The 72,089-nt window shown below is 38.2% G+C and overlaps 2 protein-coding genes across 4 annotated transcripts; one reads left to right on the forward strand and one right to left on the reverse strand.

Annotated features, from left to right (window-relative positions):
- Positions 1–8,269: 8,269 nt before the first annotated feature.
- RPAP3 (RNA polymerase II associated protein 3) lies at positions 8,270–26,875 on the reverse strand. 2 transcript variants are annotated; one of them, XM_059471860.1, is made up of 17 exons: positions 26,817–26,875; positions 24,816–24,974; positions 24,090–24,230; positions 23,552–23,674; positions 22,681–22,808; positions 22,042–22,163; positions 21,648–21,718; positions 20,594–20,725; positions 19,086–19,213; positions 17,336–17,457; positions 15,820–15,890; positions 15,541–15,657; positions 13,615–13,826; positions 12,296–12,491; positions 11,593–11,690; positions 10,099–10,199; positions 8,270–9,024 (listed from the first exon to the last, which is right to left on the reverse strand). In XM_059471860.1, exons 2-17 carry the CDS (start codon positions 24,969–24,971, stop codon positions 8,933–8,935), a joined length of 2,010 nt encoding a protein of 669 aa, XP_059327843.1. In that variant the 5' UTR covers positions 24,972–24,974; positions 26,817–26,875; the 3' UTR covers positions 8,270–8,932. The 2 variants fall into 2 exon arrangements, with proteins under 2 accessions (XP_059327843.1, XP_059327844.1); XM_059471861.1 differs by having other exon boundaries at positions 26,697–26,860.
- A 59-nt stretch (positions 26,876–26,934) lies between these two features.
- ATP23 (ATP23 metallopeptidase and ATP synthase assembly factor homolog) lies at positions 26,935–32,975 on the forward strand. 2 transcript variants are annotated; one of them, XM_059471862.1, is made up of 6 exons: positions 26,935–27,187; positions 28,432–28,477; positions 28,585–28,666; positions 28,946–29,083; positions 31,442–31,525; positions 32,438–32,975. In XM_059471862.1, exons 1-6 carry the CDS (start codon positions 27,004–27,006, stop codon positions 32,639–32,641), a joined length of 738 nt encoding a protein of 245 aa, XP_059327845.1. In that variant the 5' UTR covers positions 26,935–27,003; the 3' UTR covers positions 32,642–32,975. The 2 variants fall into 2 exon arrangements, with proteins under 2 accessions (XP_059327845.1, XP_059327847.1); XM_059471864.1 differs by having other exon boundaries at positions 26,977–27,187; positions 28,379–28,477.
- The last annotated feature ends 39,114 nt before the right edge of the window (positions 32,976–72,089 follow it).

Consider the following 72,089-nt stretch of genomic DNA (forward strand, 5'->3'; position numbering starts at 1 on the left):
TTTAAGAAGAAGCATTGTTTCCACGACTGTGCTCAAACATGAGCAGTAGGCTCAGTACAGCCAACGCGTTCTATTTATCCATAAATCAACACACTTTACATTGAGAGAATGAATTGGTGACCAGAAGAAATCTGCATCAGCTAGTGTGGCATCTTAAGGATTCTGGGATAAATCAGGGCAGAAAGAACAAGGAGCTGTGGCAAACTTTAGTCTTTCTGTCAGAGCAGAAAGCTGTGGCTCTCTTCTCTGACTTTTTTATTGCCTTTGAATAGCACCAGTGGGTCATTTCAGGGAAGAAAATCTTCCCTTGACCCAACAGCTGGACACTCCTATCCTGTCTTTCTATCTGTTTATCCTGCATTCACACCCTCCCTACATGCCTAATCCTCTTGTGCTGCTCTTTAATACCAAAAGCCATGTCCCGAGATATGTTATCCCTGGAAAAATAATTTCCAGTTTGTACCCTAGCGGTCTGGTATCAGTTTCCCTGATACTGGATTTTATGCAATTCTGTGAAGTTTCAAACTTTACTGTCACAATATGTCTTGCTGGTAAGTAAGAAGAGGACTCAAGATTCTCATTTTAGGCATTAGATAGAAGAGGAAAAAGGAGCTATGATCCTATATGACAAGTCAGATAATCCAGGACTGGGTGATAGGAAACAAACTCCAGGATGGGACTGAAATAATTGAAGAGCCAAAGGTTTTCTTCGCTGCCAGAAATAATTCAGTGAAGATAAAGCCCTTGTGCTCTCTTTCCTTAATAGCATTTCCTTTCTCCCAAGCTGTGTCAGATTCAGAGCTTTTCAAATAAATTAAATCAAATATAGTTCATAGCTTTCCCTTCAAAAAATTCACTTCATAAATAGTCCATGGATTTTCTTGAGTCATTATGCTGTATAATTAGGAAGGAAAAAGGGTATTTCATGTAAATTTCATCAAATACAATTTTCAATGAGTAGCCCTCTTAGCTGTAACGTGGGCCCAAAGTTGCTCTGTTTTTCCTTCTAACTCTCAGAGGCCAGAACCTTCCCCCACTGAGAAGTTCAGCGTGCCTCCCTTTACCCTGAGTCTCCTGCAGACCCAGAGCTGCCTTCCCCATCAGAAGAAAACATTTTTACTTTCTCCTGCCAGAGGGGAGAATTTCATCTCTACACCTGGGCAACAGTCACCTAATTGTCTCTGAAAGTCTCAGATGTTCCACCTGAGCTGGTCAGAGCATGATGCTAATAACACCAGGGTCTTGGGCTCAATCCCTATACTGGCCATTTGCTTAAGAGCTGGCTTCGTGATCCTTCTGGGTCCCTTCCAACTCAGACTGTGATTCTATGATAAATTTCACAGGTGACAATCTGCTTCTAATGCAGCAGTGATAGCACACAAATACAGCTATAGTAACAAAAAAAAAAAAAAAAAAAATCCAGGTCCTGAACTTAAAGGACAAATGATTTCCAGGGAGGAACTTGCCTGAGACATAAGGCTATGCACAAAAGTGGGACAATTCTCAAAATGAGGCAATTCCCTAAAACCACGGAATATAATGATGGGTAGCTTGGTCTCATCACTCATTTCATTGCTCCACTTCCCTTCTTTTTCCAAGGACTGATTAGTCCAAGTGTGCCTGTGGCCTGTAATAAAACTGTAAAACTGGACACAGCATTGCTCCCATAGGCTTCATAATGCGGCTGTTTTTTCCTGAGTTTTAGAGGCACATGGACATTTAATTGTCACATGTCTTTGGCAATGTCCCAACAGATGCTCATCAGTTTGGAAACATCTATCTTGTTAAGTTTTGAAATTTGTCAGTGTGCATTATTGTTCATGGGGGAATCCTGTACACAAGGATATTGAATACATTGAGGTGCCTGAAAATATTCTTTGGACTATTATTCTGATTTAATTCCACTCATTCAAAACATCCTCCTTGCTCTGACAAACACATAGTGTATTCAGTCAGGAACTGGCAGCAACAAGAGAGCACAGGCAGGCTGAAGGATGGCAAATTATCAGCACAGGGAATTAGCAGGGGAAAGTAATAAAGACGAGAATAAACTGTTTTATGCATTAGGCAACTGGGAATGATAAACAAACATCCTTTATCAACCTTTTTAAGCCTGAGGTCTGAAGATGAAGAGCCATATATTGTAACTCCAGGTAGCTGAACAGAAACAAACAATCCCTATAATCAGCCTCTGAGCACAGCAGCTGATCCCCATGATATTTTGCATTGGCATTACTGCCAAGGAGGAAGGAGCCTTATGAAAAGAGCTCTGGCTGTGTGGTACCATGGTTTCCTGTCTCTACCAGCACAAACCAGGTAGGAGTACAATCAAAGCCTGGCTGTGTTATATGCAGCATGAGGGCATTCTTATTGAGCCAAATTTCTTTGCATCTGAAGCAGCAGAGCTGTCCTGATAAAGTCCGGTAATGGGAGCACAGACTGCAGGAATCTGTCCTCAGTACAGCTGGCTTCACATAAACCCAGTATGTGGAAGGCACAAGCACAAAAGGACAAAGACCAGGACAAAATGTAATTCTGAGAGCAAAGCTAGTGGAAGTTACTAAAAAAGGGTTAGTGGAGTTTGTTCTCCTGTTCATAGCTTCTGCAAATCCTATGTTAAAAACATTCACCAATTTTTGGATTTTACTGAAGTAGAGAGAAATGTTGAGACTGAAATTCTGAAAGCTTGAAAAAATATGCTGATCTTGAGTCTTGTGAAAGGGAAACTCACTTTTCCTTCAGCTGCCAGTCACTGAGTTCCTGGATTACATGCAGGACTCTGCATCTGCGTCCCAGATGACATGATGTGTCAGATGATGGACCTGTCTCCATGAGAGCTCAGAGAGATGTCCATCATCTTGCCCCTCTCAGCTCAGGGGGTGTCCTGTATGTTTTTACCCATCTTTTGAAAAAAACCCACACACTTTCACTTAAATATTGCATTTAGTATGATGTAACCTGTAATAGCCTGGCTAATTTTCACACCCACCAGAATCCAATCACAAAAAGCAAAGAAATTTGAACATTAAGGACAGAATTGGACTCCTCAAGCCTCACATGCTACATGGTGTTACACACAGGCTCCGGTGTACAGCAGTAGCTCGTTACTTTTTATTTTAAACATCTGAACTTTGTACTATTTTAGAAAGTTAGCAGCTTTTTCACTTCCCAGTGAAGGCTCTGGAGTATGTTTTTCTCAAGTCAGCAAGGTGTTTACTGATTCTTCCAAAAGTGATAGCAATTCATTATAAACCACTCTCTGTTTCAACACTGTAGATCATTCTCTGGTAAAGAAGCCCAGAAATGTGTCTGGGGACACTTTAAGAGTCTTTGATGGTTTTATGACACTTTATAAGACATGACAGCTGCCTCTCACATCAGTTTCTCATTAGTCTTTTCCTTTATCTGGCTCAAAATCCAGCTTGTTGCTGAACAGAAGTTGGTTTGTCCTGGTCACCATTCTCACCCTCTCAGACTGTTGTAGGTCAGAGGTTTCCCCACCCCACACAAAACCCCCTCCTCCCCTTCAGTTGGGGGATGCAAAACTGGCCTCAGCTAAGCACCCTTGCAACTGGCCAATTGTTTGAACCATTAACCAGTAACATTTCAGTCTCTTACAGGGGTTTCTGTGGATCTCCTCACTTAGACTGATCTGATGCTCAGCTCATTGTGGAAGACCTGTCTAAATAAGGGGCCACAAAACAGGACTTAAATAGTTTATACAGAGCATTAATCTATCTTATCAGGCATCAGGACAAGGAAGACTTTTGTATATTTAGTTGTTGGTTAATGTAACATTATTCAGGCTTCATGGTACATTTCTTGCTTTAAAAATGAGGTAGACTTACTTGGGGCAAGGAACCAAGTCTATCTTTTATACTGTCATCTTAAACTTCATTAATGCAACAACTTCCAGAAGAGAGACTGGAAGGTCTGAAGTTTGAAGAAAGCACTACTTTCTGCTATTATTAAGAAAGCAAGAGACTTTGAAGTATTCAACCACAACTGAACTGAGCAATTACTTGAATAGAAAACAAAAGAAAAAAGAATAAAAAAGGGGTTTTTGCTTTATTTACTTCAGTTTATAAAGTCAGACTTTAGAGTGGAATACTTCTACAAAATGGAGCCTGAAGAAGCAAGGTTACTAGAAGGAGCCTTCAGAAATAAAGAGCTTTGAGCAGAAATATTTAAAAACTAGAAGGGGCCTTCTAATGACACTTTCAGAAGCTGAGTTGCTTGTAACTAATGACAGGAAGGGGAAGGCAGTGAAGAATACAATGTTTTGAACAGAAAAGGCACAGTGAAAATGAAGACATTCAGAGAGGGAATCAGCACATAGGGACAGATGTAACAAGAAAGATCTGATACAAATGGTTTATGTGAAGTGGTACAAAGAAAAAGTGACAGATGCATGAAACCCATAAAGCTTTACTATTTTGTTCAGTCTGAACTGCATGCTTAAGAGAAGACACAACAGTTGAAAATACACTTCCACCTTTTATCATAAAAGCTGTACCTTCCCTAAGCCTAACCAGCAAAGAAAACAAAGTCAGATCAATCACTAATATAATTCTAGGTCATTTGACAGACTTGCATGAAGACTAGATTCCAGTTTAGAATGCATCCCATAGAGGTCAGGCTAGTTTCCTGCTCTCTCAAGGATAATCACTAACAAAGGATTTGTAGGGCAATAGTGTCCTCTGAATAATACAACACTTAGAAATACACCTTAAGGAAGTCAAAAAAGCATAATGCAAAAATAGCAAAGATAGAATGCAATTCAAAGCACTAACTGCTCTCTAAGACATGAGAAAGAGTGGCTTGACAGCTGCTCCAAAAGAAAAGCTACAGGGTGAATCTTACCTGAAGAGAAGTAAGAGACAATACATGTGCAGCCCTATGCTATTATTAAGGTCCTTTTTGCTGTTCCTAGAAAAGCATGGATTTACTGAAAACAAACAAAACCCAGTGGCAGAAGAGACTGGCACAGACTTCTTGCCTCACAGTTACCCCTACATGGGACACAGGTGAAGGAGAGAAAAGAGGATGTATATTTAACACTCCACACTCTTGGATTGTAACACTGACTGCAGAGCAATCCCAAGCTGCCTAGACACTACGGCATCTAAACACAACTTAAAAAACTTTATTTCCTTCATCTTCTCTCTTTTTCCTCTGCTGCAACATCGCTCATTAAGGTTTAATGGGAGAGAAATAAAAGGGCTGAAAAGAGGACACCAGAGTTGGCAGCTACCAAATAATATCAAGATAACAAGCTCAAATTATGGCAACGAGAAGAAAGGATAGCAAGTGTGAAAAGGGATCATTCTGAACAACAAAGGGCTCTTCAATGATCTCAAAAGAGAAAAGCATGTAACTAATAGAAATGAGGAGAGATTGTTTAATAATTATTAAGTAGCAGTAACAAGAAAACATAGAAATACAAGAGGAAAACAAAATAAGCAGTAGTTGACAGGAGTAAGAAGAGACTGCACTGTCAAGTGCACCAGCATTAAAACAAAAAACTGCCCTGAACAATGGAAATGTTAGTCATGGAAGATGGAAGAAAACAAGTGACAGCTGATGACACTGGTAATGAGCTGTTCAGTATCTGTTTCCTTTTCAGGATTCCCTAGTGATGGCACCTACAAGCAATTGCATTCACATCACTGACAAAGAAAGATCTCTGCCTAGTAAAGGAGAAGAATGAGCTAGAACCTAAATGTCCTGAAACTGATGTTCACAGGTTCTCTGGACCCTGAAGACTTATACTCCAAATATCAAAAACTGGTACGTTAACCTTATTCTAATATTAAAGTTATTAAAATGATATATACATTTATATAAATTATTTAAAAAGTAGTTTCAAAAGCAACAGTAGTTGTTGATATGAGAATTGGCAAACTGAAATTACTATTTTTAAATAAAACGAAAAGGAAGAAGAAAAGCAGCATGAACTTCTTGAGCAGGGTCACAATCATTAATTTTCAATCCTAGAAAAAACTCCTAAAAATCTTTGGGAACAAGTACTCAAACTACATTCATTTATGCTTTCCACAGTAACTGACACAAGTATTGCCAAGTACAAGTTATGTTAAAGCCTTTTTTTTTTGAGAGCAGTGTAATGAAAGAGCAGTAAATCAAGTGTCTTTATCTTGATGTGTGATTGTCACCAGACATCCTTATAAGCAAGAAAAACACAGCTCAGAGTAAACAATTGCTTTATGAATGCAGAGCTACTCAGAGTTGCTGGAAAGCAAAAAAAGAAAATAAAGTCACAGTCTACTGTCAAAAGGGAAAGCTGCAAGGATGTTCTACAGAAGTAAGTCCTAGGATAAGTTCCCTCAATATTCTAACAACTTGGGTTATGGAGTTAAAAGACAATATGGAGTTTGACTGTCTTGGAGATCTACCGGAAGACAATATCCAAATTTAAAACTTATCTTGATGAACTAAAAAGTTGTCTAGAAAAACATAATTTAATACTGGTAAGTAAAGGAATAATTCAAAACTCAAGCCTGAATCCATCACTACAGCAAACACGATCTCATATTTTTGACACCACAAATGCTCTAACACAGCAAAGGACTATGAAGTATATCACATTTTAACTGCTTTACACTATTTATGTAACCCTTTTTTTCTCCAACACAACAGGGCTATAATCACTGTAGAGTGTGTTGGATTAAAAAAGAAAAAAAAAAGAAAATAAAAAATTCACTTCTCTCTCCAGAAAGGTTTGTTTACATGCTTCACATCTGTGAATCTCTCCATGTTCTACCAAACCCTACCAATTCAGAAACTTGGCAGGCTTTAACAATTTAAAAGGGAAAAACAGTGCCATCTCCTGGAGCAGGTGGAGCTGACAGTTCCCTGAATACCAGCATTCTGCTCTCCATATTGCACTGTTTTCTATGCCTGAAAAGTAACTTCAGGTGCTGCATTTAAAAATGAAAGAAAAACCCTACAGTAGCATATCATCTGCAAGACTAATCTTGGCAGTCTAAATTCAACAGCAAGGTTGAGACATAAGCAGACATGAGGTCTACTCATCCACCTCACTATGTTCTACATGATTGGAAAACTTCATCAGCCCTCCTCAACATGCACAAATCCTGAACAGGAATCTGTAAAACTAGCAGTTTGGACAAAACCCAACAACGACAGCTTATTTTCTTTAAGAGCACAGCACAGTAAGGTTATAGGTGACTCTTGGCTTAGAGTTTCAAATCCTTCTGCCATGATCTTGCTTTTACTTTGGAAGGTCCCTATGCCAACCACCAGCTTTCATACAACAGCCTTTGAGGAGGTACCAAATGGTTTATTAGGATAATGTAGTCAAGCAAACACCTCTGCTCTACGCTGAACGCCTTGCAACAGTCCATAGGAAGATATACCTGTATCTACAAATCAGGTAACTACTCCAACCCCTATCATTTACTAATTACAGCAGTATCACCAATACCTTATGCAAAGTGCTTTACAATAAGGGGAATAAATAGCCCATTGTCAATAACTTGGGACACACCCAGCAGTGACAATTCTTACTGCAAGGAGCCTTCCATTCCCCCAGCAGCACTGTCTGCTCTAGTGCTCACTCAGGTCCACAGCTAATCTGAAGCTACCTTAGGGGTCCAGCACTAATGTCATTCCTGTCAATTGCTACCAGGCCTGAGGATGCAGTTCAGTTTGTTTGATTTTTTTTAAACTAGATTGTATATTACTTAGGACATAACATAGCTGCAAATGTTTTAAAATTATTTTTGTAATACTGACTGCATAGAAGACAACATTTACACCTTTACCTACTAATTCATGTTGCAAGTTTGACATCTTTTTGAATGCTATAGCTATTTAATAATTTCTCTGAAAAAAGCACAACTACCAAACCAAAACTTTCAGAAAAACATCAGCACAGCACAAGGGCTGAATCAGGATGAAAGCAAACTGGCAGGACATTAGCATGTGCAGGATGGAAGAGGTAGCAGATAAGCTTACACCACCACTTGGTGAGTGTATACTTGGTACAGTATACTTGACAAGTGCTGTTACTTCCTTCTGGTCATGTGAGCAGTAATTTATCATGCCTCATGCTCAATCTTATCTAAGAATTTCAGTTAATTTCAGGCTTTTGCCTTCTACTGTTGAGGTATTTTGCTTAGCCTCCTGAGCGATCTTAAGGGGTTTACCCACTCAGGAACAACTTACCCACAAGGATTAGGTTTCACCAGATTGTTTTAAAAGTACTCTTGAAAGAAGACAGAAAGTGTTTTCCTTTAAACTTTTTGTTTAATTCTACAGTATCTGTCTTCCTTCTATTCTGCAATTACAGTTGAGGTTCACAGGAATAGCTTCAGAGGTTCTCAGCTACCACAATGCTTAAACTTCACTTTTAGATAAACTCAAGTAAAAATTCTGGAATTTTCTTGCCATCATACTTCAGATTCACTTTGCACAGCAGAAATTCTGATGTGATGGATCTTTACAGAAGAGTGATTTAGGCATCTTAATAAAAAAACCCTTAAAAATATAACATCTTCAATTCAACATTCAGTTTATTTTCTAAAGTAAAAATCCCATGCATAATTCTAATATACAGCATTTGATAAACAAAGACATGTTTATAAATATCTTTTTCCTTTTAATAAAGATCTCTATCTACAGTCCAGATCCTGAATGGCAATCTGCCCAACTGGTTTTCAGGCAAACAGATTCCACTGAAGAAAATGTAGATCCATATTGTTTCAGGTACTGGAGAACAAGTGTACTTCAGAACTAAATAATGATCTCTTCAGGCACTTGCCATTTGGCTAACCCAAGCTTAAGAGTTTCATTATTTATAAAAAGCAACAAAATTGCAGTCTTTACAGCCTTCTTAGCTAATTTCTGCATGAAAAAGGTGCAAAACTAGACATTTACATCAGCTATCTTGCTAAGAGAAAATGCCGTATTTCTTCTCCAATTCTTCAACAGAAGCATCTTTTAATCCCATATGGTTCACATGATTGAATAATACCTGTGTAACTGAAAAAGAAAATCCCAACATGAATCCTTATTTTTGTAACTCACATTCTTTAAGTAAGTTAATCCAATTCTTTCCTTGGTGAAAGTAAGGGGCATATAGATTACACAGTTGAAATACAAATACATTTTTGAACTACTGGGAGGATGAACACAAGTAGAAAAGCAAAACTCTCACTTTGTTTCAATGCCCAGGAGCTGCCTAGCAACACTTCCTTACACAGGTGTATAATCCAGGCAACAGAGAGCTTTTAGTTTCTTCACTAACTTGACACTATGCCACTATATGCAGAAGACAAACATTAATGCCAATGGCAGATCAAGCTCACATCAGGAAAAGGCATTCATAAGAGGCACTGCACTTCAGTAAGTCAAGTTATTTTATTTTAAGGAGATTACCATATACTTAAAATTTTTTGAAATATGAATTAGTGAAACTCAGCTGTAGATAGTGAATTTAAATTTACATAGACCCAGAGAAATGTTTTTCTTCTAAGAGTCTCTATTACATAGTCTGTCTGGTGCACTAAATAAAGAAAAAGTTTGAGACAAAACCCACTTTTAAAAACCATGAATTCAAGCCAATGTCAACACAAATTGCAAACTAACATGACTGATGCCTCCAGAACAGGACAGACAACTAGGCTGAGTGCTTTAGAGACTCTGTTCTCATTCTTTTGCCAACAGAAAAGTCAGGATTTGCCAAGAAATAGTCGTAAACTGTGGAAACTGTATAATCCGGATACCTTGGATCTCAGATGTAGGATTTCATACAAATTCATAAATTTGTAACATTACCAGCTACAAACTGACAAGATGGCAAAGCTTATTTTATCAGAATAAAATGCAGTGGTATTACTGATTAAAATAAGAGGATTTAGCTGTAGTTTTCTAAGTCTAAACAATAAATAGAGTCAAAGGATTAAGAAAAATTACATTACATTCATATTAACTTCTAAAACAATAAAAACTAGACAACTAAAATGATTATTACATAGAATAAACAAGAGTAATGCTAAGTTTTACATATTTTTGCCAGATTCTACAGTATCACAAAGACACTACCAAATTACTTACTTTTTTTTTCTGAACTTGACATAAACATTACTGCCATATCAAATCTTTTTAATTCAGAGAGCCTCTGGAGGATTTCAAGGATGAGTGATGGCTTCTCTTTCCTGAAGAAGATTATTGAAAATATAAAAATAACCACTGGTGATTAGAAATATTCAGTAGCTGCAAGCAATATTGAAGAATTCAGGAACAAGAAATTAAAGGACAAATAAAATTCCCCTTTCATATTCACCATCTTTGTCTTTCCACTTGTCGATTCACAAAGCAAAAAGTCAATATCCAGAAACCTTTATGTAGGTATTGTTGTTCTACTGAGCAAGAGTGAAGAAATACAAAAACCTAGACTGATGCAATTTGGCTGATGGTCATGTACAGAATACCTACTACATGATTTAAAGCTTACACCTGGCCAAAATATCACTATTTTTATATGTATCAGGTAGTGTGAAAGAAGCAGCACCTGTGGCCTTAGGAAGCTCATTGAAAAGCTGAGCCAATTACAGCTGCCTTAACTTTCATCCATACAATTCCTAGATTGTGTTTATTTCACATTGTTTGGTCAACAGTAAACAGGCACTGCCTTTGTTACAAATACTAACAAATAGTATCTTTCTGTTATAATTTCACATTTCATTTGGAGGGAGACAGGACTCTTACCTAACAGCAAACAATTTCAGTTTCCTAGCCTTTTAAAGTTGTATCACCCAATGCAGGACTGTATGTCTAAGACAGCATTTTTCACCCATTTGATAGATATTTTACTTTTTAAGGAAGCCAAGGGAAAGGCAAACATTGATTTATGCTTGCTTTATCTCCATAAAACAACATCGAAAAACATCGAGTGTGTGCTTCTCAGACAGTGTAATACAGAAAAGCAATACAGTGCCTCTGACAGACAAAATGAACTTTAGGACTCAAATGGTAGCATGGATAGAAATTTCAAAAATAATTTGTCAGGTCCTGTCTTATCAGAACCTCAGTCTCCAATACACATTTGCTACAGGCAACTGTAAAATGCTAGCAGATAATTAAGTCTGAATGCATCACAGTAAGTGTGGCATAAAACCAAAACCCTCTGAATTTCTGAGCTTTAGAAAGTTAAAATAGAGGACAATGGGAAATTCTATGTGCTCCCAGAATACACAATAATATGAACAAAAGTTATTTCATACAAATTAATGCAAGTTTCTGGTGCTCTTTAGCAAAGCACAATTCAACAACACTCAGTAAAAGTATTTTTTTCACTTCTTTTCTACATGCTTTTTCATTATGAGTTTCACTACTTAAGAAGCATGTACTAAGTAATTCCAATTATTTCACTAATTATGCTCACGTAATGCTGTGTGCTGGAAACAAATTTGTAAGCCCGAGGTTGGGCCTAGAGAGAAAATAAACTCCCAAACACAAAACAAGAAAACAAACTCTCTCCACCACAAAACCACCAAACCTTTCAAAACAGCAGTAAGCAATGTAAAACAAAGGAGGAGTTAAACTTACTCAATATAGAAGTCATGTAGAATTTTCAGGATCTGGTTAAACAAGTCTGGATCTAAGGATTTCTGAAACAGCTTTGCATAAAGCGAGGGCTCTATTTGCTATAGAAAAATTTTAAAAGTTAATTTTAGACAAAAAAATACAACTGAGTCATGAGAATTACACGTGCATTTTTCAAAGGTCATGGACAATGCTGAAGTGCATGAAAGAAAAAAAACCAAATCACAGAATTTAACATGAAACAACTATTTTTGATTATTTGCTTGGGTTTTTTTACTAATGGTAATTTCTAACTTAAAAAAATGTTTAGTGATTTTGTTTTTCAAAATAAATGTGAGTAAAAGTACACATTAAGGAGATTGCTGTTTCAAGCATTTGATCAGTAAAAATGTTGCTATATCTAATTACCCTAGAAGCAGTCATTAGAAAATTATAATTTAATAGTTATTAATGTAAAGTCTTTAAAGAAGGGCCTATATTTGAAAAAAACGCAGAGACTGTACTTAAAGCAAATAAAAAGGCACAAAAGAAGAAAAACTCAAATGTACATCAGATTGCTTATTGTTATGTGAAGACAATTAAGTAAAGGGATTATTGTATACTTGAGGCACTCTAAACATATCTATCCCTTCCACCTAAGGGTACTGTTTCTTCAACTGATGTTGAAGAAATTGTCCAAACACTGTTGATACTCTATGTTTCATACCTTCAGGTACAAGTACATGTTTTCAGGGCAGTCTTTCAACTTTCTGAAGTCAGATTCAAGCTGGAAAGAATTTGTAGGAATGGGAGGAACTGGAGAAGCAGACATAAATGACCTTCTGATTTCTTTTTCTCTCTGTTGGCTTGCAGGAGAAGACTGATGGATTGTTGATGAAATTCCTTTCACATTTACAGGCAGCCTGCAAAGGTATTTTGAAACATACAATCAAATCAACTTTTAAGGAAATTCTACAGTGAGACCTAATTGGAGATCCCTCTATTCAATAAAAGCTAAAATACTGAAAACTTTTCAGAAAAGATAGTGTTTTAGTTTAAGCAGATATTTTAAAATTCCTTTTCTTCACCTTTTCTAAAAAACCCACATCTGCAAATACTTAAATTTAATCAGCCTCTCTCTACTTTTTTTCTGGAAATAATTGCATTTTATAGTAGGTTACTCCCATATATACCTGCCAAAAACAAACAAAATCATATTTTCTGTAATTTCATAATGCAAAGCAGTAACAATGTCAAATGGATAAACTAGTTTCAACACTGATAGCAGCAGATCTACTTTTTGTCCTACAATTTCTCATTTAAGTCCACTGATTTTTTAGAAATTAAGAAATGGCTAAGAATATACTTTTTTCTTCAGCTCTTCACAGTAAATCCATCTAACTGAGCTAGAAAACGTGTGTGGGGCCAGTGCTTCTCACAGAAGTTCTTTGATAAGGATTCTTTATATCAACAGAATGAGGCAGCGCCGATGCAGTGGACAATGAATTCTCAAACTGAGCAAGGATAAAGTTTCTGTACTTCAGCCTAGTTTCAGCAAGACAAACTTCAGTTTGCCTAACTAACAGTGTGACCTAGAAACTGAGCACATCTGAAGCTACCACCTGCCTCAGCAGAGGAAAGGGTGGTGACACTCATCTGCTCCTCTTCTCTCACGTAACTGGGGTACAAAGAATGCTTGAACTCTGTTCAAAATATCTTCTAAAAACAACAAATAAAAGTTGTAAAAACAGCTAGGGAAGATGGAGTGACCAAGCAAGAAAGAGTACAGCATGCAGACAAATGCTTTTTATATTTGCAATATAATTCTGAGTTTTCCACCTGACTAAATGGACCATATTTGTCTGAATCACTGAGTGGTCAACAAGGCAAACATGCAAGAACCACCCATTTCTTTCAACATTGCTTTTCCAATTCAGATTCTCCAAAGTATCTTCAAAACCTCACCACATGTAGACATCTGGAAATTAACATTATATTTAAACTACTGTTAGCTTTTAAAAAGAGGATCAGAATTATTATACTTACTGTGATAGTGATGTATCACTGATTTCTTCTATTTTCAAGTGCTTTGCTTTTGGAATATCAACTGTAGTCAACAGATCATCCTGATCTAGAGCTTCTATTGCTTCAACACTCACTGAATTCCTCCAGTTATTGACTAAAGTAGTGCTGGGCAAGTCACCATCTGATGTATCATCATCATCAACTTCTTCAATCTCTATTCTTCGCAATGGCTTCTAAACAGAGCACAGAGCTCATGTCACGTGTGGACTCAACACAAGTGTTTAAACAGACTCCAGACACAGCTGTGTGTAACTTAAAATAATTGGATGATAGCCAGTTACCTCAGCAGTGGTGCACAGAGAAGACACTCTGCATAAAGGTAAATGGCAAAACCAGGAAACCATAAAAATCTACATGAAGCCTGATATGATAATTTTATTGCTTTACCCTCATAAACCAGTGTATCCTTATGGATCTCCATATGCAGTCTGTTTTCCCAGTAATAATTGAAAATTTACTCTTTTTCACACTAAGGTTGAATAGGCAAGATTTATCATATACTTTGTCCCATTACGTGGTACAGCTTTGTAATTTAGCAAAACAAAAAATATCCAACAACACAGGCCCACAACTTCAAATTTTCATATAATAAATCTCTGTAACTCAACCCTGCTGACTGACCAAGTAACATACATCCCAAGGTAATTAATTCCACCATGTGCTAAAAATTCTTCATGATCCCCATTATTTTTGACCATCACCTAGTACCACCATCACAGGTCTTAGACAAAAAGCTCTCATCGCTTCTTACTTTTGAACTTCATTCCTGTACATGAACACACTATGTACTGCTCTAGAAATACTGATGCAAATGCACATGCTTAAACACACTCAACAATTTAGACTTCTAGGAAATGGCAGCAATAAAAGCACAGATGTTTCATCTATACTTATTCTACCTTAACAAAATAACAAGAGGAATACAACCAACCTAGCATCTTCATTTAATTTAGCAGCCAAAGTGAACACTTTATAAATATAACTGTCTATAGTATTTCAGCTACTTCATTTAGGTTTAAAGAAATAATGTTTCTAGTTACAGAGAGGACATAATACTCCTCTCTCCCAAAGGATCAAAATAATCACACACTTTCTATTAAAACTATCCATCTGAATTACATTACTTATGAGGGCAAACAAAGGTTTTCAAATAGAATGAGTGCATACACATAACCAAGTACAAGCACTCTTTGTATTTACACAACTCATTGCTGAATGTATAAAGATTAAATGTATTAAAAGAGGAAGCCTAATACATAAAGAAACCTGGTATTACATTTTTTCATCTATAACTCATTCATCTGATTATAACCACTGATAATTCATTGTCCAAATACATTGCTTATTGAAAACCAATATCCAGCTGTCCTGCAGTTTACATGAATGAAAATGCATGCCCAAAGCTCTCCGGAAAGCAGCCCTAGGTGACAGCAGGAGGCACAAGGAGGCAACTTATCTTATAACCACTATGGCTGCTGTAAAAACTGTAAACAGCAGTAGAAATGAAGGAAAGTTTACCCAGAGGTTCTCAACTTTCTCTCATTTACTCGCAACTGCAATGTCACCTATGGGCACAAGCCAGGGTTTGGGGCTGCCTGCCTATTCCACATTATAAATGTATGCATACGCCATGTTGGCTGAGGGTGGTACTGCAGGCTGAATGCTTATCCCACCACTGCTGTGAACATCAGTATTTCCATGTGTGCATATATTCTTGAAAAATATCAAAAGAGTAAATTTATGTATTTTTGGACAAAAGCACAAATTTATGTATTTGGCACAGGGAAGGCTATCTATCAGGGGTTAGTCTAGAATATAGAAAGCAGATTTTAACTCCAAACTCTACTTTTCCCACCATTATAGAAAGCAATTCATGTAACAACTTACTGTTGATTTAATCTGTAATGGATTATCTATCATTTTCACTATATTTTTGATTTCCGCTTCTTTTATCAATATTGCAGGATATTCTTGGTGAGTCTGCTGCTCTTTCTCAGCTAATTCCTGAAAAAAATGCCAAGTTGTCCAAAAGATCAGGTGTTTCATGAGTAAATACAAGATATGTTAAAAATTATGTAATAAAGAATAAAAACCTTATACTACTATAGCCTTACAAAAAACTCGTAAACAAACAAAACCCAACTATACCCAAATAAGCATACATACATTTCTTATTTTTGTGAGTTCGTTTATTGCTTGTTTATTTCCAGGTTCCAGCTTCAGAACAGCTTCAAAATCTGAGTGAAAAACAACATAGAAACTGTAGATATTTCAAGTTACAATGTACACATGGTAGATTTTTAACCTTCTATTTTCCTTTCATAGCTCTAAAAACAATTAAAGGCAGGTAAGTGACAGAATGGCCAAGACTGGAAAGGACCAGCCACCAGTGGGTCACATGGTCCAACCTCCCTGCTCAAGCAGGGCCATCTTGGAGTGCAATGCACAGGATGGCATTCAGACAGTTCTTGAATATCTCCACTGAGGGAGACTCCACAACCTCTCTGGGCAATCTGCTCCCGTGCTTGATCATCTGCACAGTAAGAATTTCTTCCTCATATTCAGGTAGAACTCCCTGTGCATCAGTTTCTGCTTGTTGCCTCCTGTCCTATTGCTTGGAACCACTGAGCAGAGCCTGGCTCCATCCTTTTGCCACCTTTCCTTCAGATACTGACAGACATTGGTGAGGTCAGCCCTCAGTCATCTCTTCTCCAGACTGAACAGGCACAGCTCCCTCAGCCTTTCCTCGTAAGAGAGATGCTCCCTTCCCCTGATCATCTTTGTCACCCTCTGTGGGACCCACTCCAGGAGCTCCACGTCTCTGTTGCCCTGAGGAGCCCAGAACTGGGCACAGCGCTCCAGATGTGCCTCAGCAGGGCTGAGTGGAGGGGCAGGATCACCTCCCTGGACCTGCTGGCAGCGCTCTTCCTAAGGCAGCCCAGGATTCCATTGGCCTTCTGGCCACAAGGGCACTGCTGGCTCATGGAGAGCTTGTTGAACACAGGTCCTTCTCCCCGCAGGTCAGCCTCAGTCTGTGCTGGTGCAGGGGTTGTTCTTCTCCAGGTGCAGGACCCTATATTTGCCTTTTGGATTTCCGAAGGTACCTCTCTGCCCATCTCTCCAATCTCTCAAGGTCCTTCTGGAAGCCTCACAGCACTCTGGGGTATCAGCTGCTTCTCCAAGCTTTGTATCATCACTTAACTAGCTGAGGAGGCATCTGCCCCTTCATCAAGTCACTGATGAACAAGTTAAACCACAATGGGCTCAGTATTGAACCTTGAGAGACACCACTAGAGACAGGCCTCCAACTAGACCCTGTGTCACTGATTAAGACACTCTAGGATCTGCTGTTCAGTCAGTTCTCAATCTACTTCACTGTCCCCTTATAAGTAATCCTAATGCCTATATAATTCCCTACTTTTAAATGAACTTTCCGAACTATTTCTTACCACTTATCATAAGCAGCAACAGCTGTAATTTCACACAAAATGTGTGAAAAATGTCTTTCCATTATGTGGGCACCAACACAAGAGTTTTTACACATATTCAGTGAAATTCAAGAGAAACTGCTTCATTCTTGACTTCTACACTGACAATCTCAGTAAGTTAGCATAAAAAAAGAGTAGGATGTGCTTATACCTAGTCTCTTACCTACCATATTTAGGCTAATTCAAAATCATACCTTGAATAGCTTCCTTTAGCTTCCCAAGAGCAACTCTGGCAGCTCCTCTTCTGGCAAAAGCTTTAGAATAGGAAGCATCTAAGCGCAGAGCTTGTGTGCAGTCATCTTCTGCCTCTTTGTACCTCAGCAAAAGCATAGCACAAAATTAATAATCAGTTTCAAGGGGCAGTTTCAATTGAGATGATGGAACTTCCCAAACCAATTAAAATATAAAGGTAGATCTTCATTACCTACATACATAAGCATATCACTGAGCTAAAATGTGATTAAAAAAAACTCGCACAAAATATGGTTTCTCAGCCCCTTGAAATTTAAGCTGTATCTTTTGGTATCTCAAAACAGAGTACTGACTCTTTTTAGTATTACAAAAATTCACATCCTCTGTAAAGAAAAAAAAAACACATTAAAGCTTGTCAGAGCAGAGTCCACTTTAAAAATTCAACAACAGCCTTAAAATCCAAGTTAGTACCATAGATTTGTACTTCTGAAAACCAGAAATACCATTACAAACAAAGAAAACATACCAGAGAGGAGAAGCAAGTATGCATGAGTATAAATTTTTCTACATTTGGAATTCTGTGACTTGTCCTTAACTATTTCAGAATGAGAACTCAAAATATCCTTGCATTAATGTCATTTGCTTAATTTTAAGATTAAATTTCCTCATCCCATTTATATTGTTACATTAGATCATGATTCCACTACGTGCTTAATTAAATATTTTCATTCATCCCTCCTCTCCATGTTCAAACTATCGTTAAAGTTATGCAAATTAATTTTTATTTGCTGTTCTCATCAGCACTAGCGCTTGGTTTGTGAGAATACCAATGGGCTTTTGTTGCATTTTATATTTAGTCCTCTTTGAAATGTAAAGACTCATGATACAGGATTCATCATAGAGAAGCAATTTTCTTGCTTGGTCATTCAATTAAAGTATTGCTTCCTCTGAATCTCACAGAAGAGTAATTGCATTCTGATGTCCTTTAAATTACAAGTGTTGGGTCAGAAATACTATCCATGCAACTCATCCTAATTTGAGATCAATCTACGGTCTCTAAAGATACTCAAGTCATGTCACATTAAAACAGATGACCAACATAACCCTCTGCTCTTCAGGCTACCAGCTTACATGTTTTAAATTACCACACCATCACAGAGTCAAACGAAGTTCACACCTAAAAATTGGCTGTATGGAACTTATCTAATTTGCTGGAAAGCATGAATTTCCATACAGTTTCTGGGTTATTTGGATAAAGCTTAATTACAAATAAACAAGCAACACACACATGCCTCTATCAGTGAAGTTAAAAATACCATTTTAAAATGTAAAAATTTCCAGAAAAAGCTGTTGTTCATTCCTTCCAAAGTCAGAAGTTATAATTCACTTCTTTGTACAGAGCAATGTTTAGTAGTGGACTGGGTTTCATAGCTGAACACAAAACTTTGGACAGTTCCTTCCAGAAAGGTGAATATCTGGATTTTGCACACATAAAAGAATGAAAATCCAACTTCAGAAACCATTATTTCACGCTGGTGCTATTTTATTCTCTCAGAACTTGCTTCCTACAAATTGCATTTTGAGATAACACATACAGATTTGTTCCCTCTCCTTTACTGCTTTCAATTTGATTTATTCCATACTGAATTCTAAAAAAATGAGAAGGAGTGACAGTAACTCGAGTGAAAATCTGCTGGATCATTATTCCTCGTGATCTAAACCAAACAATACAGCATGTGCAATTCCACTTACTTCTCAATCTTTAGGTAGGCCATGGCTCTGTTAGCTGGCAGCAGTGCATTGGTGCCATCTGCTGCGATACCACGGGTGTAGCACTCTATTGCAGCCTCATACTTTCCTTCTTTGAAATAACCATTACCCTGGAATATTAAGGTCCGAACAAAAAAAAAACAGCATTGTAAAAATTCAGTGCAATTAACTTTTTGTTATCCTTTTTTGCAGAGAGTGACAACATTATGAAGATGAATTGCAAAGAACATCCACATCAGGGCAGACAGTTACAGCGTATTTCTTCCTATCTACGTTTTTGTGTTCTGCCTCCAAACTATCTTAATACTTTCTAATACTTCAAGGATTAAAAAAAAAAATCTTTGCTACATGCATAGTTCAAATGCAGACTTGTAAGTCTACAACTTATTTAGCTTTATGCTTGATGTGCAGGATAACCTACCCTGTACCTCATGAATTTAAACACAAGCTGAACATTTACAATTCCCCTTTCAAGATGATTTTATGACTTCACAAATTCATATTTATCCTGCTCCATAAAACTTATACTCAAATATTACTTGTCCAAATGTTGTTGTTTTCTAATCAATGCTCCATACAAGAAAATTACATTCCTTTTTTGTTTGTTTCTGGGGAACTAACATTACCTTTTGCTTCTCAATACTGATTTGAAGCTGCACATCTCTGCTACTACCCTACTGACTGACAAAAAACCAGAAAGGCCACAGTTCAGACTTGATCCATGTCACCAGGAACAAGCCCGCAGTGAGTCACCTCTGCTGCCAATGAACTATTGCATTGGACTGAAATTTCTCTTCTGAGACCTAGTCAAACTCTTGCTCCCTAATGCATACTTTCATTCTTATCTGATTACTTCTCACAACCAGTATAGCAAACCTGAATGATAACAAGTTAGGAGTTACATAGCTAGGTAAGTGAGCAGAAAAATTATGGTTCAGTTGGTAATGCTAATTATTTATTGAAAGAGTGGTGACAGGGAGAAATCAATAAACCAACTGTGAGTCAAGACTATGCATCTAGAGATACATTTTCATTGTCATTGTTGCCTGCACCCCCAAAGTCCTTTTTATAACTACTATTCATCATGTAATCAGAGGTCTAAAAACAAGAAATAGGCCACAACTCCCCTTGGACAAGAAGCATCAAGACACTTATAATAATGGAGAAATGGAATCTTTGTAAAGTGCAGTTTAAGTTCTACTTGTCTTACTGTGTCTTTGAAATTTCACATATACAATCTGGGCTGTAAAAGCTACCTTTTATAAGTATTCCTCTAGACAAATCCAAACAGAGCTCACTGTCCCACTCACCTTCCTAGAGGCAAAATGGGAAACACCTGAAGTAACATCAAGGACATTCCATGTATAAAGTTCAAGGCGGTGCCAGGTTTAATTTATACATTTGCATAACCAAAAGCAGCATAACTAACAGTACAACAGCACCTTTTTCTTTGCTAGGTTTCTCCTGTTGCACCAGAACCTGTGACCTACCAGATCCTTTTCTGCAATTGCCTTCTGCTTGAGCTGCTGGTCTTCAATGCGCTGCTTCTCTTCATCTGTTAATCCTGTTCTGACTGCATCCTCAAACTCTTTCTGTTCTGAATTTTCTTTCAATGACAGAGCCTGTAAAAACATAATTTTCCCCTTCAGTAAGTATTTTCCCACTTAAACAGTTTCAGAACATAAATTACAATAATTTCTAAACTTTTAGGATAAGAAAATCTGCCAAGCTTTTTAACAGAAGTGCCTGTGTTGTAAATGAAATACAAATTGAAGAGACAATTTAAAAACAATTTGTTTCTTGAAAAGGTATTTCTTTGAGGGACTGCAAGTCAGAATAATGCTTGGTAAATTAGAAGTATGTAACTTCTGAAGCACAGCATGAAATGACTCATGGAACCTTTCTATATGTCCAATTCACGTATCATTTATGTCTTCAATTACTGGAGACTTTGCATCTTCATTCTGAAAATAAATTTTTCAAGCACTGTCAAAAACACAGTTGAAGAGGCGTAAGCAAATTCATACAGAAGTGACAGGTGAGCTAACAGCTCCAAAAGTCATAATAATTAACATTCTCCCTGTTGTGAAAAGAATCTAACTTGCACTAGGAGGATTTTGTTCTGCTCTTAGAACAACTTTCTGGTTTGGTTGACCACAGCAATCAGTGGACTAAAAGCAGGCTAGCAATGCAGTTTTATGGCCAAGAGAACACGGAAGTTCTCTCATGTGCTGCGCTTCCTTATACCAAAATACTAACCAATCAACCCACTCACCAAAACCCAACCAACAACAAGTGCAAAAAGACACCAAATGGCGCACACATGCAGTCTTAATCTGGGATCCAATATTACACTGATATTTGCATATGTGTGAGTTTCTCCAAAAGAAACTCCATTAAAGATTTTGACCTCAGTGAACTTCAGATGCCAGAAAAAGCATCTTTATTGAGAATTTACTGAATCAGTTCTTGTTATAAAAATTGACACAGATACAAATGGAACAGGATGTATTAATTTATGTTAGAATCTATTAATCTTTTTACCTGATCAATTTTCTTCAGTTCATTTTTTGCTTCAAAATTGTTGGCATCCAGCTCCAAAACTTTTTCATAATCTATCAGAAGACCAGAAAAGTATGTTACAGGTAGGAAGCACAGACCAGTAAGCAGAGCATTCTTTTGAGATGTACCTTTTTTGTAATTACCCAAGAAGCCTGAGATATTTCAAGTAATACATCATTCTAGAACAGTTAAAGCTGAATTATTCAACAACTACTAACATCTACCGCTATAATTTGGACTTGCTACTTGAATTTTACCTTGTCAGAAGAATATGCAACATGGTATTTCTTTGTTTACAGGAAATGAAAATTAAATTCCTACACTAAAGAAGATGATCACACAAGTTTGCATCTTAAGATTTTTAAAAAAGACCCACCTTCTTTAGCACCTTGAAGATTTTTCAAAGCAAAGCGAGCGGCTCCTCTTCTCGCATAAGCCTTTACGTAATTTTTATCTAAAGCAAGTGCTAAATTGCAGTCAGATTCCGCAACAGAAAACCTATCAAAAAAATGAATTAGTAGTTTGGACACAAATTTTCAGCAGTTCATCTTACTCTGAGGCTCACCAGGTTCTTGATAACATGGGACTCTTACATGCTTCAGCAGGGGCACAAACCAAGTACTTACATGTTTCTTGATTCTGAATACATTAAAACAAGAAAGGAAAAGAGCAGAAAGAATAACTAACTCCCCTTTCTTCACCCAAAACAAATCAAAGCCTTAGAAACAGAGCTCACTGAATGTGAAAGGCAATTTAACTTTCTCTTCCTCTTTTTTCTGAAGTCTTACACTGTTAACACAGAAGATGGTGAACTGCTAGTGTGCAAGCCAAGGAAAAATTGATGAGGGAGACTAGCAGATTGCTTCTCCCGGTGATTCCTATTTTACTTTGAAACTGGAAGGCAGGTTGCAACAACACAGCATGATGCATAAATCAAGAATTAAAACTAGACCAAAAATCTGAAGGTAGCATTTCAAGTACAAAAATAGCACAGATTTAACAATGCAAGGCTTACTTTTTCATTCTATAAAAGGCTGATGCTCTGTTTGTGGGCAATACTGGATTGTACGGATCAGAATGCATCCCTCTAGTATAGCATTTTATAGCTTCATCAAAGTTTCCTTGTTTGAAGTATTTATTACCCTGTGAATAGAAAAGAGCAAGTTTTTCAGCATTTTTCAGAATTTTCAGCAAGTTACTGTATATTGGCAGCTACAATGCTAATTAAAACCCCTAAAAATACAAAGTTTTCTAGAAATGCTTAAATATTTTTGTTCAACATTCCTCATAAAATACTGCTTTACTATGAAATATGCTAACACATTCTAAGTGCACCATATTAAATAATTTTCATTCAATACTCTTTATCAGAGGTCTATAAAATATTCATTTTCACTATCTCTAGGTCATTTCCAGAAATGTATAACAAGCATATACACAGCTACTTAAATTACCAAATGAGGTTTTTTTAAGTTTTCAGTAACTAGGTTTGGCATCTTTGCATTCCAAGCCAACATTTTCATTTCTGCCTCCTCTGGGACACAACTTTTACCTCACACACATCCTCAACGACCTCATTGCAGCCAAGATAATAATGGCCAAAGATACCTCAGCTTCTCAGTGTAGACTGCACGTGAAGGAATTCCCACAGCAGCAGGAATACAACACAAATATCATCCATGTAGACAATTTAAAATAAACAAACAACCCACAAAAACCCAAAGCAAAGCTAGAACTACTGAAGTCAATATTGACTGGCAGATGGGTTAGGTGTTTGCTTACAAACAGAGGATTTTATCAAACACACAGAAGCTGCTACACAATTTAGCCTCCTTCTATGGCAACGAAGCCTGAGACAGATCTCTTTCTATTTCCTATTCTATAACCTTTTCCTTCTCTGCAAGAGCCTTTTCAGCATCTACATGAATTCCATCTTCTTCAGAGTCTGATTCTGGAGATACAGAATCATGAGTACTATCTTCTTTATCAAGTTCTTCAAGTATTTTATCCTGGAATCAGAAACAAAAAACCAAGATGTTGTCTTCATTGTAATTTAACAGTGCAAAATAATACAAGTAAGATTTTACTAATGTGTCCTCCAATACTGACAGCTGTGTTTAGTCTTATATTCTACTAGAATTATGACCTTTTAATAGGCTTATTGTTAAAACAGGGTTTTTTTCCCCTTAAACTAAAATTCAATCTGGTAGATGAAAGCACAGTCAAAAAAAACCAAGTATTTATGAATATTCCAAATACTAGATTTGCAATCTTTTTGGGTGAAAGCTACCCTATGTTCATACAGTACCCAGCACAGTAAGATACTGACTAGTGGACTGATTCTCAGCACTGGAACAAAATCTTATTTAACACAGAATCAACTGGGGACAAGACTCTGGCAACAAAGCAAATCTTAAGACTCACCACATCAAGTTTTCCCCATGCTTCATAATCGTAAGACCTGATCTTGTTTTTCTTGTTTTCCTCAGAGGTTATCTTTGAAGGGACTTTATTTTTGCTTTTCTTCTTTTTCTTAAAAGCCTTGTTTCGAATGGGTGGCAATTTCTAAACAGAATTAAGTAACTTATTATAAAACAGATGTGTGGAAATCACTTGCACTGAAGAATCTGCAACACCTGTATCTAGACAGAATACATATCTAGCAGCTAGTTTTATTTTAGAAATCCATCCAGCAAGCTGTTCTCATGAGCTCTACAAAACCACTAAGAACTACAAGCATAAATCTTTCAACACTTAATAGTAAATATTACATGTATGATATAAAACCAAGTTTTAGAAGACAACTGTCTTCAGAGTATCACTAAAGAATCAGTTCAATATGCTAAATGTCAGCAGTAAATTACCAATACTGATGCTGCAAACAGAAATATTCTCATAGATCTACCCAGAACTGATAAAAAGTTTACTGGCCTCATCACCTTCTGGTGCTACTGGCCCACAGCTCTGTTGGTGGTGCAGTTTACAGAGGAATTTGTAGTTTACTTCAGGTGAAGAACACATGGATGAGTTTACGCCTTCTATTCAGATATTTTAAGTAAAAAATGTAATTTTGCTAATGCAAAACATAATTATTATAAACATTATCACAGTATGAACAGCTGAACTGACACAGGTCTTGTGTTTTCTTACCTCTTCTGGGACCCCACTCTGTTTCCTGAGTTCAGAATCCACTTCTTTAATATCTTTTTCCCAGCTCTCCAATTCTCTCATAAAATCCTGCAGCTCTTCAGCATTTTGCTTCACTTGCAGCTGCAGCTCTATCGCTTTACTCGGTGCACTCATCATAACCTGCCAAAATTCAAGGAAAAAAGCCTTCTAAAAAGAAGTTGGAAGTATGTAGTGAAGGAAGCTAGCTACTTCAAAATTAACAAGTCTGACTTACATGCCAGTCAGACTTCCCAATAGCATAGGAGGAACATTAAACATTAAGAGACTAAAGAGGAAACACAGTTTAAACGTCTTTCAAAAATGAAGGGAAGCCATATTATTCCAATAAAACTATATAATAACAAACAGCAATTCATGTTTTCCTAACTAAATATAAGGTAAAGCACCCAACAAGTGAATGGTAATCCTGAAACTGCAAGCAAGTCCCTACAACACTGTTTAATAATTATTAACACTTGATTGTCTTCATAGATTTTGCTGTCTCAATTTTGTTGTCTTAAGAGAAAGAAGTTTTATTATCACAAAAATATCAAGTCACAATTAAAAAGTAATCTTAAAAATTTTGGTTACAATTCAGAAAAAAAAAGAAATCCCATATGTGTACAGTGCATAGCACAAAAACCAGAAAGGATGAAACAAACATGTTTTGAAAACAATCATGATTAAGTAACTCATGATAAGCTAAATACAAACTTAGACAAAGAGTTATGAATGGTTGCTAACTATAACCTCTTGATGGCGAGCTTCAGGATCTGTTACAAGCCTCATGGACATATAAATAAGCTATTTGTAGAGATACTACACATAAAACTTTTAAGGAAGAAAAAGATCTAGGCTATTTGACATGCTTTATTTAACGTTATTTTTCACACCTGTACAATAACCTAGTAGCACAACAATATAAAAATTTATGAGCCAGACAAAGCTAATGATTTCTGTGGTACAATGTGCCATCCATAATTACAGACAAGGGTCTCAAAGAGATGGAAAAACCCACTGTACAATTACTAGTGAACTAATGCTACCATAGCAGAAAGGTTTTTAAAAGCTTAGGAATAAGCAGATGAGTGGATGCCCTGCTGCAGCAGTTTGTTTCTCCCTAGCTCAGGCACAGGTGGTGACATAATTATCCCGAACAATGTATTAGGTCTATTTCAAACAAAACAGAAATCAACTTTCATTGAAGCCAAAAATACATAGCTTTCATCACGTTTTCAGTCAAGCAGCTTACTATGTTTTTATCCACCTTCAACTGTTGTCCCATGCCGAATTACCACTGTAATATTCAGTCTGTTAATTTCGAGCAACTTGGGCAGGGACACATCAAATATTCCATACAGCTTAGCATTTCTAGGCAGACACAAGATACTTAAAAGCATGCAAAAAAAAATCTTGTAATCTATTGACCTTTTTCCTATGTCTGACTAAAACAGTATTCTCACGCAGGCGAAAACCTAACACGAAGTCTGGCAGTTTATTCTCTGCCACTCTAAAGCATCCTGCTAAAGTGTATAAAGTCAAATTGCTCCGTTACCAACTAGCCGCACACAGCTTAGCGACGCCTTTAACCCACGCACTGACAGCAGCCTCTGCGGCGCAGCCCTTAAACCCTCCAGGGCACTTTTATTCGACTCTCAACTGAGAGCTGAGCCCTCCCAACGCCCGAAGGCGGCTGCTCCCAGCGGCTCCCCTGGAGCGGCCGCAGCACGGGCCGGCCCTGGGGCGGGCGCCGAGGCCGCGCCGCAGGAGGCCCCGAGGCAGGGCAGCCCCTGCGAGCCCCGGCACCGCCCGCAAGTGCAAGCGAGGCCTTGACTCCATCAGGCTGTGCTCCCCTCGCCTCACCTCGCCTCGCCTCCCCGCGCGGCCAGGCCGCCCGTGGCCCACAGGGGCGGGGATGCGGCTGCGGGACGGCGCCTCCCGAGCACCGCACCCCGCGCTCGCCCCGTCCCGCCCCGGCCTCACCTGCGCCGCGCCGCGGCTCCTCCCGCGCTGCCCGGCCCGCTCCCGGCCTGCCGCGCGGCCCCTCGCCGCCAGGAGCCAACTGCGCCTGCGCGCCCGGCCCCCCGCCCACGTGCCGGAAGCGCGGCCGGCGATTGGCGCGGCCCCGGGCCCCGCGGCCCCCGGCAGGCGCGGGCCCGCACGGCCTGACATGGGGCACGGGGAAGCGGATTCGCCACCGGCGGCTGAAAAGAAAGGGGCGGAGGAGGAGGAGGATGATTTAGGCTACCGGCTCTTCCCGGACCGAAATAAGAAGCCGCAGAGTTTCCTGGTCCGCAGCCTCTTCACCTTCCACAACAAGTGCCAGCTGATGCTGAGGCTGACCCTGGAAACGAGTAAGCGCTCCCCGTCCTCCTGCGGGCCCGGCCCGGCGCGGGAGAGGTGCCAGGCGGAGCCCGGGCCGCCCGCGGCCGCCAGCGGCGGTGACCTTGTGCCGCGGGTCCGGGGGAGGGCCCGGCCCTGGCCCTCCTGCCGCAGCACCCCCGCGGCCGCCGGACTGCGCCCGAGCCGGTGGCGGGGTGCGGTTGCTGATTTAGGAATATGCTGATTTTGGTTAAGATAAAATACAATTTCGAAAGTGGCAGAGAGAGGCTTTTTTCTTATAAGAAGGTTCTCCTGTACTTCTATTTTTTTTCCTGAGAAATTGAGATGATTTGTCAATGTCTGTGCATTTATGCCCCTTGCACTGTTTGATGTGGTCTGTGCGTGTTGACAGCAAGCAACGATGGTCACTATAGGCTGCTCTATTTATGTTTATTAGTAGTAAAATAATGTCAGGAGTGACTTGATTCCTGAACAGCTTTTACTCTGTGTTCTGGGCTATCAAAAAGACCATGGCCATACATCCAGGGAGGTCATTCTCCCCCTCTGTTCTGCTCTCCTGGGACCCCACCTGCAGTACTGCAGCCAGCTCTGGTGCCCCCAGCATAAGAAGAAGGTGGAACTGTTGGAGTGGGTCTAGAAATGGCTGTCACGTTGGTAAAGGGGCTGCAGCACGTCCCCTACAAAGACAGGCTGAGAAAGTTGGGGCTGTTCAGCTGCAGAAGAGAAGGCTGCATGGAAACCTCAGAGCAACCTTCCAGTGTCTGAAGGGGCATACGTGGAAGCCAGACAGAGACTCCTCATCAAGAATTGCAGTGATAGGATAAGGAATAACGAGTTTTGCAGCAGGGCAAACTTAGACTAGATACACAGAAGAAATTTTTTACTGTGAGGGTGGTGAGGCACTGGGACAGTTGCCCAGAGCAGCTGTGGTTGCACCATCTGGGCATGTTCCAAGGCCCAGTTAGATGGGGCTCTGAGGAGCCTGATCGAGTGGAGCGTGTCCTTGCCCAAGGCAGGGGGATTGGAGCTTGTTTATCTCTAAGCTCCCTTCCAACTCAAACAGTTCTATGATTCTATATCACAGTCTGATCTGTAACAGATGCCAGTTGCATTGCAATAGGATTAAATATTGCAAAGTATAAATTTGCATGTATAGAGCTTTTCTTGATTTTTCCGTGACTGTCTTTATATTTTGTTTATAGATGATTTTCAAAAGTTTTGTCTAGAGAAATTGATTGCAGCAATGTTTTTCTAGATCCATATGCTCGACTTCTTCTTGAGGCTCTGAAGCAATCTGGTTGGTATGTAAACTAATTTGTCTTTTTCCGTGTACTAATGTCACTGTAATAAGTAGTGACTGAAGTTTTTTAAGTTCTTTTCTGTGACTTTGTTTGTTTGGGCCTTTCAGCACTGTCTTCAATGACCGGCACTTTTCTTGTGAAAACTGTGATGGCTGTGTCAGTGGAGGTTTTGATGCTGCCACATCTCAGGTAGGTGCTGGACATAGTACTCTTTCAAAGGACTGCAATTTTGTAGTGTTTTGCGGCTAGGATTAAATCTACCCATACTGATACATGAGTTAATCATGAAAACAAGAGAAATGAAAGATGTTCCATGGCATTGGAACTAGTATACTTCAGTATGATAAGGCTGTTAATGTTGAAAAACATCAATCCAGGGACCCTAAATCCTGCTTGTGGTGTGTCTCTTAGAAGTAAGGGAGATGTTGAAACTTAGTGAAAGGACTACCTATATCTCTTCTTCTGCAGATTGTTCTGTGTCAGAACAACATTCGCCAGCAGTCCCATATGAACCGGGTAGTCGCACATGAATTGATTCATGCATTTGATCACTGCCGTGCACATGTTGACTGGTTTAAAAATGTCAAACACTTAGCATGTTCAGAGGTAAGTTAAAATGCTTCTAATGTTGTCATTTTATTAATTATTGCTGGTTATTAGGGCTGCTTTGTGTTACATGCTCTGTTACACACAATTAATTTGTTTTAATCCTGTTAATACATTTTGTCCTTTCTGTCAGGTCAACCTAAATAGTTTTGTTCAGAAAACAAATACTTAGTTTTCACAAATATTAGTAAGTTAATGTCATACTAACTAGAATGTGATTACTGTGAGTGTAAGAAGTGGTTATTGACAAATAAGAGAGTTGTTAGAAGTGAAAACACATTAACATGGTAATCAAATGCTTATAGAATTGTTTTTATCCCATGCAAGTCATGGTATGTTGGGTGATTATCACAGTAACCTTGGTTTTGTTTAGTTTTTTTTGATTAACAACAAACTCGTCTTTTCCTCTAACATTCATTTTTTGAGTTATTGTGGTATTGCTGCTAGCACACTGTAGTTATGAATCCATCACCTCTGGATGAGGTTCTGAGTAACCTGGTCTAGTGGAACGTGTCCCTGCCCATGGCATGGAGATAAGAACTTGATGATCTTTAAGTCCCCTTACAACCCAAACCATTCTATAATTCTGTGGTTTCAGAGGACATTTGAGTTTTAAGGGCCTTAACACTTGACACTTCAGGAGGTGAAATTAAATGGAGCACAGGCTGGGAGGGATTCCTCTTGTGTATGTGACACAGGTGTTGTGTGTATGAATCTGCATGCTTTTATTTGATTTCTGGTGTAATCTGTATCATTTTGTCACAGAAAAGTTTGTCACAGGCTCAGCTTCAGACTTTCATTTCTGATTCTTCTATCTCCTACCCTGCCAAGTGGCACAGGGAGCAGGGAATGTGAGCTGTGGTCAGTTCATAGCACTTTGTCTCTGCTGCTTCTTCATCCTTGCACTCTTTCCCTAGTCCAGCTTGAGGCCCTTCCCACGAAATACAGCCCTTCATGAGCTGCTTCAGCATTAGTCTTTCCCTTGGGCTGCTGTTCTTCAAGACCTGCTCCACCTTGACTTCTTTCCACAGCATACAGTCTTTCAAGAATGGACTGCTCCAGCACTGGTCCCCCAAGGCCCGCAGTTCCTGACAGAAAATGCACTCCTGCATGGGCTCTCTATGGGCTGCTGCTTTTTTCAGGGCATGTTTGTCTCTCGTGTCGTGATGTCTTCCTTGGACTGCAGTGTGGATATCTGCTGTACTGTGTTCCTTCACAGACTGAAGGGAGACAACCTCTGTCTCCATGGTCTTCTCCTCTGATGCTTGCAGCACCTCCTCCCCATCCTTCCTCAGTGTCTGTGGGGCTGTTTCCCTCACATTTTCATCACTCCTCCGTCTCACAGCTGCCTTGTAGGTTTTTTAATCCTTTCTTGAATGCGTCATCACAGAGATACAACCAGCACCAGTAATGGTGGGTCTGTTTTAAAACCAGTTAAAACAGTCTCTGTCTGACATAGGCTCAGCCACTTCTGCAGTCTCACAGAAGCCACTCTGGGAGGCCCCTCACTGCCAACACTTTGCCATGTAAACCTAATACAATAATTCTTAATTATTAACTTTCATATACTTTATTTTTTTTTATCCAAGCATTTCTGCAGTGCAGAATAAAGCATGTAAACCTCAAACATAAGTTTTATATAAATCAAGATTGTGCCTGTTCTTTATCTTGTCAGGATTATTTGTTCATTTCAGGTATTTTGATTACTTAATTTTATGGTATCTACTTTTTTTGTTGACAGCTTTTCTAATTCTTCCTTTTTCACATTTTCCATGCATTTATTTTCACTCTGGTACTTAATTATAGGAAATCAGGATTTATGTACATTTCCTAACAGACTGTGTAGGGTATAAAATATTTAGCAGACAAAAGAAATTCTTGTGTAGAGGACAAGACAGTTAAGCTAAAACATACATGCTCATCTAAATGTAGGTTTTTGCAAAACAAATGAGTTACAGCTCTTCTGGTATTGCATCTGTAGTCTTTGGAAGGTATCTGCCTTTCTTCCTGACTGCTGTAACAGATTCTGATATCGATTGGGGAGAATAATATTACTTCCCATGTTCTTCTAGCAGTTCATCTATATACACACATATAATCTACTGCTCATTTATTTATATTTTAGGGATGTGTAAGAGGTAGTTCCTGGAGAAACCTGAAGGTTGTTGTAGTTCACTGAGGCTGAGATGGATGTAGAGGGTATGGTAGTAACAGGTGCTTAAGAAGCTAAAGTGGCCTCCAGAATCTCCCCTACCAACATTCATCAGAAGTGTAGAAGAAAAATGTTTGTTACAATTTCTTGGACTTTGTATTTTCATGTGTCTCTCTGATCTTGTGATTTTTTATTTTTCTCAATAGATTCGAGCTGCTAATCTCAGTGGAGACTGTACTTTGATGAATGAAATAGCCAGGTTTAAATTTGGATTGAAAGGGCACCATCAGGTAAAAACTGTGGCTATTAAAATCTAATAATTTATTATGTTACCTACTTGGTCTTAGCCTTCTGAGCTTTCATAGCTGAAAATTTTAGAAAAAGAAATAGATGCTATGGAGTTGCTGTTTCCTCTTTACTAACCCTTAATGATCAATGTTAGGTTTTTTTCCCCACCTTGTTATTTTTATTGGAGTGAAATCCCTGAACATTTAGTCATGTTTTAAAGCATTACCACTAACAATGGATGGCTAATAAAACCATGGCAGGAAATGTAGTGGAAATACCTTATCCACTTTAAGTGGTTGACACTCTTAAAAAGTTATTGAAAACTGAAGGTAGCAAAATGAGAAGATTTCTAAATAATCATGTGTATTAAGTCTTGTAGGAATTATTTTTGTGAATAGTAATGAAGTCTACAGATTGAGACCCAAGTAATTGCTCATTTTAGAGTGGCAGTTAGCTTGTAGATGATGTTTACATATTTTCTGGTCTTTTGGCAAAGAAACTATAAGAAAAAGTTGCCATGAAGAGAAGTATCAAAATTAAGGCCAGTAAAGAAGTCATTCCATTGTTTCACAGCATTTCAGTTTGTAAAGAACCTAAGTGGTATTTGTGTTTGTCGCTTTCTAACCTTTTTTTTGTGTCCAGGTCAAGTTTTACAAATACTTAATACCTACAAATAATGCCAAATTGTATTTTAATTCCTATTCTAAGGAATGTCTTTTAATTATTTCATGGTTTATGTGTACATGGAAAACTAAAGCGCATTGTTTACACAGGATGGAACTAAAATGTACTTCAATGCTTACTACAGGCACTGTTTGACTCTTCTTTCATACAAAATTGTTGCCTATACAGTAGGATACAAAATGTGGAAAAAAGTCGCACTAATAATGACAGGTTTTTTTTTTTCACTTCAGACTTGTGTACGAGACAGAGCAATTCGTTCCATTCTGGCTGTTAGAAAAGTTAGCAAAGAAACAGCAGAAAAAGCTGTGGATGAAGTTTTTGATGCCTGCTTCAATGATCTGGAACCTTTTGGAAGAATCCCACACAGCAAGGCAGATGCAAAACGTGCTTACAGAGACTTTCAGAACAGAGATCGCTATACTGCTAATTTGTAAGGGTGGAGGGGAAAGCCACGTGAGGAATTACATTAATACCTGATTGTTCAGTAACATCTGGAGTTACAGTCCATGCCCACAGTGCACGTGGAAAGGGCAAATCTATCAAGCGTATTAATTAATTTTTTAGACATTTTTTGTGAGCCAACTTCCATGGAAGTAAATGGGGTAAATGAACAAGACTAAAAATGGTGCTTGCTCTCCTGTTATTCCACAAAGATAATTTAGTATGCCAAATGATTGTCAATTCAATGTGCTTTTTTCACTCTGGCTGACTAGGACTTGGTTTCTGAAATTTTGCTGCCACTGAATAAATCTTTCCATAAAATCTTAATGTTTTCCCTGTCTTCGATACACAGTAATGAACTTGATAATCTTCATCACTTTATTTTAAAAGATGGGCCCCTGAACTACAGCTCTATGCTCTAGATTTAATAACTATGGGTAAACCCAAAATTTAGTAACCGCCACATTTGCTTTTGAGCATGTCCTGAAATTCTTGGGTGGTTATCATTTCCAGTGGTGGGAAAGCTTTTGTGACTTGAGTCCTTTATGCCCTGAATATGCTGCTCATGTCCTCATTGTCTTTGGTATTGGAGGACCAGGTATGATGATCAGTGTTGCCTTCTCCTGTTCTGTGTTCCGAAATGTTTTGTGACAAGAGGACTGTCAATGTATGGAGCTTTTTCGGCCAATACCTAATTTGACTGTAGTGGGGCAGCAGACTCTGGTGGGACTTGAGCTGCAGTGAGGCACTGAACTGCTCTGGAAGGGAAATGTCAGCACATGCACCATTTTCAAGAGCCTGACATGCTGCAGCTGAAAGGAGTAGGTAATCCCAAGTACCTCCAGAATTTGGCAGCCTTTGACAGGGCCCTTATTTGACTGTAGACTTGGGCTCCTGCAATCCACCTATTTATTTCACATCCCTACAATGTTTTGGATCTGACCATCGTTCTGTAGTTTCCTCCTGGGAAGTATTCAGTCATGTGATAAATCTCCAGCCCACTGGTCCTGCTTCTAAGGTGTCACTCAGGAACAAGGTGCCTGAAGATGACAACAGTGTGTTGCCTTTTCCTGATCAGTTTCATCACTTTAAGATTAAAACCTAAGCACAGTCCTCACAAAGGACAAAGTGTAGCATACACGAAGTGCCTGAGAAAGCTGATCAAGCCTGAATTAGGAGTTCTGTTTGTGTTGGGCTATGAATGGGTTTCATTTATTTCCAGGTGTAGCATAATTCATACCTACAGGAACCATTGCTTCTGGGGCTAAGCATTGATGTAGATCCCTCAGAAAGTCATCCCTGTTGTACTTGAAGTTAGGTCTTGACTAAGATTCTTCAGTAGTTTTACAGAATTTCAAATGGAGATTTCATAATCTTATTTTTCTGGGGTAATTCATCAGTGACTGACATAATCTCATGGCTGAACATCTGAACAGAAAAAAATGGGTATAATAACGTAGATACCTATGGAGAAAATTACACATTGAATTCTAGGCTTCCTGTTATCCATGCAGTCTCTATAGACCTGGAGTCTCCAAAATCCTCTGAGGATCAGAGATGCTTTGAAATCAGCATAATAGTATGTGTTAATAGTCCCTTAACCTTTACTATTTTTCAAGTCACCATTTTAATCAGTATGATGTATGATGCTGGGTTTTTTATACCAAAGTTCTGCTTTAATTAATGTGTGTGTGTTTGCATTTATATTGTATTTTGACCAATACATAGTTTGATTATATACGTTTGTCTTCTATCTGGGATAAGCTTTATGAAGTCTACTTAGAAATGAAAAATACAGCAATAAAAACTAGAAAATGCAAGTATACAAGCTGCTTTTTTTTTGATAGGTGAACATCAAACATTTAATTATGAAAATCTATTCAAACATATCTACAGGAAATATTGCTAGTAAAGAGAATATTGAGTTGTAGAAAGACACAATTCTTAACATATAGTATGTTTCATAGTGTATCTTAACATATAGTATGTTTCATAGTAGATCACTGTGAAACAGTTGGAGACCATGTTGGGTGCTGTAATCACAAAATGTTTGATTTTGTGCAATTCTAGGAGAAGTAAAGAGGGAACTGAGCAGAACTGCTACGTTGGACTTCCAGAGGGCAGACTTCATCCTGTGTAGGAGGTTGGTTGGCAGGGTACCTTGGGAGGCGGTCCTGAAGGTCAGAGGAGTCCAAGAAGGCTGGACAGTCTTCAGGAGGGAAATTGTCAAGGGGCTGGAGCAGGCCAGACTGACTGAAGAGAGAGCTTTGGCAGGAGCTCAGGGGAAACAGGAGAGTTAGAAGAAAGGCCAGGCCTCTCAGGAGGACTACAAGGATGTCATGAGGTTTTGCAGTGAGCAAATTAGAAGGGCCAAAGCCCAGCTAGAGATTAATCCGGCTATTGCATAAAATAAAAGTGTTTCAGTCAGTACCTTTGTGACAAAAGGAGGGTTAAGGAGACTATGGATGCCTTATTGGATGGGAAGGGAAACAGTAACAATGAGGAAAAGGCTGAGGTACTCCATGCCTTTTTTGCCTCAGCCTTTAGTAGTAAGACCAGTTGTTCTCTGAGATCCCAGCCCCTTGATGTGAGGGACAGGGGCAGGGAGCAAAATGAATCCAAGGGGAAACGTTCAGTGACCTGCTACACCACTTAGACAGACACAAGTGCCTGGGACTGCATGGAATCCAACCATGGATACTGAGGGAGCAGGCAGAAGTGCTCACTGAACTATCTTCCATCATTTATCAGCAGTCCTAATGGGAAGGCCACAGTTGACTGGAGGTTAGCAAATGTGATGCCCAGTTACAAGTAGGGTCAAAAGGATCCAGGGAGCTAGAGGCCTGTTGGACTTGCCTTTGAGATGGGGAAGGTCATGGAGCAGATCATCTTGAGTGCCATGATGTGGCACATACAGGACAACCAGGAGTCAGGCCCAGCCAGCATGGTTTATGAAAGGCAGCCTGTGCAGCACTACAGGCTGAGGGGAGAGTGTCTGGAAAGTTGCACCTGGGGGTGTTGGTTGATAGTTGTCTGAACATGAGCCAGTGTGTGCCCAGGCGGCCAAGAAAGTCAATGGCATCCTGGTGTGTATCAGAAATAGTGAGGCCAGCAGGACCAGGGCGATGATCATCACCTTATACTCGGCACTCGTGAGGCCACACCTTGAATCCTGTGCTCAGTTTCAAGCCCCTCACTTGAAGTGCTGGAACATGATCAGAAAAGGGAAATAGGGCTGATGAAGCATCTAGAGCACAAGTCGTATAAAAAGCAGTTGAAGAAATTTGGCTTCTTTATAATGAAGAAAAGGGGGTCTGGGGAAAGCTTTATCTCTCTGTATGACTACTGCAGGTTGTAGCCAGGTGGGGCCTGGTCTCTTTTCCCAAACAAGTGACAGGAAAAAAGGAAACAACCTCAAGGTGTACCCGGAGAGGTTTGGATTGGGTATTAGGAGATACTTCTTCATGGAAATGATTGTCAAGCATTGGAACAGGCTGTCCAGGGAAATGGTTGAGTCACCATCCCTGAAAGTATTTAGAAGACACGTTTAGTGGTGGACTTGGCATCATTACTCTAACAGTCAGACTCAATGATCTTTTCAGCCCAAATGATTCTTTGATTCTCTGTAATAATTTCTATGAAATGAAATTGCATATCCAGAAAAAGTCAGTTTAAGCAATGGATACTTTTCAGTTATACCAAGTCAAATTATAATGGCAGAATGTATGCACAGCAAGTCACCAGAAAGCAATCAAGATGATCTAATGGGCTTCTATTCCTTGAGAAAAGGAGGGACAATAATTACATGGAACTTTGCACATACTGTTTATCAATTTGAGCAATCATTTCATTACTTCAGGTGCAATTTTAACCTGCATCCTTTTTTCACATCAAAACAGAGGTTAAAAAAAAACAAGTAAAAACTCTGTGCAAATATGAAAAATTTGTGGATCGAATAAGCAGCAGAGGGAGCTGAAGGACTGTAGAACAGCATAGTGCTCTGGAAAATCAGCTGCACACTACACACAGCTGTTCTTCAGTGAGCAGTTCACTCTTGGTTAAAATTTCTGGTTTAATCAAACTTGTATAACTTTAATATTAAAAGAGGTTCAAAATTAAACTGTATTTCAATTCCTTTTTTTTTTTTTTCTATTTCTAAAGAATATTTGCTTCCTTTAGAAGAAAACTTCAAAACATGTATGGAAATACTTTTGCCAACTGTGCTGTTTTGGAGTGTGATTGTGTTCACAGGGACACTTAGATAAATGCTGGGATGCATGTGGCAGACCAAAACGTTAAAGCTGTAAAGACCCATCATTGGTAATCACAATTATGAAATTACATTAGCTTAATCTCTTATTCCTCATGCCTGAATTTTCAGAATGTTGTAATTTTTTCTCTTAAATCTGAAAGATTATCAAGTTTTGACCAAAAGAGAAGAGCATCATTGTCCAAATAGTAAAGATACATAATTTTACACAGAAGAGTAGTTTAATAAAGAGCCTTCAGTTATTTTATTTCTGCTAGAGAGGAAATGCTAGCTGTGACATACATCACTCAATAGCTACTTGGCAGAGTTCTTTTAAAGTTTGTAGCACCTAGCTCTCAATTGCATGGATGTATGTCAGTTACCCCAGGAGCCTTCAGATATTGATTATAGTTTTTAAAAACTGTTTTAGAGACTGTAGCATGTATAAGTGAAAACAACAAAAATCATCAGTAAACAGAAAAACCCAACTCTGAAATACAGAAAAGTTCAGAATTTCTCAGAGCTTGGTCAGGGACTCTTATTGCTTGCTAGATTTGAAGAATTCAGCACCAAGAGATTATTATCCTATGGAAATCCATCCAAACTAACTAATTAACATTCATACTTTAGCTTGCCTGTATGTCTGATTAAAAAGAAAACTAGAAAACAAAGATTTACTTGGGGTTTTTTTTGTTTGGTTCGTTGGTTAGTTTGGGTGGGGTTTTTGCTTGTTTGATTTTGGCTTTTTATGAGTTTTTTGGTTTATTTTTTGAGGGGTTTTTGGATATTGTTGTTGTAGTTGTAACTCTTTAATGGATCATGAGAAAATAATTCAGAGCTTAGGAGACAAACCATTACTTTCACTTTTCTCAAGAAAAAGATGACAGGAGGAAAAAGGAGAAGAAGATGAAAGTAGGGAAAAGGAGAAGAAGGGCACGCACAAAGAACTCTGTGCTGCTGAGTAAGGAACCAATAACGAAGAGACATCTTGGTTTGAGCCTCCATTCTCAGCAAAACAGTTCTTTGCTGGTTCTAAACCCATGTTCTCCACTGACAGAGATCTGCTTGGGAAGGGGCTGGAAGCAAGGCAGGCTGCGTAGCAGCTGGGCAGCATGCTGGCTGCAGGGCCGGCAGGGACCCTCCAGTATCCAGGCACTTTGGTCAATTCCCCTCACTCCTTCCAAGTGCAAAGTGGAGCCCTTCGGGGCACCTTTCCCACTCCCAGAATGTTTCAGGGTTGAATGATTTTCTTTCATCTCCATTTGCTGTCCTGCTGTTTTCTCCGTGTTTGAGGGAATTACTTCTCCATGAACACATTACACCTGTTCCTCTTTCCTACTCAAATTCTTCCTATGCATCTGTATCATGAAAGACTTTTTAAAGATTGATTAAAGAATTGCCAGCAAAGGCATCAGTAAGAACAAGTTTAATATAACAGTGGCAGCATGACAAAATTTGTTGGCAAGGTTTAATCTACTACTTACTAGATGGTTAGGGCACACTGAGGAAAAGCAACAAAAAAAATTCAGAGCCAATCAATCCAAACCCTAAGGGTCCAATAGCACTTAACAGCATTTAAATTTGATAGTACTTAAACTTAACAACATTTCACCTACTTTACTTCATAATTTAAACAATTTGGCAAAGAATTCATATAGGATTTGCTATATCACAATAGTAATTTACTTACAGGCCTAACTTCCTTACAAATCTAAAGTACTTAAGAATCAAGGAGAGCAGCATTTCTCCCACATTTGATATGCATGCTTGCATGCACACAGACATAAAGAGTCTGTACAAAGTAACTATGAAAAAGTACCCTTGAAGGTAGTGGAATACCCTCTTCAGATGCATTTTGTCCTGTCAATGGGTGAAGGGTTGAGCCTCGGGGAGTGGGGGTCTCAGATCTATTGTCATTTGGCAGTCCTTCAAGTACAGCAAACCTGAGAGTTTGCTGGCTCTGAGAGGTGCTCTGCTCAGAGGGAGGTTGCTGGTCACAGCCTGCTGTGACAGGACAGCTCAAACGGTCTCATTTTAAACAGGGTCACAAGACAGTCAGCTTTAGTCATAGCAATGTTTCATCTTGGCCTCACTTCAGATTGGGAACTTTCTTTGAAAGAATGAGAATAAAAATATTGTTCCCCTTGAGTTGTTATTCAGGCAAAAAAAGCTTCCAAGGTTGTTAAAAAATATGGGGAGGAGGTCATTAGGCAGCAGAGGTTCCTGGGAGCAGATGGTATTTCTGATAAGCTCAACAGTTGCCCAGCCCAGGTGCTGTTGGTCAGGGCCGAGGCTTGGCAAGCATTTTTCAGAATATATTGAGGCCTGGAGATGGGGGGATGCACTGCCACACTTTGCATGTGCAAGTAAAGGAGGGCCTTTCTTCTTTTCCTTTCATAACTAGTTACCTTTTCCTTCTCCCACTGTGCATCTCCAATGTACACAAAGAAGAAGATAAATGAAATTTTATTTAGGGAATGAATCTGCTGTTATGTGTGTGAGAACAAGGGGTATTTCTTCCAAGTGTCCTCTTTTAATTTCTACCTCCTAATGCCACAGCACTGGATTTTACACTGATATCTTTAATCTGGTCTGATGGGAGGCAGCTGGGAGTTCCCAGGGAGTCCCCAGGATCAGAATGTGAGTGAGTAGTTGAATCCCTTTCCCCAGGTCCTGTTTTACACAGCTTCCTTCTCACCTCCAGTCATATGCTCATGTATAAACCTGGATACCTGTAGGCATCTTCTCTGTGTCTCTTGCACTCCTCCTGTGTCCCAGCTCCTCCTACTGTCCTTCTCTGCTCCTCAGCTGCCCTCATACTTCCTGCATCCATGCCAAACTGTTGGTGCCAGCTGGTGTCTCACCACATTTTACTCTCTTGATTTGACACTTTACTGGAATGCACTTGGGAAATCATTGGGGAATATGTTTCTTTACCATAGGAACCATGGCAGGGGATAGGGATTACCTGTCAGACCTCATGCTGATACTGAATTGAATTTCTGTCAGGGCTGAATATTCATTCATGGGAACTGGAGCATTCATTGGTATCACAGAATATATATTACCCTCAGGTTTCACGCCTTCTGCCTTAGACCTTCTGGTACGAGGAGTAGGAGACTAATTACCTATAGGACTGGGAATACAAGAAAAGAAGGTCACAGGTACATAGTTCCATCTTGATGCATTTTCTGACTGCTGAGTAAAAGCAGACTTAAAAGGACAACTTTAATATCCTTTCCTGCTCTTTGGATTCCTCCAGTGTTGGAACCCAAGACATTTCTCTGACTGCCCTGGAGGACTCAAGACCCTGGCAGGGGGCTCAGAGACCTTGGCATGGGGTGAAAGACACCTGTGCCTTCGATTTTAACCCATGGAAACAATTACCAACTTTGTGTGAAGAGTTACAAGCCACAAGGGTTTGAATAGAATGATAGTGAATTTATCACAGGGTGAAAACGTAGGATCTTAGGGTTTTTAGAATGGGGGTTCAAGAGGCAAGATGGAGGAATCTGGGAATGTCCTGTCTTTCTTCTTTTTCTTCTTGTCCTCCATCTTCTGCTGTGATGGTGGCACTTCTGGATTGGTTTAGCATAAAGACAGACTGCCTATCATAGGTGATAGGTATTGGAAAATGATTGTAAGTAAAGTACATGTACTTTTAGTATAAAAAGATAACACCGCCCCAAGGGTGGTCAGTGTACCTCAACCTGACCTGCTGGACAGACCTCTGCAGGTCTGAAAAACAATGTGTTAGATAAGAGAAAATAAAAAATCCAAAAACCAGAACTGAGGAATCTCGACTACTACTTCGATCACAGGGCTGGAAAAAAAGACTCTTTAATATTTCAGGAGCCATTTCAGCAACAACAAACTTGAGACTCCAGTGGAGTGAATTTTCCTCCAGCCACTAACTGAAGTAGACTGGATATATGCCAACTTTTTCTGATTCCTGCATATTTCTACTTACTCCATGAAAACAAAAGATACCAAGGGTGTCCCCTTCCTTTTCTTTATAATACTCATACTCTGACATAATATTCCCCAAGAGCTGGCAAACCTTTAAGACTTCTGCTCAGAAATAAAGAGATGCTCTGTGTTTCACACATGGGCTCAGGAAGTCTTCCTGATTTCAGTCAATGAACCTTGGATAGCTGAGTCTTTGATGCAGTTAGGCTTTTAGAAATCTTACTGTTCACAGGCCTTTTCAAATGCCTATCTCATAGAAAATGCACTTTTCTGAAGATATTTTTTAGAAATCTGCTAACCCCATTCAGTGAAGGCTGAGCATGTAATTTCTATCACCATGAAGTAAGGTATCTACTGTATGTGCAGTGCTAAAGTCTTAACATGGAGAAAAAAAGTAAATTTTAACATTTTCTTTAACATTTCTATTAGATTTCATCTTAGAAAGTATTATGTTTATGAAGTATTAGTATTAGTTTAGTTACTTTTTGTCTTGGCGCATTGGCCTTTGTAGACCTTTTTGAGACACATAACTGTCGCCATTCATGACGTGGTTAATGTAAGCAATCTAAATCCGATCCAAATGCTGAGATAAAAGGCAACAGATCTGGTGCCAGAGGTTGGGTGTCTGAGAGTAGATGATCCCATGTTGTCTGAGGGTGACTGAAGAACCATGGGTGAATATTGAAGTGAAGGGAGACGACCATCCAATTGATGAGCATCGACTCCAGATTTATTGATCCAAAAGGCACGTTTTTATAACCGTGTTAATTAAGATCATACATATTGCAAAATTCGAGCTCACGATAGGCTACAGAGAAAACATTAACCCCTCCCTTTGTTTTCAATACCTCTGGTTTGTTTATTAAAACCAAGATTTGTGTTCTCACCCTGATATGGAAAAGTTCTCAAAACTTCCAAGTCTGTTCCCAGACCAGCCAAGGACAGAATGTTTACCTGTTATGAGAAGACTGTCTGAGAATCCTGCTGTTTATAAAAATGTGCCTGAGAACTGAGTTACTTACAGAAATAGACTTGGGAACTGCTGCTTTATGGCTGTCTTTTACTTTTCCATCAGCTGTATATTTTCATGGCCTCTTTCTTTAAGCCATGTTTGAACCAAGCTCTCCACAGGTGAACTTTAGGAAAACACTAGGATAATACATTTTCCTATTCAAAATCACCCTTATCTGTGATGACCCTCTTTCTTGCTTCTTCAAGACTCTTGGACATGCTCCTTATCTCCTGAGAGTCTCATCAAACTGCTGTCGACTCTCTCCATTCCCTCCTGCAGCAGTGATTGTGGCAGCTATCCATCTTCAGGTATATTTGCTTCTGCCTGAGAAATTCTTAAAGTAGTGCTTAGAGTAAACCTCCCTCTTGTGCAATCTTTGTTGCATCACTGGAGATGTCTGTGGAAACCAGCATTTCTATAGTTATGTTAACAGCTGTGTAGAAGTCTTTTAGAGCTGTAGGTTTTGTTTAAATTTCTTCTGATATGTTTTAAGTGGGGGTTTTGGTGCTATTTTCCTTTGTTTGTTTGTTGTCTTTATGTTTTTGTAGGGTTTTGTTTGTTTGTTTTCATTTCGTTTGATTTTTTTTAAACAGAACCCTTGTCGTCTTCAGCTGTAGCCTTATAAAGAAAAGTCTAAAGGAATGGGCTGGAGAAAGGATTAAATTACTTATTTCTGGCCTTGTAAACTGTGCCAGTGAAAAAACCCAAACCTTTTCACTGCCTCTATTTCTCTTCTTCAGGAATCCTATTTTCAAGATGTGAATGTCAGACTCTCAGGGACACAGACTCTTTTATGCAGCTCTGGAAGTTCTAATCAGTAAAGCACTTAAGAACTTACTTACATTTAATCCTGTCATTTTTACAGACTTACTATTTGTTGCCTTGTGAACCGCAGTACTCAGCACCTTGGAGAACAGTTCCCTGAGTGCATCAAGTGCACTTGAACTTGCTCAGTGAGCTATTGCATGTATGGTCCTCTCAAAACACAAAAGGAAGGTCATTAAATTGATGTGACACACTTCCTAAGTAGTATGTTAACTTCAGCGTGTCTTTGCATTTCCATTTAAAGTGTTATTGTCTGCCTGCTGAGACTCCTCCTGCTTTATAGCAGCCATATCTTGTACTAAAGTGAACTTTACAGTGCATTGTTAAAAACCTTTCACAACAGAGGCTGCTGGTATTTAATGGTGAATGGTAAGATTCATGTTTGTAGTTAGTCAAGTTCTGAAGCATTTGTGCATTCTTTGGCACGAAAACTCCTCTACAAATGTAAGATGATTATGACTGTGACTTGTCTCCTTGGAGAGCGAAAAACATGGCTAGTCTAAAAAATTCTAGCAACATCCTCTTAAGGCCCTAGGTTTTGTTCAGTCAAGTCACAAATTTCTCAGCAGAAGTGGAAATAATAGGATACTGATGGCAAATTGGTTTTTTCCACATCATGACTATAAATAAGTTACCTAAGCCAACTTTTCTAATCCAAATTCTGAATAAAAGTTTGCACCTAAGTTCAATAGAAGAATGATGCAGAGTGACTATTGTTCCTTATAACTGTTCTTTGATGAATACTTAGATCCCATAACTTATAATAACAAATATTTCACACAGATTCAGAGCTACAAAGAAGGCAGATATGTAACTTTAAATTGTAAAACCTACATCAAGGGCAGAAGGGAGATCACTGGTAGGGCAAGAGCCATGTTTATAGTAAGGCAATGTATTTACAGAAATGCTTTTGTCTTCTAACCAAAGTTTTGCTTCTGGTATATTCATACTCCTCATTGTATCCTCCTTTCTTGTTTTCTTTCTCCCCATAAATTTAATCTTTACAATGCTGTATTTGTGAAGGTAGAATTTTATGGAGCAAGAGAGATTTTAGATGAGGAGTTGTGTAAAATAAGGTGAGGTGCTCAGAGAACTGAAGCAATAAAAGGTGCTTTAGGTGACTAGACACATTGCATCCCAGAAGCCAAACTTCATTTGCACAAACCATTTATTGAAGAATTCCAAACAGAAAACTCTGCTTACCAAAGTATATATTTTATCACTTGTGACTATAGAACACTTAGGTGCAAGTATTTGTGGTGTGCTGTAATCTCTGGTCTTGCAAGGAAATACTCAGAGTGACATCCTGCTTACTGCCATAGACCAAGGACAGGGTGGGACTTCAAGAGGTACTCACCACATTTGTTGGCAATGTTGTCCTTTCCCTATAATTTCACATTCCTTCCATAAAGGGAAGAATGGGACACAGAGATTTGATTCTTCACCTGAATATTTTCCTATTTTCAACTGTTTTTTGAGATTGAGGTAAATAGGTTAGCTGGGGATTTGGCATGCAATATGATAAAGTATGTGTAGCTACTGCTACAAAGAATTCCCTCCTGAAAAGCGCACTACAGATTTGTTGTTACATGGTAGAGTTTATAACAAACAGATAAACATTGCCTAGAAATCTGTTTTCCTTCTTGTTAAGACAATTGCATGCTTGCATAATTTTTTCTTTTACTTTACTGATCCTGCATCTGAATGGTTAAAAACTCACAGCTTTTAAATTTCTCCCAACATCTACACATTAGTAAGATCAAAGCAATAGCATGATGAAAAGCAAATTGAGAACCAAAAGAACTTCATGTACTAATAAAAAATATATCTTATGTTTGTCTATTTTCTAAAATTAAAATTATACATCAGTGATATGTCTAATTGAATGTCACAATATTAGTAATTGTGCTGTCTATGAAAGAAATTTGTTCCAAAGTCAAAGTGTCACCTTGCTGTCAAATAATCCCATAGATTACCATAAACAGAGTGAGAGAAATTGTCTTGTGACTGAAAAGATATGTGATGTGAATCCCAGTCATTACCAAAGACATGACTTCCATTGTAATTATCTGCCTACCACAACAGCTTCCTCCTGCCAGCTCCTGCTTACCTGCTGCCACACAGACTCATTAACATTTCCGTTGATGCAATGCCATTTGTACGGTTAACCTTTGTGCAAAGCGGGGGCATTTCTTCATTATGATGGATTCTGTAATATCACAACAACTTGCATTGAGGATTATATTTTTCTTTTCTTCATTTATGGTTAAATTAGAAATTAGTCTAACACCTGGGTTCCATTACACTGAGCTGCCTTGTCATCTGTGGAAAATGCAATTCGGTTTACAGGTAGCTTCAGTGTTCTCCATCTAAGAAGGGATTACTGCTGTTGCTCAAATTGACTTTTGAAGGCAGATAAATTCTTGCGTGTTTCAACTGGTTTTTGATGGAAAATAAAAAAAATATTTTCCAAAGTAAATTAAATAGTTGTTGTTTCATTTTTAGATATCAGACTTCAGAAACCTTTTCCTATATGTAGACTTTTAACAAAAATGTTCCAATCACTTTTCTAGGTGATTTTAGGTTAAAGATTGGCTTTATTTCAAGATTTCAAATTCGTAGTAACAATCTTAAGTTTTGTGCTTTTTTTGCAAGCATAGCCTCTTTTTTTGCATTTGTTGGACCATTGTAAGCCATAAATGTTTTTTGCAACACCTATAGAACACTTTCCATAAGTAATTACTTGATCTGTGTAAATTTAGATTAGAATTTTAATTGCCCAACTGTTTTAAGATTGAAAGTAAATATATTTTTTCGCAGAGATCTTTTCATTAAAATCCTTTCATTAGCGTTTTTCCTGCTGAAGCTGAGAAGTTTCAGCAACAAAGTGTAAACAATGGTTATCTGCTGCTGTGGAATGCAACAGGTGGGTCCGTGATTGGTCTCCTGTGGATGTTTGGATTTACTGACCACTCATAGCAGAGCTGCTCTCGCTCTCTGCTGAGACACAGATCTTTGTTATTCATTCTTTTTGATTCTATTCTTAGCTAGCCTTCTGAGAACTTTTCTTTCTATTCCTTTTAGTATAGTTATAATGTAGTATATATATCATAAAATAATAAATCAAGCCTTCTGATCATGGAGTCAACATTCTCGTCTCTTGCTTCACCTGCAAACCCCTGTGACCATGGTAACAATGTTTTTACATTTAACCAGTGCTGAGAAATATAGAGAGTGGTTTAGTGCTAGACAGAAGAAATTTATCATATTTTAGGTGTTGGGTGGATCTGTAGAACTTTTTGCATTTAGTTTAGGTGACATATCTTAAATGTCATCTAGCAATTTAATAAAGATTATTACTCATCTGGTATTTGAATTATCACTATACTTCTCACAGTGAGGCAGTTTGTGAAGCTGAAGGTGAACATGCTGCTACTTTTACATTTGTGAGTTCTCTGCCTCACATGGAATAGACACTGAGCTTTCTTGCTGATCATGTCTCTTTCTCTCCTGAGAGCTCAGACTCTTTGACACCTCCTGTTCTTCCCACTATCCCATTCCTAAAACTTGCTTAATTCCATTTTCTGTCCTATTTCTGCCTCACACCAGTTTCTTTTTAAATTCTTTCCCAAGGTTGCCTGGATTATGTGTCTTCCCTTTACTGTGCAAATTTGCAGTCCCAGCTGATGCAGCAGCAGCGAGGCAGGTCTCTCACAGGCTCATATTGGAGACAGGAGAGAGCTCCAGGCAGCAACTGGGTGTGTTAGGTCAGGATGTGCTCTGCACACTGATCGGAGCAGCTCTGTAAAAATCCGGACTCTGAAAATTTGCCAGACAATAATTCAATAGGGGAATTTGATACAATGCAGAGCTCTCAGAAGCAACCACCACCTCACAAAATGAAAATAAGCTCTGGGGGGTTCTCATGAGATATGTAGTTACAAAACATACACTTTGTGACTTTGTAAACCTGCAATACAATATTGGCATTGTTTATATCTGGCTACAGACTTCGAAATGAGTTTGCAAGGCCCAGAACAGAGGTGCATCAGGCTTGCCCTCTCTGAACTGTTGTTGTTTTACTTGGGTTGGCTTTAACACTTTTGAGTTTTCTATCGACTAGATGGTTGTCACTAATTCATTCTACTTTCCTTTAACCTTGTAAAGTATTAAATCATAGATTTATTAAGATAGCAATAAGAAGCAGTTTTTCCACGTAGAATGATATAGTTTTGGCTACCATGAATATGTAGTGTATGGAAATACCAGCCTGGTAAGATAGAAAAGACATCAAGAATTGGAAACTCAGAATGCAGAGCAGAGGAGGGCAGATGTGATTATAAATGGGCACAGGCTGACACTGAGGCTGCTTATGACACAGGGCTGTAAACAACTCACCAGTGGTCAAGTAAAGGAAGCAACAATTGGAACTGCTTTTAGGGATATCACCATTTTTAGGGATATCACCATTTTTAGGGATAACAAAGAGAACAGATAAAATAGTACATTATACAAGTAAAAGGCGCTGTATCTGGTTAATTTCATTGTAATGTGGAGCTTCAGATCATTGGAGAATAAAGAAAGGGTAAAAACATGTCAGCAAACATATAAAAATGTTCTCAGTGATGTACACCACTTATTGAGAAAGAAGATACCACCAATATTAACATCATATAACCCATCACTGCTGCCAGGCCAAAACCACCGACCACAGGATCTGCACAAGTGAAGAGAGGGTGTGTGTAACACTAGGAAAAGGGATAGAAACCAAGCACATGACAAGATTACTATTCTTTATTTTTCTTGTTACTATTGTTACAACAAAGACTTTTCCCCATATAAAAAAAAAAAAAAAAGTAATAATTAGATCTAAACTGGAAATTTTTTCTTGGATTACACTGTAGTAGTTTTGAGCAAATTCATGACTTTCATACAAGATGTATTTTCCCTTTGCTTGGTGACAAACTCTGAAACATAGCAAGAGTAATCACTGGAAATGGAAAAAGACCACAGGTAGTAAAGAGGTTTTGTCTCCTTGTTTTATAGTCTGTTAAACTGTCAGAAGCCAGTCCACAGACCAGCTTCAAGTGGAAGGACAGGGTTTTTTCTGTGGGCTGGTCACTGGAACAGATTGCCTGAAGATGTCATGTCCCATCCCTGGAAGTGCTGAATGACAGGTTGGATAGGACTTTGAGCAACCTGGTCTAATGCAAGGTGTCCTTGCTTATGCCAGAGGGCTGGAACTAGGTGTTCTCTGAGGTCTCTTCCAACCCAAACCATTCCATGATCCTATGATTGTTTGCTGTGGAACACTACTTTGTCTTTAACCTATTCTCTATCAATCAACCCTAACTTCACTGGGGCCATAAATCTTCCTTCAAAACCATACTCATGTCAACACTTGAATTCAAAGGAAATTGTCTGACTTGAGGTTTCTTAAAATCAGGCCTATTACATCTCAGGTTATTCATACTCCTAGGAAAGAAGCATTCTGTCTATTGTGTAACAGAGTAAATATCTCAAGTGTGTGGTCGCTCTGAGCTAGAAAATTACTACAAACTAACACAACTGCAGGAAATTCTTCAATTAGAGCCTTAGGATATCTTTGAAACACTGTAAAGGGGACACATTCACTTTAACATTTTCAAATAAATGAGACAGAAACACAAGCGGGAATGTTTTGTGTGCTATATTTATATGAAAACAAGAAATGTATCTTATTTCTTGTAGGAATAAGATTCCTAATGTGGAAGGCTTTCAAGATCTTCCTGAACTTTTGCAACTAGAGAGGAAATTAGATATTCAGTGCCTGAAAAATTCACCTTTAGGAATAAAGTAGTGTCATTCCCCAGTGAAAAGAAACAAAAAAGACTCATAGGTGAAAAGGAATCTTAATTGATTCTGATTATGCAAAAAAGTAAAGTAGATTAATCAAGAGAAAGACATAGAAACATTTTATTGCACAAAGAGTTTGAAACATTTTATGATTATGGGTGCAAGGGTTAAACCAGATGGCATACATTTTAAATAGGCACTACAGCAACATGTCAAATATGTCCATATTTGCATATACTTTATGTTAAAAACATGCCAGTACTGTCTTATATATATTCAGAGCCTAGCAAGTGGAAGTCAAAGAGGTCACCTGTGCAGCTGGTGCAGGTAATGGAATTCCCATCAGGCAGATTTAGAAACTCTAAAGAAATGTGCTAAACACAACGCTCCATCTGTTTCTAAACTATTGAGACAAGCATGCAATTTGCATGCTTTAAAAAATAGATATTATCATTTTAGTGTGCTATTTTATGTGTGCTCTAATACATTTCAATATGTGTCACTTGTTTGGAGAGCATACAAACATGCACATAAATACCTATGCCATGTATACCATTGTTTTGAAGTTTGCCATATAGGTTTTGCTCCTGATAAAAAAAAAAATCATAATCATCTTAATGCTTAACTTAAAAAAGCAAATACTGAGAAATATTTTATGGCCGTACTGTGCCAGGTGGTTGCTACTAAGGCCTGTCTAAGAGTGAACACTACATAAAATGATAAAATCAATCTGAGAAGGAGGGATAATAGGGATGAAGATTGTAAGACAAATACTTGTGAAAAACATAATAGGTCAGATTCCTCTCTTAGACAGGCATGAAGATCTTTAGCTGGATGCTATGCAGTAATTTTGCCACAGAACAGAATTGATAGTATCAATGGTTCTGGCATCTATTTTTTATCTAAAGCAAGACCCTTTGTAGCTTGAGACAATAACTGGACACAGGACTTTGTACTGTACATAATTACTGCAATCCAATTTTATAGTGTCCTGCCTGTAACTTTACAGCGATCCTACCCAGGTTGCCTCAGAAGCAGATGAGGGAATACACACCTGCTAACGTTGCTGATTTTGGCAGTAGCTGACTGCTTTTATGTCTCACCTCCTGGTCTCCTATCAGCATTAGCCCTTTTCTTGGGGAATTTTGAGCTCCCTCAAACAGAAACAGGACAAATGACAGCTGTCTGTGTCCAGGTCATCTATATTTTGCATGCTTGATTAGCCCAATCGACTGCCCTTGGGTAGGCATTTGCTTTCTGAACATGTTGACCACTGTGTACGTGTTGCAGAGACTGTCTGCTCACACATTGTGGATCTGCTAAAACTGTCCTTAACTCGATTTTTTTAGACATACCCTGAATAGCTGCACAGAGCACCCACACAGCTCCCAGGATGTCCCTGCTTATTCAAGCTTTAAGTCGTGTAACAAATAGGAGAAAATGTGGAAAAATTCATGCCATAATGATATGATGCTATTTCATCCCTTTTTCTACTTCAGTCTTTTCCCTCTTTAATATGTTGAATAACAGAGTACTGCAGTTAACACCAGATTTTATTGTGGCATGCTTATTTGAAAGACATTTGTGGGTCTACATAGACGAGAAAAGTGTTGCACCATCAGGTCTGCAAGATGTGCACACCAAACTTTGAACCCTGAGTTTTCAGGAGTGGCTCAACTGGGAACCTAGGGATGTTAAGGATGCTGGTGGAGGAACAGGATCTGAGAGAACTCTGAGGTACAGCTGTTAACATCTGTTCTGTGTTAGGGGATACCTGTAAAATATTGAATAGGAAGCACCATCCAAGCTGGTTCACTCAGGAAATATGGCTTACGGGTCCACGCTGCCAATGTGACTGTCCATGGATCCATCCTATCCATGTCCCATGCTCCTCAAATGAGCAGGGGGAGAGAACTGAGAATACCAGAAGTGGCTAAGTTGGGGTGAGTGACAGGTGTGGGTCTCAGGGGCTGTAGTGTTGCTGATGGAAGATGAAGATGCTGAGCATTGTGATGAAGGGAGAGGAGAGTTTAATGGAAAATGTGGAGAGAAATGTTTTGTATATTCTAAATGACATGACAAAATCTTAGGAATCAGGTCTTCATCCACTGTCTGCTTTACATTAATTACCTTCTTTACAGACCCTTAAGCTTCGTTGTTTATGTATACAGTGTTGTAATTAAATAAAAGCTTGATAAATGAGCAAGGACTTAGTCCCTGCCAGTAGTATCTTCTGATCATATTTTGTTGATTTAGTAAGTGGATCAGTAAATTTCCTGTCACCAAAGGTTATATACTCACACCAATTTTTATTTCTTCAAGGCATCAAGAAAGTTATAAATAAAAAAATACTCTTAGGACCAAATGTGTATTTGTTCAGACATATTAAAATCTCTTCTTTCAAGAATATTTTTTAAAGATTATCCGAAAGATTTGCCAATAATTTACTATTGAGATAACTAGCATGAATGATGAATAATTTTAATAATTATCTGCCTTGTACAGGGGTTTAGACACATTAAGGTGGAGTATGAATAATTTTGTTTGAGCTGTGTTACTTGATCCCAAACCCTGTAGCTCAACACACATAAAGACACAGTTTGTATTGTTTCTAGTCTGTGCTTAGCCCGTTTCTGACACAATATTTACATCCATTTTTATACTCTTAATAAAAGTGCATTATAAGTGTTACCTCATTGAGTTTACTGGATAAATTCAGAACTGTTTCTGAGATCTTCCTTACCTTAGAGTTCCTGGCCATTCCCTCATTATAATTGTTTCTTTTTTTTTTTTTTTTTTTAAAGCAAACTTATGTAGTAAAAAAATCAATAAAAGCTATCTTCTTATATACCAGTATATATTTCATCCTCTAAAAGTTGGTTCTTGGGAGGCAGGATGCTTTAGTGGTGAAGGGGTGAGGATGTGAGCTTGGGCTGTACAGCTTGCACAGCCCTGCCTTGTGGATGGGTTGTAGATGAAGCTGTAGATGAAAAAGGCTGTGGAAGTGTTCATTGTTAGCAAAAGAAATTCATACCCCTAAAAGTGGGTCTTCTTTCCCAAACCTGCAGTTTAATTAATGAAATTAGGAAACATGATTTTTACCTTTGTCAATGATTTCTTGGAGAGTGGCTTTGGCAATGTTACTTTATCTGGAAAAAATTTTAATGAACTAAGGATTTATATAATTGGTGTAATATGGCAAAATATTCCTTAATATTCAGGTAAAGAACCTGTAGATTCCAGTTTATATAAACAGAATATGAAGAAAGGGTACTACTCATAATAGCTCTGTAGATCAGATGTATCTTAGAAAAGTAAAAGATGAAGAGATGACCTTATTCAAGTTAGAAATAAAAATTCTCAAGGACTTTAGCAAAATCCAATTATTAAATTTAAATAATAATAACAGTGTACCAATTTCACATCAGAAAATAATCACAGCTCTCATACATTAGAGTAATACATAAGACAGCAAAAAAAAGAAGCAATTTAAGACACATATCCAACAGCCACACTTACTGATTTTTATATTCTCTATAAATCCATATCTTATTCTGAGGATAATAAATGTCTTTAATGTCTTTCACCCTCACTGTGCAAAACTCTTCCAAAACAGCATTTGAAAATTGTGTTTCTACTACTACCACCCTCAAATATTTTCCTTTGTTACAAAAAAAAAAAAAAAAAAAAGCAAAACCAAACCAACAAAAACCAAACTTCATTGGGGGAGAGAGGGAATATATTGAAATTAAACATCTTGCTACTGGTATTGTCTTGTGGGTATTTTTGGTCCAGAATAAAATATTGGCACTCCTCTGATACCAAACAGATATTTATACACCAGACTTTATTTCAGGCTGTCAAATAAGCAGCACAATATCACCAGTTTTTAAAGTGTTCTGTACTACATCCTATGCACCTGTTATTTTATATGCAGGCATATGGGCGTGCACATTCTACCAGCCACAGATAGATAAATATACACGTCCACATAAGATCTTTAAAACATTGAATTGGGAGTTGAGTTGAAGTTATAAATTGTAATACTAATGATGCAAAATTGTGAGCAAGTGCTTTTGAATTTTCAAATTTTGTGTTGAAACAGAAGCTTTTGATGATAGTTTTAATAGCACGGAAAAAAGGATACTGTTTCTGTGTCTGCTACATGGGTCTCTGGGCTGAGTAAATTGTTAATATAAGAATCTGACTAAATACTCAGTGAAACTCACACCACCTCCTTGAAACCTGAATGTATGCAGGCAATATGCCTAGAGCATTTTCCTTGGTTCCATTCCAGTTGTTGTCATATACTATATCTAAATTCTTAATTTTAATTTTGCTTTTAGAGGGGAGTAATACAGGGAAATCAGGCAAAAGCTCCTCAAAGCTCTGCTACTGTTCTTGGGTTTGATCTGTTTCTTCATGGAGAGAAAAAAGAAATCATCAACCACCAACACCTATCATCCACGATAGTACAATGAATTGTTGCTTGCAAAATATTTGCATATTTTTATTCCATTTATTCCTTTATTATCAGAGTCTTTAACATTGTTGACTTAATTCTTAGTCACCTGATTTATTTACACTGGAATAGATAGCTGAATAGTTGTGTCAGTGGGTATTTGGGGGGTTTCCCTTTTTCGTTTTTTTTGTTTTGTTTGTTGGGTTTTGGTTTTGTGTATGTGTGTCTCTGTGTGTGTTTTGAGTTTTTTTTGGAAGAAAAGAGGCCTTATGCTACATGACAGTCTGATATGCCACTGACACAAGAAAGCAAACAAAGTTTGCATTCCAGGTAGTGGTGACTTTTCTTTTTCTTTTTGATCTTAAAACCTCTATTATATGCAGAGGTGACACATAACTTGCACACCTAATTTATAATCCTTTAATCCCCAAATATTTTTCTCATTCCAGGAAATTGAATGTTAGATCAATGTCTAGTCTATATTTGCTCAAATATTGTTTAGTTGACCTTTATTTCACACTTTATTTATCTGAATATTATGCTTGATGTATGTTCTTGACAAGGAGTAGCAACAGATACACTTATAATGGCCAGATATCCCAGACATCTTGTCATTTTCTGCACAAAATGCAAGAAAAAAAAAAAAAAGAGCAAAGAGCATTGAGGCAGAACTACACTTTTGTCTTCAGTGTGATATTTCAAGGTCAAAAACGATGTGTTAATGGGGCAATTTAGCATGTAATAAATAATGCATTTGCCATTGCATGGGTTATATTTCTACTACTATCTAGGTTTCTGTTTGCTGCATTTTCAATCCCACCTTTCTATGAATAGCAATGTTCAAGTCTTTAAAGTAAAGATGAGTGTATAACTGTATTTTCATTTCAAAACTACCAATCATGTAAAATACATCGTTATACTTCTCATACTGTTTTTCCATTTTTTGCTACAACATCTGAAAACAGAATACATCAAGGCAGCTTTTCCCACATTGAAAAAACCCATCTATATTGATGATATTTGTAGATGTACAAATTTTGTGAGGCAGCTTTCCAGCTGGGTGGCCCACAGCATATATTAGTACTCGGTGTAGTTCTTTCCCAGGTGAAGGACTTTGCACTTCTCTGTGTTGAACTTGAGGAGGTTTCTGTCAGCCCACTTCTCCAGCCTGCTGAGGTCCCTCTGGATGTCAGGATGATCTGCCTTATCATCTTCTCCTCCTAGTTTGGTGGTGTCTTGAAATTTGCTGAGGGTACAGTCTGCCCCACCATGTTCAATAGAAGTGGACCCAGTATAGATCCCTGGAATATCTGACTACTGACTGCCCTCCAACTCGATTTTGTTCTGCTGATCACCACCCTCTGGACCAGGCCATTCAGATGGCCAGTTTTCAGTCCATCTCACTATCTGCTCATGCAGAATGTACATCCATAGTTTCCCTGAGGACCATAAAGTGTGTGGAAATGGTTTCCAGGATTAGATTCTTCATTAAGCCCTAGAATTGTGTCCTAATAACAAAACATCCAAACCAAAAAAAACCCATTCATTCTACCTCTTGAAACTAAATTTCTGAATAGACACAAGTGAAAAAAATCACAGGCCTTGAAATATGTGAACGAGGGCATATTTCTATGTAAATTATCTACAAATTCAGTACAGGTGGAGCAGAACTGCAGTTCTGTTCCCTCTGTCTGGAACTGGGTTTAACTTTTTTCTATTGTAAAAATCACTTTATTTAGGTGCTGAATTTCTCTATAGAGTTCATTAACTATTAATCATAATAAGATCAGTTATTAATCATAAGAAACAACTGAGATGCTCATTTCCTGAGCTGGTTCCTGTAAGTTATATACCTGAGATAAGTGGGATGACTCTGGGTACAGGGATTTTTTTTGCCATTTTGAAGCTTCAGCCAACTGCTTCTGATGGGACAACTTTACCTGTTTTGAACAAGTAATTATTAAAATATATTTTAAGTCCTTTTTGATATATCACATCAGTTATTTGTTATTCTTTTTTCAGTTTTAGGAACCTAGCCTGTTCCCACTGACTTGAGAAAACATGGGAACCTGCCTTCCAGACCCCAGCACTGCTGACCTGAGCCGAGCTTACAGCAGTGGAAGGGTGGGACACACTTTCCATAGCAGATGAGTGGAAGGGTGGGACACACTTTCCATAGCAGATGAGTGGAAGGGTGGGACACACTTTCCATAGCAGATGAATGGGAGATGGGCAGAGTACAATGTGCTCTTGCAAGTCCAAATGTCTTTGGAATTCGGAGACTTTAACAGATCTTAGACCACACTCACCAGCACTGGGCAGGACCAAATAATCCCCACTTCTTCTCAGTTGTCTTTAACTCTGTGTTCAGTACCTCTTGTCTCAGGACAAGACTGTCTTTTCTATCAATCTGTGGAGCACCTCATAATTCCCAGAGGGTCTCCCAGTCAATCCAAGGACACACAACCTTATTTTTCCTTTAACAAATACAGTGTGAGTAGTTTATAATGTTTGGGCATTTTTGTTTATTGACACAGCTTGCAATCTTATACCTGGTTGTTACTCTGTCATGTTCCAGAATAATACTGAAACTTATCTAAGGAAATGTCTGATCCAAAATTGGAACTGCAAAATGAAAAATTACTCTTAACCATGCTTAAACATTACTGCTTGTCTTGCCTGAGATTTGTTGCATTTACTGTTGCAAAAACTTTTCAAAACACATTAGTTAAATGGAGCTTAAAATCATTCATGCATATTTTGTGGACTAAATTACAGATATATCTCCAGTTGTAAGTTATAAAACATGTCTTTGCTTGGGCTATTAAAATATTCTGCCCCATTTAAAATAAGCTACATAATGAAACTGATGTGCAGTAATAATTTTACTATTTTTATTAGCATATTTTAGCACAAAATGTATTTTGAAAATTTTTATGCATAAATTCTAGCACTTCTGTTCAATTCTTCTCAGCAAATACTGAAATAAAGTTATATACAGTTATCTAAAACTGTGAAAAAATGAGAGAATTTAAATTTTTTTTACAGCCATGGAGACTTTTGCCATATTTGTAAAAATTAAAGATAGGATAAGCTAAACACAGCAGGGCTGCCTGGAGCAGAAAGAAGCAAGAAAAAGTCATACAATGAAAAATGCTATGTTCAAAGTCTATGTAGCAGATTTTTCCAATATATGTTACAGAGAGAAGGAAGATTTTGGAGTGCTTAATGTACTAAACTTCCAGCTTATGTGATGCAGAAAACAGGTTGCTGACACTGAAGAGGAGCTTTTGATCATCAGGAAGAACTTGTATCAGTTCTGTTCTTTAACTTGCAAAATCACAAGGAGATTTGTGTGCCTTATCATCATCATTAGTAAGGCTCCAAAAAACTTCCTTTATGAGACTTTTATGAGCCTTTATGAGGCTTACAGTTGCTCTTGCACTCTGAATCAGGTGTACAGGAGATACACTGACAAGATGCTCTCAAGGGGTCAAAACAACAAAAAAACTTTACTAGTAACTTTAGAAAATCAAAGTACTTTGGCAAAAGGTTTTGAACAGTGTTCACTCAACAATAAAACACTTCTCAAAGCATTAGCTTACTCCATTCAACTTAGCAAAATCTAAGCCTGGTCGATTTTAAGTTACTCCAAAGTTCCAAGGGGATTAAAAGAAGAGAAACAGAAAAGGCATACAAAAGAACACACAAAACCACCATTCCTGGTTCCAGCAGCAGCCAGCTGAAAGAACTTCCAAGAGGAGGATCAAGTCCTGTGCTTGCCTTGTGTCTCACTTTAAGTACCCTTTGTCCTTCCTGGGCGCTTCCCCCAGGTGTGACCTGTGGTCATTTGTGCCCTCAGGAGCTGGGCTGGGGCTCCAGGGAGGGTGTGGAGCATTGGCTCAGTGTGCCAGGGGCTGGTGGGCACTGCAGGGCTGGGACGGAGGGCAGGGGGTGGGGGGTGCGCAGGGCAGGGCATCGCCTCACCAGGGCAAACCTGACCTGCTCCTCACCCCACACATGCCCCCAACATGTTTCAAGCCAGCAATCTTGTTATTAAATATGTTTATGTTATTGATATGTTATTAAATTTGCTTTTTCCGCACACAAAGAATTTAAATTCTTTGAGTACTGAAACCGTCACAGAGTACGTTGACTTGTTCTGCTCCCGATCTACAATAATTGGTTCCTTTGAGTTATTTAAAATGAATACTATTGGCTGATATAAAATTCCTCCTTTCAATACAACAGGATTATTTTGTACAGGAGAAATAGCCTCTCTGTTGTCTTTGAACGGGTTGAGGAAAAAAATTGTTATCTGTACATTGTGAAGGAACACTTGAGGGGCTACCAACTATGAACAGAAGTTCAGTCCTTGATTTTTAAGATTTCCCTAAAAACAAGTGTTCATCTAAGTAATAATATTTTAAAATTTTGGTGTTTTGGATTTTTTTTTTAATTTAATTGGGGGAAACTGAAGCTGAGGTGCAATAAGAAGACTAAAAGCAACAAGCATTGATAAAATAGGTGTGAGCAATAAATCTAATGGAGCCCTAGCTGAGAAAGGTTGGTTCTCTGACACAGCCTTCAAGGCCTGAATGAAATGCCACAAATCTGGGGTTTGTTGGTATCTGCTGAATCCTGTCAACTCAAAGTTGCCTTCCCTAAACCCCTGGTTAGGATGCCTTGCTCTGCTGAATCCCTTGTGTTGCTTCGTTGAAGATGGAGCCTTTTACACCTACTTATACTGTGTCCATAGAGCGTCTGGTCTTTGAATGAACTGGTCTAGACACTAATTTCCATTTCACTTTAATCTTGTGCTGACTAGACTTCACAGTTTTAATACCGAAATATCTGCAGAGCAAATTGTCTACTAAAACAGGAGTTGAGCACAGTTTGGAAAATAAGATTCTTTTTAAATCGTAAGAAGTTAAACCGTGTCTTTGGATTCTTTCCCAGCCTTGCTGGTTAATATAGCATGGAATTTTATAGCCTGAATTAAAAATAATTACTAGAATCCTGGAAATCATATGACTTCAAGTCATATATCTTACAAATCAAAGCCTAATTAATTGTGCCATTAAACAGTTGTTATCATCTAGTGACCAGCAAATGTATATTTCGAAAACCAAAACAAAATGTGCTGTAAAATGAGTTTAAATTCTATTAGGTCCATTAAACAATGACTTATAAACTGAAAACTGATGTTTTGGCTGGTTGCTGTGCAAAGAACTCCAAACTAGATTTATAAGCCAGCAAGCTTGCTGGCTGGGGATGGTTGCCAGCAATAATTTTGAAACAAGAACTTGAAATAGATGTAAATAAGGTCCAAATACTTCAGACTGCCCGTTAAGGTGTGACAGAAAAAGCTACAACATGAAGCATAAAGTCCTTATCTACTGGTTTGGTATTTATTTTGTATAAACACACACAAATTGTGCACACACTTGGGGAGATTTTTGTCAACATTACATGTTTCTCTGCACTCACTCTTCTAAAAACAGACTATAGCAGTCCATCCTGACCACATAAAGAGACCATTATAAGACCTTACCTAAACCTGCGTGTCTTTCAGCAGGCAGGAGTTATATGACTACTTTTCTACAAATAATAGGAGACCTGTGATTTGTGAACCTGAACCTTCCTTTCCAAAGGACTTGGCTGCACATATAAATGTAGACAAAGTTAGTATGGCATATTATGACTAAATGCTTCTGTTCAAAAATACAACATCTGGAAAATCCTTGGCTCAGACTTACCAGTCTGAAGAAACTATTGAGAAAGACAGATCACTAATATGACAATTTAATACAGGTTTTTTTAAAAATAAGATTTTGTCTGACCTTCTATGTGACTTTCTTCCTCTGCCCAGTTGTCTGGGCAGTAAAGATAACTCTGTGATAATTGGATAACAAACCCCTTTAAGTTAACCCCTTAAAGTTAACCCCTTTCAACACTGTCTTCAGAATTTCCATCTTCTATATTTTTCCTTATTATTAATTAGAGTAGTTTGTAAAAAAGCCAGGACTGTAACTTAAGTTCTGATTGGAAATTCCCTTCCTTCTGCTCCAGGTATTATTAAGAAAATTTTAAATGTTTGCTTTGGATAGAGAAAATGAGGGTAGAGGAGCTCTGATGTAGCCTGGAAATGAAACAGTTTGGTGAGCAGTGCCCTGTGTTGTTCTGTAACTAGATGGCAGGAAATTAGTAAGGAGAATGGTCTTTAGGAACAGGAGAACTACACAAATGTTGTGGTAACCCATAGAAAAAAGACAATATACCTTCCCCCATGTTTTCTGTGGGAAGGTATATTGTCCCTGTGGATAAGCTGCCCTTTACTGATCTCACCTTAAGTTTCTCCTGCCAATATAAATTTTTGTGTTTTCCAGAATTCTTTCTGAAACAGAGCAGCACAGCATCATTCCTGGTTCTGGCCCTGTTGTAAAAACACAGTCCCTGAATATTTAACAATACAATACAATATACACCTGCTGTGTGATGCTGAAGCTTGAGAAGGAGAAAACATAACATATCAAAATGTGTTAGTTTCTTGATTGAAATTCCATTAGTATCATCCATGTCCTCAGGAAGTAACCTATCAGTCTGCAGATGAATGCCCTTGTCACATATCAACCAGAAGTGTAGAAATTTAGTGGAATGAGACATAGAAGTAGCTTTTTGAGGCTGTGGCCATGGTGTGGGACAGCTTTTATAGCATTTCAGAGGCAATTAGATTTCCATATGCGTCCTCAAGGTGACTTGTCAGGTCACAGTCCTTCTTATTTTTGTGTATCATTTACTCATTAGGCCAGAACTTGCTCTTTAAATGCAGAGTTGCTTCCTGCTCCATAGGTGCTGTGCTGGTGGGATGAGGAGGGTATCTCACTTCCTGCCCTGGTTGCTGGAGGAGCCTTGGTCCTAGGATCATTCCCTTCTGTTAACCCAATAGGTGCCAGATTAACTGGAATGAAGAATTAAAAATATCCCAAACTTCTGGTCTTAGCCAGGTGGAACATGGCATCTAGGTAATTAATACAGTAAAATGTTTCCTTCTCAATGTCTGTCTGCAGCCCCACTAGGTCCAGATTAGTTCCATGCATGGACCAAGAGAAGAAATATAACAGGTGCAGCTGCAGCCTCTCCTTCTCTGTCTGCCAGAGGTTTATCTTGAACAGTTAACTGAAGTTTCATGCTCCTTTTCCACATTTTCCAAACCAACATGTTAAAGAACCTCTCTACAGCTGTGTGCTAAGACAGTAACTTCTTCTAACCTGGTTGCTGTGTTGAATCATTTACTGGGAGACTGCAGAGAGAGGTCACTGTTCAGCTGTTCCTCTAGCAGTGTCCTCTGATTTCCTTCTTTGCCTCTGGCAAGATAATATCTCAGAGGCAGAAAATATTTTATTCTTCACATCAATATAATGTGCACATAAATATGTATAAATATGCCATCCTCGGTGCTCAAACCATCTGCACAAGTGTCACCACAAGAGCTGCTGGTAGCTTTTTTTGCACGTCTCTTTACTTATTTACAGTCTGAATAAAGCATTAAATTCCAGCTTCTAGTTAGCAGAGCAGTGGTTACTCACTATTGCTTTGCTCTGGCCTGTTATCAGCTTAGTCCTGAGACAGCAAAGCCATCTGTGGGTGCCCCAACTTAGCAGCCACTGCAGCTTGCCAAGGTATTGAAACTCCTCTTGAGGAGTCTGCTCAGACTTAGCCCATTTTGCTGGTGTTCAGTTTACAAGCAGTATTGGTAGTGGGCAGTTTATAAAGGGATGCCTTAGTGAGAAGCAGAAGGATATCACACACAGTTTCCAGAGGCATTTATAAGCCTTGATCTGGAATGATTTATGTTAAGTGTTCATTGTATTAAGTCTGTTGCATTTGGTTTTAGGTCATCTACTGAAACTATCCTTCACATAGAAAATATATTTCTGTCACAGACTGGGCTTTTCTTAATCACATTTTAAAATTTGCCCATTCACTGTCTCCTTTTTGTCATCTGATGTATTTACGGACTTTTCTTTTTCAATTTCTTTTTTCCCCCTGAAAATGCTTATTTGAAGAGCAGAACACCAGCAATGATGGAATAACAGGCTGATTGACAAAGATCTTCAGACTGACTCAACAGTAAGTGTGTGTCTAAATAAAATCAAGAATTGCAAAAGAAATAGGGAATATATAGCAGTTTAATTGACAGGAGAAGACCACATCTATTTGAAACTCTGTGATGTGGGATGTCTGTAGGCTTCCAAATGACTTTTGCAATTTGTTATCTTTACAAATTACTTGAATGGACTATAAACAAGCCAGATTGACTAGGAAGGCAATAATGAGAAGAGGAATGACTGCCCTTCAAGTGCCAAGAAAGTTTCAGTGTTGTCTTTGTATTATGGCTGATACCCGGGAAATATCAATTATTCTTCATAAACGGTCAGCTCTCATAAAAAGAAAAAAATAAAAAGAAGGAGAAAAAAATAACAGAATAAAACTGACTAAGAAAATAAGGCATTTGAAAGAGGATCTGGGAGAAAGAAATGGCGATTTTCTTTTAAGTAGCACTTTGATTATCTGGAAAGATAATTCCTTGATATGTCAGCATACTGTATCTTCCATTAGATAAGCATCATGCTTTCACATCAGTCCTATTTCACTTAAAATACACATCTAAGCTTTCTTTCCCCATAGCTGCACATTTTAATACATCTGATAATTAAATAATGAAAGACATGCATAAACACCTGTCCTGTTTTGAAGCCAGTGCCTCTTTTGTTATTCAGCAGAACCATTCCCCAGAATTTCTGCTGGTAAAACCAATGTTTGCACATCAACCTTTGCAGCTATTTCCAACATACAAAACCTAATTCCTGGTAGCTCCCCATCTGGGAAAAAAAAGGGCAGCTCAAGCAAATGATGAAAAGTTACCTGGCCAAATACACAATACCTATAAACTAATCTTTATCTATGCAGTTTGTTTTTAAATTAAAAATGTTTTAAATTGTAGACTTTCCTGCAGAAATTTCAAATAGAGTAGAAAAAAATTCCCTCTGATATATAAAGGGAGACAAGAGTAAAAAAAAACCAAAGCATGGAGTCAATTGTGTTATTTCCCTTTGTCAAAAGAGGTGAAATTTCTTCTGTTCCTCTTTGTCAATAGCAGAACTCCAACAAGCATGTAAAGTACCAGGATTTCATCCCTAGCCTCTATTCTTATGGAAGGAAGAAGCAGAAGTATAAGTGAAAAATAAGCAAATATATTTTCATGCTAAAATTGATCTAGCTTTCTACTAAGAAAAAGCAATGATTATGTCAATGAACACACAGATATTACTTCATCTTTTTTTTGCATATCATATATTACAAGTTTAGGAATGAAAACTAGCTTAGAGATACACTTGTTTGATTTGCCTTATTTCTGATATTTTACAGGAAAAAAATATAATAGCTGAAAGATTTATGAAAAACAGATATTTCAATTTCATGCTGATGGAGTTAAAAAAAACTCTTCTATTGATAAGCTGATGTCAAACATCTTGTAGGAGAGTTACTGAACATGAGGACACATGAAAACCAGAGAAGAGAAATCTGGGAGCAATGTAAAGAGTTTTCAAAAAAACTAAGAATTCTTTTTGGTAAAACACAAGCAATGTCTTCACAGGGAAGAGGGATGAGAAGCAAGGATCATGAACTGAGATGGGACATTCTGACTTGACACGGAGGGGCAGGGGGCAGAGAGAATCACCATAAGGGGAGGCAGGGCAGGGACAGGCTGCCCAGAGCAGAGGCTGGGCATCCCCTTTCCCTGTAAGTCTTCAAGACCCGGCTGGAAAAGCCCAGAGCAACCTGGTCAGAGGTGAAATGTGACTCTGAGCACGAGTTCCACTAGAGATCACCCGAGGTAATGTTAATTTTGGGAGGTGGACAGTTTAGGGTTTACTGTGAAAAAAAAAATATTGGAAGATACAGGGATTCAACATAACTGCTGAATATCAAGGTGATTTAAGGAATATAAAATTTCCTTACTCTCTTAGTAACTGAAAGCACAATGTAATGCTGAAATCCTCTGACTGCTGTTCCAATGCACTCAGCAACTAGAACTTATATTCACATTTATTTCTGAAGCTGTGTTAGATCTCAGCAAAGATTCTGGTGGCTATGTATTTTAAATTTGGATTGGAAATTTTAAGATATATATTTTCGTAGCAGGGCCTATCTACCTTGACTGCAGTGAGAAAAATATTTTTAAACTCTCACAGGCTGCCTAAAAGACAGAATAAGGGTTAGTTTATCCAATGAGAAATGTGTCTTGTTAGGAAAAGAACACTGTCATCATCCTAAATTCTCAAAGAAGGAGCTGAAACTAAGCTTTTGAGATAAATCATGAACAGAGATCATGATCAAAACTGACTTGTTATTGAAAATTTCATTTTCTGTCCATTGAAATAAATAAATCAATTTTTTTTCTGTCCATTGAAATAAATAAATCAATTTTTTTTTCACCCCAGAAGGCACTATTCAGTCAGACTGCTGTTCTCAAATCCCTAACTGCTGTGCTCCCTGAAGAAGGACTTCTGGATTTAACCAGTTTCAGAGTGTTCTGCAGTAAAGTGCACAGATCCACAGTCCACAAAACCTCCTTTTCCTTCTAATTTTAGAAAAACCCCAGACTCCTAAACTCCTATTTTTTTTAGTCCACTATGGTTTTAAAGTTACTAAAAAAGAAAATTTGAATAAAGTTTTTTTTTTTCCTGAAGAAAAATGAAAATACTCCTACCACAGAGGAAAGGGACAGAAAATATTTTTGTTTACATTTCAAGAATAATTTAAAAGAAAAGTAATCAGGAATTACGGTCAAGCAGAATTTCTAGTTTCCAGCTAGTTCACAGTAGGAGCAGGATATTAAATTCCATTAGGCAAGTGTGCCTTCACATCCTTGAAAGGACTTCTTCCTCTGGAACATCCAGCTGTCAGAAAAGTTGTCATTTTGCCCTAGGCCATGATATGTTTTGCTCCACTGTGATGATCTATATCTGCTTTGCTTTTGTGAACTTTAAAGAGTTCTGGTACTGTTTTGACAAGGATTTGTCACATTGGTAATGCTTCTACGTAACTTCTATGGAATTTTCTGTGTGTTTTTGTGCAAAATGCAATATACTGTTATGGCTATTGTGTCCAGACTTTACCTTTTGGCACAGCTGGTGTTTGCTTGGATTTTGTGTCTCCACTTCATCAACTCTGTGTTGTTTGTCATGTTAGATCCTACAAGTTAAACAATTAATGGCTTGTGGATCTTTTTGCATTTACTCATCTACAATTTACTGAAGAAATTAAGTTATAGTCTTGGATTGTGTCATTTGGGTGCATCACAGGAAGTGTAAAATGTACATAAATTGCTACAGCATAAGTGCTCAGACTTTGATTTCATTTTCCTTGTTAAGTGCTTTGTTGATTAAAAATAGGATTCTCCATCTGCTGAAATTTGTTATGGCTATGGCTCTAATATAAAATCTGTCCAATATTTTAAGGATATATTTGGCTGTGTAACCACAGGACATTATTGTTAGTAGCATATAAACTATTCAATTAATTTGAAACTAATTTGCTGAATGAGATTTTGCAAATTGGAAAATAAAAATCACAGTTAGGCTTTTATTCCAGTTTCCATTTAGGCAGATAAAAAAAAGTTCATTTTCCCTTCTTATTACAACTTATACAAAAGTTTTGTTTCTTTTTCTTTGTTTTAAACTTGTTTAAACTAAAGTTTCCTTTTCATAAAATGTATAAGATAAAAGATTTCCTCTTTTCCCTTTTTTTTCAGTCCCACACAGATTCTTACTATCATGCTTTTATATCTATTCCTTTATTTTATTGCAATCACTTTTCTTTTTCCTTGCATGAAGCAAATATCATATCTTAGGAAAATCTGAACCTTTCTGCTATAGTGGAAATAAACTTGATGTCTTCTCTGTTGAACAGCAGTTAGTCCATAAAGGTCACAAAGAAATGACAGAATTATTTTTTAATTAATTAAAATCCCAGCCCAAATATTAGGATACTAAAGTAACATGGTATACAAGAGTTATTATCACACTAACTTGGCCTGGATGCCATGAGGCTTTCTGAAACCTTTGTGTCTGTTTTGGGGGGCTTTAGATGATGGAAGGTTTTGACTATAGGCATGCATTGCAGTTTTTGTATATGTTTCTGCAGAGTCTGACCCACTGGAGACAAATCACAATTTCAGTCTCAGACTTGTATTAAAATAAACATATGTGATAAAACAAGTGCTGGGGAGATTAGAGTGCTTCTGACTCTCAGTAGGAGCTGCTAACACTATTCAGTGACACCACTCTTTTTAAAAGTTTTATGTGGCACATTACTTTAATTTACCACAAAACTAGCTCTTCAGCCTGATTCCCCATAAATCCTGAATACCAGATGGAGCTGAAAGCTATATTTATTATTTCTGAAGGCATCTGTGTTGGAGTGTGAATGGTTTGTGGGTTGGTAAGTTTACAAAGGTAAATTTTTTATTTTATTTTCTTCAATATGAGCCCACTAAAGGTTCAGGTATTGTAAATCAGAGATGTAATGGGAAAGTTCAGCATCAAGGATGTGATAAGATGATAGGGAAATGAAATCCTTTTATAAACAAAACAGTATCCATTCAGTTTCCAGTTTTTTCCTCATTGTGTGTTACCAACTTAACATCACTGAAAAGATATACTCTGTCAAAACAGCCATAAAGGTCACCTGGTTATTATGGGGAATGTTACTGACAGAAGACACCTACTAAAATACTGGCAGACCAAATCTCTGCCAGTTTAGGAACTGGTAGCCTGAGAATCTGGAACATCCCTGACAAGCACAAGTGGGAGCTCGGGCTGGCCTCGGTAGGTACAGCTTGATAAGCACAAAAAAAGAACCTGCCATAACCTGCAGAACAGAGAAACTGCTATAACCTACAAACTGACCTCCTAAAAAAAGCAGGACTCAGCAACCAGGACTGGGGTCCTACTCCCACTATTGTATTCATATTAAGGATATAAAAGTAAGTCATTTTCTTCCCAAAATGAGCTTTTCTCTCCAAGAAGTACCCCTGTATGAACTTAACTACACACTTGTTTTGTCCCCATTCCTGGGGGCAGCTAAATGGACTGTATGGGTAATAATTTGAAGAAAAAATATTTATATAGGCATGCGTATAAATAATTAAACAACTTGTTCTTGACTAGAGGCAATTCAAAGTAGCTTGCAAATACATATATATGTACACAATTGTGTATGTGTTTATATGCAGATATATGCTTGCTTTAATACTCACAAGTGTATACCTTAAAAGCAGTTTTTAATAAAAGCTATGTGGGCTTGGTGTTACTGAATCCTATTGTGACATTTTTATGACCAACTTGTGGGATGGGAAACCCCTGCAGATCAAGACTCTCACAGTTACATACAAAGGAAACAGCCTTAGTGGTTAGCTTTTATGTTAAGAAACAGCAAGTTATCTCTTGCAATTTCTAATCTTCTTGGTTTCTAATGTTATTCTTTGGCTTTTTAAAATAATTAACATAACAACAGCATCTTGCCAAACACTTCAAGAGGAATAGAGGTATCTTTTGTTTTATTAAAACATCTCAGCCGTAAATTGTCATAAATTTGCTTTGCTATGAGTTTGGACAAAATTCATACCCAAATTAAAGTAAATGAATTTACATTGAAATATCCCTACAGAGTGGAATTTAATGCTCTGGCTAAAATAAGCAATATTTGTATTTCTCTACTGTCACCTATGTACATAAACATGCCCATAAACAATATTTTACTATCATATATTTGTATTGCTTTTCTTATGGGGACAAGTGTATAGATGTTATAAAATCATAGAATCATTTAGGATGAAAAAGATCTGTAAGATCATGGAGATTAGCTGCACTATTGCTGATACAGGCCAGGATAACAAAACAAGACTTATTTAAAAAAAGTCCAACTCCCTAAAATAATGTCATTAATAATCTTGTTCATCTATGTGATTTTGAAACAGCCTACATAAATTTATTTTATTGAAAATTTAAATAGAAAAAACAAAATGAGTAAAAACTGCCCCAAACATAAAAAAGAAAACAGTCTAAAAAGTCTATTTGCTCTACATCTCTTTACAGCAGAAAATAAGAATTTCCTATATTATTGTCACTTCACCCACAATTGTAATTAAGAGCTAATTGTAAAACTATTCTGGCAAAAATGAAACAAAATTTTATTTTCTAACACAGTCAAAAAAGCATGGAGAAGATTATTTAAACCAAAAAGTATTAAAAGAAAACTTCTTTTATATATGTCTAGTCTGTTATAACTAGAAATTGATCAAAGGACCTTTGCACCAAAAAGCTAATCTGAGAGACCTGTACTTTCTTTCATAATCTGGCCCACAAAGGATAGAGAGGACTTTTTTTTTTTTTTATTTAAATCCCTGAGATGTATCTTATTACAGATAATCAGATGCAGTGTTTTTTTAATTATGTGTTGAACTAGTAACTTCCTTGTGGAATTGCTGTATTGCAACCTTAATCTTTCAAAACAACACTTGCTTCTAATAAAAAAGCCACCATCATTTGGATTTTCAATTGAGCCGTCTTTTAAGCATGGCAGAATTGCTGAGGATGGAAGGGACATCTGGACATCCCTAGTCCAACCCTGTGCTCAGAGCTGGGGCAGATAGAACAGGTTGCTGAGGGGTGTGTCAAATGAGGTTTTGTGTATGCAATATATGGGGACTTCATGGCCTCTCTGGACAAACTGTTCCAATATTTGACTTATCTCACAGTTTCTTACGTTCAGATAAAATTTCATGGCTTTTAATTTGCGTCCATTGTCTCGTGTCCTTTCAGTGGTCTCTACAGAGAGGGTTGGACTCTATCTTCTTTAATCCATTCCACTAGGTATTGATATGCATTGATAAGATCCCTCTGGAACCTCACTTCCCCAAACTGAACAGTCCCAGCTCTCTCAGCCTTTTTCCATGTGACAGATACTCCCATCCTGTTGTCCATCTTTGTGACTCTTCACTGGAGCACAGCACATTGCTCCAGGATGCCTCTGCCTTTCTTGTACGGGAGCCCAGAACTGGATCCCTCACTCCAAGGGTGTCTTACCAGTGCTGACTAGAGGTGAAGGATCACCCCTCCACCCACTGGAAAGGCTCTTGCTCCAAGGCTCCAAGGCTCTTGGAGCTGTGGTGGCTGTCTGCCTTGGTTGCTGAAAGGGTACAATGCTGGCTCATGTACAGCCTGGTGCCTACCAAGATCAGCAAGGATTTTTCAGTTTTCCAGCTGGCTGGAGCTAGCCAGTGCTGGTATCTGAGGTTGGTCTTCCCCAGGGGCAGGAGTCAGCATTTCCCTTTGCTTAACCTGATGGGGTCTCTCTGCCCATTTCTCCAGCCTGTCAAGATACCTCTGAGCAGCAGCATGACCCTTGGGTATATCAGCAGCTTCTCCCAGTCTGGCATCATTTAAAAAATCAATGAGGATTTTCTTGGTTCCATTGTACAGATTGTTAATGAATAAATTTATAAATATTGTTCCTACTATTGAGATCACACCATTAATGTTTGGCTTCCAGCTCAAAAGTGTGCCTCTATTTCCAAACATCTGAGCCTGCCAAGACAAAAGATTTTTTTTTAATTTTCTCCCTGGACATTTTAGAACAGTGAGGACTGCATGTTTCCTCCTGCTTCTTCCTTTCTTTCAATTATACTATAAACTTGTGAAATATCAAAACTAAAAAATTGCCTCATACATCTTTTTAATGTTGAGTTACAATTCTTTGTGAGAAAAACTTTTTTTTTCCATCCAAAGAATCAAAGAAAAAGAAGTAAAATCATTTATTAGTCCTAGTAGTCAAAATACAGCTCCAGCATTGAAATGGAATGATTATTAAACCCATGAGTAAAAGTCATCCTTTCTACCCCTCCAGGAAGGGTCTGATAAGAGGACAGTATGCATCAACTGCCTGAAAGGAGGTTGTAGGAGGTCAGTATCAGTCTCTTTTCCCAGGTAGCAAATTACTGGACTGGGGGAAATGGCCTCAAGTTATTTCAGAGGAGGTTTAGGTTAGATATTAGGAAAAAGTTCTTCACTGAAAGAAAAGGCCAGATGTTGAGGGTCAAGCTGCCCAGGGAAGTGTAGGTGTGGCACTTGGGTGTATGGTTTAGTGATGATCATGGCAATGTAGGATTAATGTTTGCATTCTATGGTCTTTGAGGTCTTTGTGCCAGCCTAAGCAATTCTGTAACTCTGTTTAAACCCTTTCCAACAGGTGGCAGTCCACAGCTATACTTTGGGGTTCCTTTTTTCTTTTCTATTGCTGAGCAAAACAAGATGATGCTTTGTGCATAAAGCAGTGTATAGGTAAGTAGGGTCACTGCTGTGCCCATCAACGTAACTCTTATGATACATTGAGGTAACACAATGGAAACCACAGTTTAGAAATCCAATTTATCTTGCTGTGAATGGAATTGCATCCACTACAGGCAGCAATTAGTTCTCTTCTATAACAGTCTTATAGAAATGTGACATTGAAAAACTCTTTGCAATCTACTAAGCTTGAGATCAGGGAGTTTAGAAAAATGTTCATTCCTGATATGCAAAGCAGAACAAAGAATTTTTTACCAGCTGCAGCCAAAAGGTCAGATCCCAACTGCTGAGGTAAAGAAGCAAAAGTTTCCTTCATCTCCAGTTGCTTACACAGTTTATAAAAGCATATTATTCTGTGGTTACCTATTTCCCTTAGCACCGAGTTTCTGTCACAACTGAATTATGAATAGATCTGTTTTAGTCTATACCTTCATACCAGTGTCTGTAGCCCCAAAACTGATAAATGAATGATAAATGAACCTGATGTTGAAGTACTTGAACACTGATTATTTTTTCCTGTGCTTTTGCAAGTGTCAAATAGTCAGTTCTCTCATAAGGTAAATATATATCACCACTCCTCTTGAAGCTTTAGCATGTTAATGTTCAGGTAAGTATTTCCTGTCTACATTTAAGACAGTAATTGATGGAATTGTGTATCAGGTCTTATAAACTGATTACCAATGATAAAATGAGTTGGGGCTTAATAGCGTAAGAAGTTCCTTGTATTCTCATATTTTTGTCTTCATATGAACCAGCCTTCCAGCAGAGATTAACTTCTTTTTTAAAGAATGTGTTTATACATTTTTCATTGCTTTCCCTCTTCCTAAATTCATGCTCAGTATTATTCCTAAAGACAGCCAGAAACATGTCATAACAGCCATTGTGCTTAGCAGACCTGGATGCCAGGGACTATGGGAGCTTATGTCTTTCACTCATAATACTTAGAAATTGTGCCAGTTGTTTTTCCTGGGAAAGTTAAATACCAAAAAATGGTGTTAGTCAAGACTCCTATACACCTTTACCTTAGAATTACTTGTAATTTGAGAATTATTTTTAATTGGAAAATATTGGATTCAGAACTCATTTGTTACTCCATGACAATGTTACACAGACAAATATTCAGAACCAATATTTAGAGGATTGTATATTGTTATCTTCTACCCCTGAATGGAAAATCAGCTTCATATGAATGACTGAAAGAAGGAATTATATAGATATGGCCTGTATCCATGTCACATGACTCAGAAATATGCCCTTATCCATCTAATGCTGATGCAGGAGTACCTTTGCTCCTCATTTCCCTTCAGTTTGGACCTGCCAAGAATCCCTCAAATAGGGTGTTGCAGTCACCTTATTTGAGGCAAAAAGGCATTGTAGCATGGAGTGCAGTATTTGCCCAAGAAACTGTGTCAAAATATTTATACCAGGTCAATTTCTTTGAACAGAGAATGATGATTGCATCCTGTTTTAGTGTGGTTTAATGAGTTACTGTTTGTAATAAGTAAATACTATGAGTCTAGAGAAAGTCTGTATGGATACTAACCCTTACCTCCTACATATATCTTCTATTTATAAATCATAAAGGGAGGGTTGTTGGTTCCTCATTTTACTAGCAGAGGAACTGTTACTAGAGAAACTGAGAAAGGGTGAGGAAGATGGATTGCATCATGAGCATCATAGTTTATGAACTTTCCCCCAAGTTCCAAGAGCATAATTTAAATATTTAGAAAAAAAAATCAGGTTTTCACAAACTTCATCCTGAAAACATTGAGAGGAATCACATTCTCTTTCTTTGCTGTCTAAATGTCACCTAGAAAAAGTGAAGCACCTGCAGACAATAGCAAGTAGTCACTGTGATTTACTTATCCTATTATGGATAGACAAAGACATGGCATGAATTCCATACTGGAAAGGTCTGATCTATTCATTGAAAAATTAGCATTAATAACTTTTGAGGTTAGTATCTTGTTGTATCTGAGAGACATCCACATAAGGCTGGCAGACAACTCCAAACCCAAAAGTTATTCGCACTTCTGGCTTTCCAGTTAAGACAGCCTGAGACATCTAGAGCAGTATCAAAGACCTGTGCGTGGGCAACCAACTGAAGCTGGAAATATTTACTATTCTTCCTAACAAGTAAAGCCTTGTAGATGCCTTAAAAGTAACTTCTATGTGATTAAATATAGATCCAACCCACTCAGAGCTCTCTCACATCACACAGGTTTGTAATGCCTAGAGCCTCTTCTACAGTTCATAATTACCATGGAGAAGGCAGTTGCAGGTCCAGCTTAACCACTTTGAAAGGGTGGTGCCTGACTTGCATCCACCATCCCATGAAGTAGGATGAGCCCATTGAAAAGTCTAATCCTGTACCTATCCTAAATGAGCCAAGAGTGTGCCCATAATTCAGCACTCACCAACTGCAATGGCTGAGGTACTGCAGGGAGCTTCAGAACAGGTGTGGTACAGGAGTTGAGTGATATCGTTTTACACCAGGAGCTCCTTCACCTGGCAAGCAGGTGAGAAATCTGAGAGTGCTGAGCCTCTCTCAGGACTAAAACTTTAATTGAGTAATAAGATGAGTTAATGTTCTGGTATGCGGTAATTTGGCCTTAGTTCATGATAAGCTCAATATTAACCATTTTTCACTGGCTGCCAAAGTGAAAAAAAACCA

This window comes from Ammospiza nelsoni, chromosome 5 (assembly GCF_027579445.1).
Source record: "Ammospiza nelsoni isolate bAmmNel1 chromosome 5, bAmmNel1.pri, whole genome shotgun sequence".
NCBI lineage: Eukaryota > Metazoa > Chordata > Aves > Passeriformes > Passerellidae > Ammospiza > Ammospiza nelsoni.

Coding starts and splice junctions, on each gene's coding strand:
- RPAP3 (XM_059471860.1), bottom strand. CDS start 24,971: ATGATGAGTGCACCGAGTAAAGCGATAGAGCTGCAGCTGCAAGTGAAG. Junction 12,492..13,614: donor AGTGATACATCACTATCACA/GTAAGTATAATA, acceptor ATACCTTTGCAG/GCTGCCTGTAAATGTGAAAG. Junction 11,691..12,295: donor ACATGTACTTGTACCTGAAG/GTATGAAACATA, acceptor ATTTTTCTATAG/CAAATAGAGCCCTCGCTTTA.
- ATP23 (XM_059471862.1), top strand. CDS start 27,004: ATGGGGCACGGGGAAGCGGATTCGCCACCGGCGGCTGAAAAGAAAGGG. Junction 29,084..31,441: donor AACACTTAGCATGTTCAGAG/GTAAGTTAAAAT, acceptor TTTTCTCAATAG/ATTCGAGCTGCTAATCTCAG. Junction 31,526..32,437: donor GATTGAAAGGGCACCATCAG/GTAAAAACTGTG, acceptor TTTTCACTTCAG/ACTTGTGTACGAGACAGAGC.